The sequence below is a fragment of the Pinus tabuliformis genome, chromosome 6 (assembly GCF_031772625.1).
Source record: "Pinus tabuliformis cultivar Carrire ecotype Pingquan chromosome 6, CPIR1, whole genome shotgun sequence".
Taxonomy (NCBI): domain Eukaryota; kingdom Viridiplantae; phylum Streptophyta; class Pinopsida; order Pinales; family Pinaceae; genus Pinus; species Pinus tabuliformis.
In genome coordinates, this window is record NC_142292.1 from 923,832,802 (window position 1) to 923,904,890 (window position 72,089).

Here is a 72,089-nt window from a genome sequence, read left to right on the forward strand (position 1 = left end):
TAATGTTTCATCCAAAATTATATATACACCTATCTCTATTTTGCTCCAAGGTTATCTAGTCCATTCATTACTTTCGTTACTTCCCTTCTTCACATTCAAATATGTTTCATTATTAGATTTATGAATTTGTTCATGCATTCAATAATTGTTATCGATTACTTTTTGCATAAGATGCACGTACCAAGCAACAATGTTGCATATTACACTTGTTATTATTTCAATTAAGTTTAATATAAAAATAAGTTTTAATCAGATTTCGAATAGAAATTAGTAAAAATATAAAATATTTAGAATGTATTCATTTTTTCTTATTACTTATGCTTTAGGCAACTACTTATACATCTTAGTACTATTATGCTTTTCTCCCTAAGCTTTTTACTATTATTTAAAAGGTTATAGGTAAAGTTGTATACCTTGATAATAGATTTGTTAGTGTTGCTTTTAGTCATTGTCTTTATTTATTTTTCAAGTAGTTTATATTATTTATAATTCTTTTCTTTAATTAATTTATGTAATCTTCTTTTTACTTAAAATATTTAATTGTTTAATATTTGATGAATACTTGGAAATTACTAGGAAGGTGTGAATCAATAATTGTGTCTTTTTAAACTTGATTCAAGTTAGTTTCTACTTTCAAGTATTTCCTTTTGTAGCTAATAACTTATGTATATGTTTAGCTCTTAATTGTTTCTTTTGCAGTTACCAGAGAGACATTTACATTCAACATATAATAATGAATTCAAAAGCATTCACACAAGTGAGACATTCAACATGCAACACATAAAGACACCAGATATAAGTGGAAACCCATAAAGGGGAAAACCATGAATTTTGGCTAAAGTGATGTGAAGGCAAGCTCCTACTCCCCTTATTACATCAAATTTTCTATGGGGAGCTACCTACAGGAGTTAACTACCTTGAATTTATTTTGCAAGCTACAACTTGCAAGGAAGCTCCTACTTCCTCTTCTACAAGATACAACCTTCTCTTTTTCAGGCTACCACCTGAAAGGAGACTACAATCCCCTATCAAAATACAAATTGATTTTACTGGTTACCTAGTCTTTGTCTCTGTTCTGAACTCAATTTCTGCTCTCCATTCAACTGCTTATCCTCTCTACTTCTCCTTCTCAAATTTGATCCTCTTTCTCTATCTCTCCTTACCAGGTTGTTCATGAAATCTCTCACACAATATTCAGTTCTCTAACCTTCTTATTATTCAAATATGCATCTTTTTATATACAAGAGTTGGTGAATGTTTTGTATTCCATGCAAGAATTCAAATTGAAGAGTTATCACTTGGTCTTCTAGGACTATTCACAATCTACCTCTTCATTTCCAAATCTGAAACTTAGTTCAAGACAAATAAATTTTGTAATATTAAAAAGAGCTGAAAATAATATAAGCCAACAACAATGATTGCACTATATGGCTTAGAAATGTAAATTTAGCACATATTATTCAATGAAAATATCAAGTTCTCTAGACTTTGTTCTCCAACTCTCATGTGCCATGTATTTAATTTGTTTATAAAATATGCATTGTATCATTGGATCAGCCTTCATTTTATTAGCCTCACACACCATTGTAATGTCTTGAATAAGGATCAAACTTAATCAGTGCAATGTCTTGAACAAGGATCAACCTTACACATCATCCTTTTAATGTACATTAATCAGCCTTTGCATATCAATTAACAATCAACAATATTCAACCTTTGCACATCCCATCATTTAATCAACCACGAGTCTTCATGCAAATCACAATCATCGAACATATAATCAATTTACATCAGCATAACACTTTGCAACATCAAACATGTAATCAGTTTATATCAACATAATAATTTTCATCAACATAACCCATGACCATTTTACATCAATGCCAACATTTCCAACATCCTCCCCCTTTGGCATCGATGGCAACATAATGTTCCTCCCCATTTTTGTCCTATAAAGTTATCCTTCTTATATCTCCATACCTTTGCTTACCTCCCCCTTTGACATCAATGGCAGGGTGGTTGGAGACTTAACAAACACTAGTACAAAATGGCTAATTAGTTACTAAAACAATAACTAAAATTTGCATATAAATGACCATTTTTCAGTCTGTGACCAATGGTAGCTAATTAAATATATTATCTTATAACATGACCAACTGTTAGTAGTTTTTAGCTTAGCCATTAATTGATTGTCTCAATTTTATTGTCTAGTAGTATATTTAGTCATAAATTTGGTCATTAATTTAGTCATTAATTGCCATAATTAATGACCAAATATAAAACAAAATATATTACTATATGATCATCTAAGAAAACCAAATAATGACCAAATAAATGACCAAATTTATGACCAAAATGTTGGTCATGTTTTAAGATACTGTAAATTAGCTACTAATAGTCATATATATGCAAATTTTAGTCATTGTTTAAAGCCTACTAATGGCCAAAGAAATATGACCCAATTTTGGTCGTGTTATAAGATACTATAAATTAGCCACTAATAGTCATAAATTTAGTTGTCATTTGTCACAAATTTATCATTTTCATTAGTCATTTATATTTTTTTGGTAGTTTCATCTTCATTATATAAACGACTAATTTAGTAGTTTATATTAATTTCATTTATTTTTATTAATAATCATTATAAATAACTAATTTAGTTGTATATTCATTTTATTTGTGTTCATCATTAATCAATATAAACTACTAGTTTAGTAGCTTTGGATTGATTTTATGTGTTCATTATTAATCATCATAAATGAATTAGTATGATTTTACGATTAAATTAGAAAATGTCATACAATATGCACTGGTTCATCTAATATGAAAATGCAAATTTACATATGTTAATTAAAATACTAAACAATATCAAGTGCAATTATAAATAATTGCAACCACATAAATTACATTATATGAAATGTCAACTATTACAATATGAGTTTCCAACTTAATATTGGTTGGACTACAATTTACACATGAAATATTGTTTCATCGCTACAAAATATTATCATAGTGTTGCCAAGGCATTGTAGATGAATTCAAAAACTCTGAAGGCTTGACCATCAATCTCTATGTTTGTGTCTTATGCGGGCTATTGGATTTAAGGGTATCACTAGACTAATTCTCTTCTCTCTTTTTGCATTTTTCGCTCTAGTGTTATTGTTATCATCTTTCTTCAAATCCTACTGCTTCATCAATACAGAGTTCATTTTTTGAAAACAAAATAAGATATAGTGCAGAGTGTAACACATGAAAGACAATGAACACTAGAATATAAACTAAAGTATACTGTAAAGGATTTATATGACATATACCTCAACATCAACAATGTTCAAGCCATTTTCCCCATAAAAGCAAGAAACTTGAACAAGTTTTCTTCAGTTGAGAAATAGTGGCCACTATGTGTCCAGATGACATGTATAAACAAAGAAAATAAAACGTCACCATAGAAAACCGCATATTAGTAACTTAGTATTCAACCTTCATGAAAAGCTTAGGCACAATCATGCCAACTAAGTTACATACTAAAAAGCTCAAGCTGTAAATAACTTGTGAAAACAAATAATCTAAGGTGTGTTGTTTAATCCTTGTCATTTTATTCGCAACAACATGTCATTCTTTAATGCATGAACTTTGTCAAGTATATAAATAACATGTGCTCAAATAACAACATGAAAGTAAATTTTCTAATAGTCATGAAAATAATTCAACACAAAACAGTTAAAAGGATTTCAATCAATATTGTGTAATACTAATTTCATCTTCAAACTTTGGTTGTTTCTTAAATGGACATGATAGCAAGTATTTTCAATTTTATAGTTAAAATACAAAAAAAATTCAAAATAAACATTCAAAATACAATCAAATAATAAAGAGAGGATATCATGTAATAAACATTGCAATTATAAAAAAATTGTTTACCTGCCCATCAATGTCTTGTCGGACATTCCTAAAACATTTGCTTGCCCAAAATAACCATGAAGTGAAAGAATCACAACATTAAAAACGTTTCTGGACAACCTATGCTCAAATCATTTTTAATTTTGTCATTTAAAAATTAATTGAAACAAGATATAGCACTGATCTCAAACAACTTATGAAAAAAATCCTTACTAGCACAAACTCTCCTAGTATATATATCAGAGATTAGAATAAGTTTGTATACCCCTTTCACGACTATCTTCTATATGCCACTTGTCTTTGGTAAACTTCAACAACATATTACACTCTTTAAATGGAAAATTAGATACAGTTTCAACAAACCGACTAAAAATTAAGAGTGAAATGCATATAGACACTGATACCACTGAACATACAACATGTTACCAATAAGTAGATTGTTTGTAATAAACTTAAATGAGGATGAAAGACCAACCTAAGTATGATTTAAGAGCCTTTTTAACATTTCCAAACTTCTTTCCCACAGACTCTTTCAACATGCATTCAAAAGATTGGGTAACAAAGTTACCTATAGCTCTTGACATTGAATTAAAATAAGTAATGTTATTTCCAACCTCTTTCTGTTGGGAGCATTTTTTTTACATTTACCCTATTTCTAAGTGTGTTGTCCCACCATCAAACCTACACAGGGAAAAGGAACTCGCTATTGATGGTAAGCATGAACAAGGAACTTAGTACCTAGGATTTCTTGTTCTCATTCTTGGTACCTGTTTCTTGCATTGGTCATCATAGACAACTTGATGTCATAATGTAAAATAGAAATCAAAATTTAACCATAACTCCTATAGTCAAATATTAAGGTCCATCTTACATAATTCATTTTAAGGAATTTCTCACCATATCCCACAATTACATAAATATATTACCATGTTTCAATGGTAAATTTCCAATTTAAGATCTTAATATCATACACTATAATCAATATGACTAGCCTCACATACTGCATCACATCTTGCATGACTAACCTCACATCTTGCATCACATCTTGCATGACTAGCCTCACATTATATTTTTACCCAAAACCTTATACATTTATAAAATATCAAACATGAATTAATCACTTTAATATTTCAAACTTCATATAAAAAAATTCCTCACGAAGTCACTCACAATTACTTCCTATAAACCAACATACTAACTATAACATAAGCATCTGTATAATATCCTCTTCCATGAAAGTACCTTTATACATTAGATAGTGTACGATTCCAAAGCTTGCTTTGATCTATTCACTTTGTAATAGTGTGGGAAGGACAATTCCAAAGCTTGTCAGCCCCCCTCTCTTGTTTGATCAAACAATCGTGACCATGGTGGTTGGAAGTATAATTAGGAAAAGTGCCTTAAATGTGATTTGAGAGCTATAAAAGGCATGGTTGGCATGGTTCAAGTATTAATTCATGAAAGGGTATATGTCATGCATTTTTTTTCATTAGGCACATGGCTGAATGAGAGCATCTCATTTCATTCTTCTCTATTTTGATATATGTCCCTCCATCCATTCACTTATCCATCCCATATGCCATCCATCCAAATGAGACTTTATCTCTGATGTCCCATCAAGATTCGATCACTCCAAGGCCATAGCAATCTGGCCGTGAAACGAAATATCTTTGAAAGGGAAAGCCCTTACTCCACCAACTCTTTAGGCTACAGGAACATTTATCCCTCCATACCTCTATCCAACCATGTGTCATGATTTATAACTATTTCTAATCAAATCTATTCAGGTCATTTCCAGGATCTCCTCTAAATAAAGGGAAACCCTATAATTGGTACAAGAAAATTGTTAATGGTAAACTCATAGTATCCTATTCGATTTTCTGTGAGATTTAGTTTTATCCACAGAATAAGAAACATTGTTTTTGAAACAAATAATAAAGCAGTGAATGATGAGTAAGTAAAGTAAAATAGTGAACAAAGAAAAATGAAGATATTTTCAGACTAATGTGTAGAGGAGAAGTGTCAGAATTTGACTTAGAAAAAAAGAGATAGCGGGTGGGGAAGAAGAAAGATCCACGTTACCCATAGTGCGGATTTTATGTTCTGATTGCATCCTTTTCTGTAATGGGAAGTGGAAAATAGGCCATGTAACAAATGAATTGTTTCCACTCCGACATGGAAAAATTCATATTTGTGTAATGGGGAACCACAATGATACATATAGGGTAGGATAAATGATTCCCACACGCAAATATGAAAGATACAGTCTCTTCGACTGCGAAAGGCATGGCAAGAACCACTGTGAGATGAATAAGAAAATCGTATGGTCAAGAATAATAAAATCTCTAGTTCAATTGCCATTATAAGCACTGATAGAATCTGAAATCACTCAGGTGGTTGATATGTCACGCTTTCAGGGGCACCAAACACGTAGATCCACCGAAAATTCAGCCCCACCACAAAGATTTGGATTGGTGCTACCATTGCAGAAACAATGCCAAGTTGTAAAATAATGACAATTATCAAGGAAGGATCTATAACCTATAACCTCTATAGGGTTTAGCACCAATGCCACCAAAACCCCAAATTTACCGCCTCTACAGTTTAATCATTTTTTTCCCTAGTGATCGATCCAATTCTAGTCCACACAGTTATACCATGGCAGCAAAACCTTCTCAATGAGAGATGAAATTTCGATGAGAAAATTAAAGTAGAGGAAGAACTCAAAAATAAAACAAGAAAATTGAATTGCAAAAAAGAGAAAAACAAGGAGAGTGAAAATACCTTCAAATCCCAACAATTTGAAGTGAAAAAACAAAAGATCTAGGCAAGCATGGGAAGATGGCCGAAGGATGGCTAGCATAATTATGTAAATGGGATACGCTTATTGATCTCACATGCACGTGTTGCAATCAAGCCAACCTGAATCATTTTCTTGTTTCATATGAGCCCCCTGGTCATTTCTTTCCATAATCGAAATGCAATTTTAACCGTACCATCTGATCTATTATGGAAAATTAGTGAAATATTTTAAAAGAAATTCAAAGCATATTTAGCAATTACACAGTTCAATAGGACAAATCAGGCAGGCACTTTTTCAAAGGCAAAACCTTGCATCCAAATAAAGCTAAGAAGAGTAACTTGAAGACAATTTAGAAAAACTATTTGGCTGATCCCATGACCAAAATAAAAATTTACATTTAGATTTGTTGAAAATGTTATGCTTCTTAGACTTGTAACTGAAAATTGATTACTTCAAAGTTCATTTAGCAGGAAATTTAGTCCACATCAACAACTCAAGACATGGCTTCCAAAATACCAAATAAAGAAAACCTAACTTAAATATGAAGACTGGTAAGAAGTAAGGAGTTGTTGAATGCACACCACTACCAATATTATAACTTCCATAATTGGTTGATCCATGATAGGAGCCAACCTCATACGAAGATGATTGTAGAATTTTTGACTTCCCTTCTCATATACACCGTGACCAGGTAAATTGTAAGATGATATATTGGATATGCCTTGGCTTCCCTTGTCATATACACCTTGACTAGGTAAATTGTAAGATGGGATAATGGCCATTGGAGAAACACGTTGTAATTCAAAAAAATGGAAGGGGAAAGGCACTAGGATGGGTAGGCTTAGTAGGGAGCATTGAAGAAGAATTGGAAAGGTAAAAGGTACTTGGAGGGGTAGTTTTGGGGAGTAACAAAGAAGAATTGGGAAGGGAAAATGCACTAGGAGAGGAAGGTTTAGGGAACAGTGAAACAACAACAACACCAACACCACCAACACCCCCACCACCATTATCACTGTTATGAAATCCTATTTAGTCTCAATCCTAATGGCTTATGTAGATATTTTCCTCTCTTCCATGTCTTTCTGTAATTAAGCCACACATTTTTCAAGATCTTTTGTAGGTAGTTGTGATTCAAGTTTGTGCACTTCAATATCTTTGGAAATGGAGTACCAATCATGGCCACACATTGAAATTTTTTAAATCTCTGCACACTAATAATTTCATTGCAATGATTCCAAAGTGTGAGATTGGTGTATGCACCAGCGACAAGAAAATGAGAGACAAACCATCAAAATTTAGACTAATTACCTAAAGGATTGTTGTCTGTCCCCCACATAATATTCGACAAATTATAGTTAATAGCTGTGATGCTAGGATTCTTCATGGAATTGTGAAAAAATAAGGGATGCAAGATAAAGTACTCATCTCCATTTATGTTTAACAGAGGATATATGCTCTGATCACAGTGTATCTAAAACTAAGGATTGGCACACGCAGTATTAATATTCCCAAAAGGATAACTGAATCCAAAATCCCACATGTATCCCAGAGACAGTCGTGGTACTCACTACTGAGACATAATTTTGGGATGTGTTGGCATTATGATACAAGTGTTTTTCTTGATGGAAACTCACCAATAGGTCAATTCAGTTTTAGTAAAAGGTAACTCACAGTAAAACATGTATTTTAAGAGGTAACATGGCAGTGGTATAGAAGAACAGGAAGATGGAACTAAGGTCTATTGATCAGAATAAAGAAGGTAAAGGAAAAGGTTGATGAAAAGTAATTTTAGAAGTATATGCAGGTCCACTTTGTCAAAACATTGTATACACATTGGTTCACAGAACAAAAAGCGCATATACGTATACACACACTCCCACAAGAGGAAAAGAACGTACATGCTGGAAAACCAAGGTTTTGGTCTGAACTATTTGGTCCAAGGTATTGACCCTAGGTATTTGGACCAAGGTATTGGTCCTAAGTGGTTTTGGTCCTAGGTATTGACAAAGGGCCTAAAGCTAGATAAGGAGGAGAAGATCATAAGGCCAAGTGTGCAAGTGTATGGGTTTCTAAGGAATACTTCTATATGAAGTATATTTTATGTTGTAGGGGCTATGTTTTTGATTTGATCTGAAATACTTTGTGCACCTTGAATTCAATGTTGGATCATGATCATGAGACCTGAAATGACTTATTATTGAATGATCTGATATTGGTTGGGCTAGATCTGATTATGTACACCTATTTTATTCTTTAAATGTCGTGATCTGGGTTTGTTTGAAGTCCGAAATTGCAACGAAGTTATGAGTTAATATTTGCAGATCTGTACATTGGTTTGTCTCTACAAAAGCACGTGTACACGCAGGTTCTACTCTTCCAAATAGCATATAGAAAAGAAAAATCTCTTCTTCAAATCTGACTGATCTATTTGACCAATTTTGTTGTTTTACTGTTGTTTGTCAATAAAGTCTTCTTAGATCTAAATGTAAAACTAAATGCATAAGGAGTTTGGTATCTGATTGATTGATTGAATAAGTGAGAAGGGTGATCTCTACTACTTCCTGTGTAAATCTCTGTAAATATACAGTAGATGGTCAGCATACTACTAGTTGGTATAGACTTGATTCAGAAATTTTATGTTTCAGTAGTCTTGAAGGTATATGCAAGTTTGATTACAGGAAGTAGCGTATACATGCAAGTTGGGTTCAGTAAAGTAGCGTATACATTATGATGCATGATTTTTGAGGTTGCAGCTGGTTTTGAATGATGATGTAGGTTTTTGGGTTCAACACATTGTTCTAGAGATTGTGATCTGATTGTTCAGATTAACTGATTGTTGGTTGATGCAATTTGAGTTTCAAAGTTCCTGATGGGTCCAGTATGAAAATTTGATGAAACGAGGCCTTCATGTGTATTGTTGTGTACTAGGAGCATCCAGTCTAAAAATTTATGAAACGTGGTCCCTGGAGGAAGAGAGAATGTTGTAGCCTTCTATAGGCCGATGCCTACGTACTAGTAATCACATTGGCTAGCACAAGAGCTAGGGGGTTGCAGCTCCCTTCTAGTAGAAGCTGGAAAATGAGAGAAGGTTGTAGCCTTCTGCAGGTGGGTTTCTGCGTATTGGTATGATTCTGCACCAGTACAAGATTATAAACTGATTTTCTTATTATTAAAAGAAGACAGAGATGACAAAAGTAGGTAGTTTTCACCCACATTGGGTTTCCACCTTAATTCTTGGTGTTCATGTGTGTTTCTTATGTGTGATGGTTTATTATGTTTTTACTGCTCTGTTTAATAAGTTACTGATGCACTATTTAAATATCAACACATGATAAATTGTCGAAATCACAAGTTTTCTAGGTGTACGTTGGTTTCTATAATCATAGTTGCATGTACACGCTAGTTCACTTTACAAAAGTAGCATATATAACTCTGTTAGGAAAAGAAAAATTATTGATTAGATAATACTGATTCACCCCCATCTCAGTATTATTTCCAATAATTGGTATCAGAGAAGGTCCTTCTGAAGAAGCTTGACTGCTTGAAGGAAGATCTTTCAATATGAATAATCACGAAGGCATGGGATCCATCAAACCACCAATCTTCAATGGGAGCAACTTAGTGTATTGGAAAATAAGAACCAGAGCTTATCGACAATCGCTTGGAGTAGATGTTTGGAAAATTGTAGAAGGAGGATATCAATTTCCAACAGCAATTCCTACAAACTATATAGGTAAGAAGTTATACGAAACCAATGCCAAAGTTGTCAATACATTATTGGGAAGTCTGTCAGAATCAAAATTTGTCAAAGTCATGCAACTCAAGACAACCAAAGAAATATGGGACAAAATCATTCAAAGCTATGAAGGAGACTCTCAGGTAAAATGTGCTAAGCTTCAAACTCTCAGAATTCAGTATGAAACTCTTAAGATGCATAGTGATGAGAGTGTTTCTAGTTACTTCTTACGTATAGATGAGATTGTTAATTGTATGAAGAATCTGGGTGAAGAGATAACGAAAGTTACATTAGTGGAGAAAATTTTGAGATCTTTGTCTTCTAAATTTGAGTCAAAAGTGTCTACCATAGAAGAAAAACAAGATCTTCAAACTTTTATAGTGACTCAACTCCATGGAATCCTATCTGCCTTTGAAATGAGAAAAGGAGGTCCATTAGATATGAGAGAAGCCACATTTAAAGCATCAGAAATGGGAAAAGAAAAGGAAGAGCACCATGATTTAGGACACATTTTAGAAGAAGAAGATGAGGTAAGTTTTTTCAAGAAGCTTCAACGGGGTTCCAGAATATTCAGAGGTAAGCTACCTTTCAAATTCTTTGCTTGTGGTAGAGTTGGTCACTACGCTGCCAAATTTCCTCATAAAGATAAATATGAAAAGGGGAAGGAATATGAAAAAGGCAATAGAAAACAAGTTGTGAATAGAAGGAGTTACTATATGCATGAAGCTAGTGATGGTTTATCTAATAGTGATGAAGATGAAACTGAACAAGATTTTAGACTTCTCATGGCCTATGGCAATGATGATTTTTTGGATGCATTAGAAGAGGAAGATTTTCTTGAAGAAATCACTAAAGTCAAAATTTGTTTAGAAGAAAAAAATATTATCATAGATACTTTGACACACCAACTTGCTGAAAGAGAAAAACACAATGAAAATCTAGAGAAGACAAAATCTCTCAATCTTATATTTGCTAAAGGATCATAAACTTTAAATGAAAATATCAAAGTTCAACATTCTCCTCTGATAAAGACAGGTCTTGGATATACTGAAGAATCATCTCAATCACATAAGTTGTAGACCTCCACCAGAGGCTATCTTGATGCAGCAAAGACGAGTGAACAATATGTCAATCATCAGCAAAGGCCTAAAACTACTCATCAGGTAAATCATACTCAATTTACTCCAAGGATGAATATCAGTAGAAGCCACAACCAACAGGTAAAAAATGTCAAAAGATTCTATGATCGTAGAAACTTCTTTAATGGGCAATGTTTCTCATGTCATAACTTTGGACACAAGGCTGTTCAATGTGTTGCTTACAAAACCATCATGACTAGATAGGCACTAAATCAAAGAAGTACAATGGGAATCAAGAAAAGTTTCTATAATAACTTTTATCCTCTTGAAATGAAATAGAATGCTCTATTTGTAACAACTTTCGTCATGAAGAATTTGAATGCGGAAGCAAATTTCGGCCAACATTTCAAAAGGAGAAAATGCCATTAAATCCCAAGATATGGAGAAGGAAGGAATCTCAATCAGAAAGATGTGGTATAGCTTTGTATGCACAAGGACAAGAAAATTAGTGGTACATCAACAGTGGATGCTCCAAACACATGACAGGTGATAAAGAGAAACTTCATTCATATAATGCTTTAGAAAAGGAAAATAATGTCTCATTTGGAAATGACACTCCAACTTTTATTAAAGGTAAAGGTTCTGTTTTCTTGAAAGAAAGGGTTAAAGTTGGAAATGTCATGTATGTAGATGGTTTAAAGCATAACCTATTGAGTTTCAGTCAAATGTGTGATCAAGAAAATGAAGTGGTGTTTCGATCAAACAGATGTGTCGTTCATGAACTTGATACAGGAAAAACCGTGATCAAAAGTATAAGAACTACAAACAACTTATACATACTCAAAGGAGGACAACAACAATTCTATCTAAGCAAAACATATGAAAACTGGCTGTGGCATAGAATATTGGGACATCTAAGCTTTTCTCAAATAAGAAAAGCATCCAGGCTCAAGGTAGTTCGTGATCCTCCAGATATCAACATCCCAAAAAATACCATATGCAAACCATGTCAAATCGGTAAGCAAACCAGAGTTCACTTCATTGAAAAGGAAGGGTCAGCAAGTAAGCCTCTTGAACTCATCCATACTGATTTATGTGGACCAACAAGGAAAAAGTCACCTCGTGGAGAAGAATACTTTATTTTGTTTATTGATGATTTTTCCAAGATGTGTTGGATAGGTCTTCTAAAGCATAAATATGAAGCATTTGAAAAGTTTAAAGCCTTCAAAGCTTCAGATGAAAATGAATCAGATCGAAAAATCAAATGTCTTAGATCTGATCGAGGGGGAGAATTCATATAAGATGAATTCTTTGAATTTTGTGAACAACATGGAATAAAAAGGAAATTCTCCCCTGCAAGAACTCCTCAGAAAAATGGAGTGGTAGAAAGGATGAATAGAACAGTTCAACAAATGGCTCGATCTATGCTAGATGAATTTGGAACTCTTGCAACCTTCTGGGGTGAAGCTGCATTTGTTGCCATGACTATTCTCAAGAAACAAAATGTTCAGGTAAATAGCAATCAAACTCCAAGTATGGCAAGCCTCCTACTATAAAACACTTTAGAGTTTTTGGAAGCATATGTTCTATCAAAAGGACTGATGAAAAACTTGGTAAATTTGAACCTAGAGAAGACGAAGGTATTCTTCTTGGGAATTCTTCCAGAAGTAAAGGATACAAATGTTATAATAAAAGACTTCAAAAGATTGTTGAAAGCATTGATGTTGTAGTTGATGAAGCATGGAGAAATTCAGAACAGATGAAATCAATGGAGAAATATGACAGTGAAGAAGTTGGGGAATGCTTTCTCACATCAAATCAAAATGATATAGAAGAACCAATGAAGCACCAGAAGAAGAAGATACAATAGGCAGGGAAAAGACTCCATCCAGGTATGTTCAGAAGAATCATCCAAAATCTCAAATTCTAGGAGAAAAGGGGGCTGGGATACAGATAAGAAGAACTCTTATAGGGACCTCAAGCTATCTAGCATTATTATCCTCCACCTAACCTCAAAATGTAAATGAAGCCTGCAAAGATGAATGTTGTGTCAAGGCCATGGATGAAGAACTTGACCAAATTGAAAAGAATAACACTTGGGAATTAGTTCCTAGACCTCATGATAAAAATATTATAGGAACAAAATGGCTATTTAAGAACAAGTTGAATGAAAATGGAGAAGTTATTAGAAACAAGGCCAGACTTGTTTGTAAAGGGTATTCTTAACAAGAAGGTATATATTTTGAAGAAAATTTTGCACCTGTTGCCAGACTTAAAGCCCTAAGAATGTTTCTTGCTCTTTCTAGTTTTTGAAAATTCAAAGTATATCAAATGGATTTAAAATCAACCTTCCTTAATGGAGATTTAGAAGAAGAAGTTTATATTGAATAGCCAGAAGGATTCTTGGAAATGATTCAAAAATCATATGCAAGCTCGAAAGGGCTCTCTACTGTCTGAAACAAGCTCCAAGGGCTTGGTTTTATTGACTTGACAAATATCTACAACAACAAGGTTTTACAAAAGGTTCTGCAGATAGCAATTTATACACAAAGATTGAAAATGATAAATTGATAATTATTGTTGTTTATATTGATGATATCATTTTTGGTAGTAATGGAGAATCCATGAGTCAGAATTTTGCTGCAGTAATTTAGCAAGAATTTGAAATGCCCTTACTTGGTGAACTTACTTATTTTCTTGGTTTATAAGTTCAACAAACAAAAGATGGTATCTTTCTTTCACAAACCAAATATCTCAAGTAGATCTTGAAGAAGTATGGAATGGAAAATTCTAAACTAGTATGTACTCCAATGGTAACAGGATGCAGTCTCACCTCTAATGATGAATCACCAGTTGTAAACTAACCAATTTACAAATCTATGATTAGAAGTCTTCTTTATCTAATAGGTACCAAACCTAACATCATGCCTGTAGAAGGAATTGTTGGAAGGTTCCAAGAAAATACAAAGGAATCAAATCTACAGTGAGTCAAAGGAATCTTCAAATATCTTCAAGGAACTCAGGACTTTGGACTATGGTATCCTAAAGATACAGACCTTACTCTTCATGCATACACAGATGTAGATTGGGAAGGAAGTTTTGATGACTGAAAGAGCACTAGTGGAGGTGCATTCTATATGGGTTATCGGTTAGTGTCATGGTTCAACAAGAAACAAAGTTCGATTGCATTATCTACAACTAAAGAAGAATATGTGGCTACTGCATCTTGCTGCACACAACTACTTTGGATGATGCAAACATTGAAAGACATTCAGATCACATGTACTCCACCCATCTCCATTCTATGTGATAATATAAGTGCCACGGTATTTCAGAAAATCCAGTCATGCACTGAAATACCAAGCACATACCCGTCAAGTACCATTCTCTATGAGAACAAATGCTTGAACGAAAGGTCAAATTGGAGTATGTTCCCTCCAAAGAACAGGTTGCTGATATATTAACTAAACCACTGCCAGAGAAACATTTGAATATCTCAAACAAAATCTGGGAGTAATTGCTGCATCATCCCACTGTTAAATCCAATTTTTCAAAGGAAGGTTATTATATGTGGGTTTCATGAAGTTTAGTTATGTATACACGTGGGTTTCTGTGGATGAAGGAGCGTATATGTTTTTCTGACAAAAAAACAGTGGGTCATACTCTGATATGGGTGCTCTGTCTGATGTTGATGATTACAGTATGATGATATGCTTTTCTCATTTATTTTTATTTGACTCACAAAGATGCCTTGATAAATGACTTGTTGACAATGCCCAGGTAGCACAGGTTCATGGGGAGCATTAGGCTTAACACGCATTCTGCATTGTTTGCATTATGGTTGCTGAGTCCAGCTATGGCTTCCGATATTTATATCATTTATTTTTAAATCATGTAAAAGGTCTACAGCGTGATATGACTTCTTATATATTTGAATGAGTCCTATTGGAAAAATGATGTAATTTGTACCCCCACTTTGCATGGGATGGATGACATAATATTTGTTGTATTTCTGTCATGTATAAACATTTGGTCTATCCCCAATTGGTTGGGTGATTGATGTATGTATGAGTCATTGGTCATAAGGCGGTCATACTCACTTCGTTGAGTTATAGAGTCATGTTATTATTTTGAACCATATCTCTGAAGACTCGGCATGTACTCAAGGGGATCATGTACAACATAATGTATATCAAAGGAGGAAAGTTGCTTGGTCCACCCTTTTCCCTTGATGTCAAAGGGGAGAGTATTTTGGTGTTGCATGTTATCTCAACAGTTTCTATAGCTTGCAGTAATCAACACCTCCATGGTTTCCATCAAGTCCAAAGGGGGAGATTGTTGGCATTATGATACAAGTGTTTTTCTTGATGGCAACTCACTCACAGGTAAATTCAATTTTGGTAAAAGGAAACTCATAGTACAACAGGTATATTCAGAGGTAACAGGGCAGTGGTACAGAAGAACAGGAAGATGGAACTAAGGTCTACTAATCAGAATAAAGAAGGTAAAGGAAAAGGCTGATGAAAAGCAGTTTAAGAAGTATACGAGGTTCACTTAGTCAAAACAACGTATACACGCTGGTCCACAGAACAAAAAGAGCGTATACATATACACGCACCCCCACATGAGGAAAAGAGCGTACATGCTGGGAAACCAAGGTTTTGGTTCGAGGTGTTTGGTACAAGGTATTTTGGGTTAAAGGTATTGGTCTAAGGTATTTGGTCCGAGGTATTGACCCTAGGTATTTGGACCAAGGTGTTGCTAAGTGGTTTTGGTGCAAGGTATTGACAAAGGGCCTAAAGCTATATAAGGAGGAGAAGATCATAAGGCCAAGTGTACAAGTGTATGGGTTTCTAAGGAATACTTCTATTTGAAGTATATTTTATGTTGCAGGGGCTATGTTTGTGATTTGATCTGAAATACTTTGTGCACCTTGAATTCAATGTTGGATCAGGATCATGAGACCTTAAATGACTTATTATCGAATGATCTGATATTGGTTGGGCTAGATCTGATAATGTACACCTATTTTATTCTTTAAATATCGTGATCTGGGTTTGTCAGAAGTCCAAAAGTGCAACGAAGTTATGAGTTAATATTTGCATATATGTATTCTTTTTTGTCTCTACAAGAGCGCGTGTACACACAGGTTCTACTCTTCCAGTAGATGGCCAATAGACTGCTAGTTGGTATAGACTTGATTCAGAAATTTTAATGTTCAATAGTCTTGAAGGTATACGCAGGTTTGATTACAGGAAGTAGCATATACACGTAGGTTCGGTTCAGTAAAGTAGCGTATACATTGTAATGTACGATTTTTGAGGTTACAACTGGTTCTAAATGATGATGTAGGTTTATGGGTTCAACACAATGTTCTGGTGACATTGATCTGATTGTTTAGATTAATTTATTGTTGGTTGATGTAGTTTGAGTTTCAAAGTTCCTGATGGGTCCAGTATGAAAATTTGATGAAACGAGGCCTTTATGTGTATTGTTGTGTACCAGGAGCATCCAATATGAAAATTTATGAAATGTGGTCCCTAGAGGAAGAGAGAAGGTCGTAGCCTTCTATAGGCCGGCGCCTACATACTAGTAATCACATTGGCTAGTACAAGAGGTAGGGGGTTTCAGCTCCCTTCCAGAAGAATCTGGAAAATGAGAGAAGGTTATAGCCTTCTACAGGTGGGTGCCTGCATACTGGTATGACTTTGCGCCAATACAAGTTTGTAAACTGATTTTCTTATTATTAAAAGATGACAGAGACGACAACAGCAGGTGGTTTTCACCTACATTGGGTTTCCACCTCAAATCTTGGTGTTCATGTGTGTTGCTTATGTGTGATGGTTTATTCTGTTTTTACTACTCTGTTTAATAAGTTACTGATGCATTGGTTAAAGCTGAACACATGATAAATTATCAAAATCACAAGTTTTCCGGGTGTACGTTGGTTTCTCTAATCATAGTTGTGTGTACACGCTAGTTCACTTTACAAAAGTAGTGTATACAAATCTGTTTGAGAAAAGAAAAATTATTGATCAGATAATACTAATTCACCCCCCTCTCAGTATTATTTCCAACAGGATGCAGAGGAGGGGGAGGAGAGGAGTAGTTGCAATGACTAGAAAGAAAAGTTCATAAGTAGTATGAGACATTGAATTGGTAAGAAGTAGAGTACATACCCCCATACTCTACTCTGATTTTGGGGGTCAGGAACTTAGTAACACGGAATTCTGCAAAGAAGACGAAGGATATGAACAATAGTTTTCTCTTGAAGGCTCTGCCAAGGGGAGGTTAACAAAGTGACTTTCATAGAAACTTATTAATGTCATGTTCACACGGTGTGACTAGACTATATATCTTTTTTTTTAAATGCCTCCCAAAAATAATAGAGGATTAATAGAGGATTGCAAATCAATATTCAAATTAATCCTTGAAGTTAACCTCACGTGCAAAAAATATATATGCAAGCATGGATGAAACATCCACAACTAGTATTAATTACCTAATCCTTCAATTTGCCAAAAATCTTGGCCTTTTTCTGGGTTGTCTGGAATTGCCCATGCCCAAACTTAGAGGATGTGTCAATGAACTTCAACTTGATTTCCTTCAAGGTGGTATGAGAAGTCTATTTCAATAATGACTACCACAAAGTAACCACCCTCTTCTTGGTGTGCATACAACATCCTTTGATAATGATGTAATCATCTTTTACCACACCATAATAAGGAAAACCGCCCTTTGGTGTTATATCCTTCTCAGTCCTATCGAATTCAGTCATTGCCTTGTGGGATTCCTGATCTTCCATACCAATCTTGTTGATCTTCTTATTCATCTCAGTATGATGATGGTAACCATTCTGACCAGCCCTGGAAACAATAAAGGAAACCCTAGCTTGATGCCAAGCACCAATACAAGCTACCTTACGCAAACCCCTGTGAGTTTTTCGGGGCAATCTTGTAACACCCCACCTGGTTACAACACCTTCATAACCCTTAGCCTTTGTGACACCAATAACATCAAATGTTTCATCTTTTCGGAAAAGAAAATCAATAGGAAGTTGTTTCTCAAAGAAGTTATACACATACTCTACTTTCTAAGCAATTTTCTCCCATTAACTTGTATTCCCATCAGGTGTGCCTTCTTCTATTTCAATCCTTTCATCTTCTTAATCTAGGTGTGAGAAAGAACACTAATGACGGTTGCGTACTTCTTCATTTTCTCGAGCTCCGCGTTGATCTCCTTCTTACCCTCCTCGGAATCATATTTCTTGGCGTATTTAGTTAAAGCCTTATTGTTATCCCTGTACCAGTATTTGTATCATACCCACCTTATCTAGTCAAGAAATGATCCCTTTTGTTTGTAAGGAGTGTTTTTGGTGTATGGAAACACCATTTTCTTTGGCAATATAAAAATGCATCGCATTTTAGAAAAACAACCCAAAATCTCAAATTGCTAAAGCCAAAAAGGCACCATTCATTTGGTAAACATGGAGTTGATTGTATAGTTTATTGCATGATAATATATTTGACTGGGAATGTATTGTATGCAAATTCAAGAAGATGCTCACTCGATGGGACCATAAATGGTTGTTTCTGTGGGGCATGGTCATCATGACCAAGGCGGTGTTGCAAGGCCTTCCTATTTTCTAGATGCATTTCTTTTATATTCCTTAGACCATTATTCATAAACTCAACTTCATTGTTGCTAAATTTAGGTGGTCTAGTGCATGCCCAATGAAAAAAGCTTAACCTTGTGGCTCTTAGCACAATCTCCACGCATGTTAAGTTGGGCAGTTGGGGCATCTTGGATCTCATAAGATTCAATATCACCCTCTTAACCATGAATTGGTGGAAGGATTTCATGGAAAGGGGTATTTGGAAGACCATTCTATTCATTAAATAAATCTACTTTTAGGGCCTGGAGGAATGGGTGCGGGCAGGCGCACCAATGAATCCCAATGCATCATATATCTGGCATAGTTTCATACATGCTATCCCGTGGCTCTGCAACAATATCCTGTGGTTGGTGGGTTATGGACAACAAATTCTTATTGGCAAGGATGCCATTAAAGGTATGTCCCGTCACCACATATTATTGGTCCCCTTCATTCACACTCTCATCTAGCTGGGTTTCCATAATCTGGCCAGTCTTAGATTAGGCATTCCCTTCCCTTAACGTGCTCCGGTTTGGCCTCATGATTGACAATTAGGCATTCAAGATGCCTTGGCCATTAAATGTGAATCTTTCCGCAATATTCTCACTCAAGCTAGCATTTCATTCAATATGCACCCTGATAAACTTGTTTGGGGTGGAAGAATTCTAAATGGGCAGATTTCTTCCAAGGATGTGCATGAGTATATTTCCTGCAACATCCCCCCTCTTCCTCTAGTGGGCTGGACCTACAAATTTTGGCTATGGGAAATCCCTTTAAAAATCAAATACTTCTCCTGGTTGGTCTTATATAATCACATCCTCACTTGGGATCAACTGCTAGAAAAGGGTTTGTAGGGCTTGGTAGATGTTCTCTTTGCCAGTTGGATTCCAAGGAATGTCTCCATCTATTCCTGCATTTTCCCTTTGTTGTTTCCATCTAGACTATGGTCCCTCTCCTCCTTAGTATCAATATCCATTCTAACATTTCATCCTTGCTTTTTTTGAGTCCTGCTCTCTCCAAGATATTGCTTATATATTTGTCCCCCTTTATGTCTTGTGGGGCATTTAGTTATCTAGAAATACACTTATATTTGAAGGCTTTCCTTCCGACACTATGTTCGCCTCCCTCTGGATCATGACTCTTTTCATGGAAGTTGGACCCTAGTACCCTAGAGCCCCATCCAGATCCATTTCATTTGTTGATTTGGATGACAGATTCCCAATCCGCTTCTTTGATAGTGCTTCCTCGGACGACAACTATGGTTGTGGTGTCTTAAATTGGATCCCTCTATCCACTACAAATTCTATTGGTCCGCTGGTGTTGGGGATAACTGTTAGGCTCAACTACTACCATTATGGGGTGCCCTCCAATGCACTGAATGGTTGGACTTAGAATTTTTTATGGTTATATGAGATTCCTTCTTGGTGATCCAATGGATTAAAGGCCAAGATACTCTAGATGTCCCCTCACTTTGTCACTGGGAATAAATGATCTCAGAGCTAAGGTCTACCGTCATAGAGGTCTCTTTTCAACATATCTATCATGAGAAAAACTCTAAAGCATACCTTCTTTCCAAACGTGGGGTGCCCATGCTTCCTGGGCATATGTTCTTTGAGTTCTTTCAAAGTGGAGAGATCTATAGACAAGGAATGTTTGAGCTATAAACTCTGACCCCTGCTATTTTCTTTTCACCATTAGGATTTTGCAAGAGTTGCAACCACTCCTCTGTTTCTCTGTCTCTATTCTATTGTCATTGTTAGTCTTTGAAATGTATGCCTCTTTGTGAGGCACGATATATTTTTTCTAGCACTAAAGATCTTTGTTGCCTGCTTCAATGGACATTAGTAAGAAGTGTTGTCACCCTGGTTAAAGACCAATCAAATATGTAAAACATTCGAATATGCAAGAGTGTTTTGTTTTTTCTACTAAAAAAAAATGGGTATTTCATCCCAAACAATTTGATCATTTTTGGGTGAAAATTGGTTGCACAAGCATATATCTTTGTCTAAATTTGCACGATTTTGATGTTTGAATATTATATGGATAGTTCTTTCACTGATAGAACTTTCAAATTCTAGTTTTCTTTCATGGATTGATAGTTAGGTATAGGAATCTGTTGGGAATTATAGAAATTTGTAAACCTTTAGTAGAAATGGCCACTCGCAATTGAACTTTATTGTTCAAGAAGCATAGGTTTTCTTTGCGTGATGTGAGAAAACCGTCAACTTCATTTTCAAAGCCATCAAATTCTGAGCAAGGCGAAAGCGACCCTGTTATTGAATTTTCAAATTCCCCCTTGATGCATCACCGTGGGTATGCTTGACTGAGCAAGGACGACATTGATATGTATAGGGACGAGGCTGTAACAATTGGTCTACCTCCTGCATGGGTGGATATATCATAGGAGATAACAAGTAATATATAATGGGTACGCAACAAAATTTATACATTGGTGAAGACTTATGCTAAAGCCTTGATGCCTATGTTTATAGACACCATTACATATCAACATGCAATTGAAGAACTAACCCAAGAGATAACTGACCTGTGGAGACAAAGTGAGAAAATGTTACAACAACTTTCTAGACATGATCAGTCTAAAGATGCAAGTGTTCAAAAGAATGTCGAGAGATCTTACACTGATATTTAGTCACTTTCCAAGGAATTTTGCAAACAACAAAAGGCTTATTTATAGTGCTTACAACAATTACAAGATGTGTGGTGCTACTTTCTTCTTCCTGTTATGATTCACGATGAATATTTAGTCTGAAATAAAGAGGAAGAGGATGATAGGCAAAAGCTTAAAACCATGTGGGTTGAAGCCTTATATGAAAATGTTGCTCCACATACATTTATTGATGGAGAAGAGTTGGAAAAGAAAGCAAGAGCAGCAGAGGAACTAGCTCAGTCGTTGTTGTCGGAGGAGATGGAATTAACAAAAACATCATATGATGGTGCAGGTGGTGGAAAGGGAGAAATGGGTTGTAATAGGGCAGAATCTATGATTGTTGCTGTAGAGACACTGCAACAAAAGGTGAAGACGTTGTTGGAGGAGAAAAGAATTTGGCTCTTGATTTATCCTGTGAAATCAGAAGTCGAATGACTGAAAGATATGTTGTGAATGAAGCTTTTATGTTGATTCAGAAAGAGAAGGATGGATTGCAGTCAAGTTTACAGAAAGAGTTGGATAGGAGGTAAAATAAGCAAGAGAAGATCAAGTTCGGTGAAAGGCGATTGAGGGACAGAATCAGGGATCTTGCAGAGCAGAATGTTGCTTTGCAAAGAGAAGTTTTAGATATGAAAAACAAGGAAGCCAATTTAAAAAGTCAGCTGACAGAGTCTGAGCATTACAAGGATAGGCTCAACATAAAATTAAAGGACTCTGTCAATGAAATTGCACAACTAAGACAGGCTTTGAAAGAATCAGAAATAGGAACCGAGAAAGCAGATGATACTCTACAGTCAATCAAAAGATGTTATGATGAAGAAAGGGAAAGTTATGGTTTAAATAAATCATCTTCAAGGCTTCAATGGTTGTTGAAAGATCATGAAAGGGCTATAAACAGACCATTATGGAATTCTGGGCTAAAGGGCGATATTAATGAACACATGGCAGCCGAGCTTCAACAAAAGGAAATGATTAGGGTGAGTGGTAGTGCAGATGAACATGCTCTCTGCAAGGATAAACTAGCCGACTGTAAGAGCACTCAAAGTTATCATGAACGTTTAAGAAAGGAGAAGAATACTGATGGCCTCCAAGGGTCTAGACTCAGAAGCAGAAGAGAGAATAGTATTGGCAATGGCTTGCATGGTTTAATGAAGTTAGTCCAAGAGCTATGTGCTTGGCTTGATGAGAAGCAGACTCGGTCATTGTTACTGTTTGATGAAAATAGGCTGCTCTGTTCTAAGCTACTGGAAACCTTGAAATATAAAAGTAATGCTGGACTGGTCAATGAACAAAATAAAACTAATGCTATAGTGGTTAATGAACATGAGATGAATGTGCAGATGTTGGAAAAAAAAGCTTATCTTTTCAAGGACAGTGTCAATATGGTAAAGGGTATTTTGAAAGAAATCACCCTACTTGCTTGCAATGAAGCCCTTGGACAAAAAGTGATTGGGAGGAAAGATTCAGCTCGACAGTTGGAGGACCAATATTGGGAGTTGAGTGAACTGCAAGATGAGCTTAAAGCCCAAACTTTGATTACCACACTTGTGAGAGAAAAACTTGGTTCAAGAGTTCTTGAAGTGGAGCAGCTACAAGAAGATTTTACAATGCTTCTGAAGAATCGAGAGCTTTCCAAGGCTGAAATCAAAAGGATGCAACATCTGCTTGGCACTGCAAACCATAAGGTGGCAGATTTGGAATCTCAGTTGGGAAGAAAGGATGAAATAATAAGTGGTTTAGAAGGTGACTTGCAGAGATGTTTAAAACAAATAGAAGTCCTAAAAGAGGATCTAGGCAAGCTTTCAAAAGATAGGGATAATACCAGAAGAAGGAGAGTGACTTGGTTTTGAAGTCATAAGGTTAAATGCAAAGGTTGAAGCATACCAAAAAACAATAGGAAATATGGAGGAGGATTTGATGATTAAAAATGGGCATATCTCAATATTAAGTGAGATCCTTCAAGAATTTTACCGCACAAATATTTAGACTTTAATGGCATCTTCAGCTTGAAACTCCTAAATATATAAGATTAATACATGTTCTTGTCATGTAACTAAGAGCACATAATCCATGACAACAAGAAGATGTTTAATCTAAATTTTTCAGTTTTGATTTTAATGATAAACATGGGCCGGGACCATATATTTGGCATTTTCTTTCGTCTCTACATTGCCAAAGATTTTCCACTAATCTTTAGTCACTTTCCATGGAATTTCCAAAACAATAGGAGGCTTATTTATAGTTCTTACAATAGTTACAAGATGTGTGGTGTTAATTTCTTCTTCTTGTTATGAATCAAGATGCATATTTAGTTTGAAATTTTTTGTGGAAAAGAAATTGTTACTTCAAATTTATTCAGGCACCAAGCTGCATCTTATTGTAATGACTTTTGTGTTTCGTAGAAGGGACCCGATGGATTTGACATAGGCATAGACTCAGGTTTCAACAAAAAACATCTAGCCAAGATGAAGAAAAGTGAAGCATTGACAACTGAAAGGGAGAGGGAAATTCTTCAAATTGTAGATTCAGTAAATGAGCTACAGGAAATTACGAAGGAACTTTCTTCTCTTGTCATTGATCAAGGAACTATTGGATCGCGTTGATTAGGGTGTTAAACATTTATAGAAGGCTGAGAGAACACAAAAGGAAGGAGGAATGATTATGTGTGCAACAAAACTCATATTCATGCATTTTCATGATTTTTGTGCTTATTATCATAGAAATATTCACTTGATTTGAGGAAACATTCAAGCTTGGATTTCTAGCCTTTTTCCCAGTTCGTAAAAAGCTGGTGCTAAGCACCACTGAGTAATTATTTCTCTACCTATGGCTATTGAAATTGTACAACTTATGTTACACAGAGTGTGCAGAAACCATGTATTGTATGTCATATCTTATCATAATGCATAAAAAAAATCTAGGAATTAATTTATTGCACAAAAAACAAAGATTGATTTCCTTGATTTGAGCTAGCAAAGCGCTGGGATGCAACATAATTCCATTCTTATTAGACAATAATTTTTAAACTTTTCAACGTAACTGGCCAATATATTGACTTTACTTAAAAATAAATAACATACATCATAGAAAAATGTATTATAGATCACGTGGCCAAACACTCAAATCAGTAACACATTGTAAATAATTCCAGTTCACATATTGTACATCCAAAACCTGATCTCCATCATGGTAAGATACATAACAACTTAAAATAAGTCAAATCTAAATTATACCCAGAATTGAGCTCCATAGCATTAGGAAAACTCAAATGAGTACCTACAAAATGGTCCAAGACGATAATAACATGTAAAATCCAGTCATCAGCAGAATTCACAACAAGGTTTCATGGAGCATACCTTATAAAACCGCCTTCGCACCTCCTTGCTAAGGTGATGAGCCCACACTGTGTTAAGGGTCTGAAGCCCTCTGGGTGTCTTGATATAAGTGACAATGCCCACGATCACCATTGGCAAGGTCTTGATTACCGTCACAACCTCACATGTTTCCTTCTTATGAAGCTTGGATCTGGGCTTCTTGGCCTCTTTGGCGAAGTGGGTCATAACATACTTGTATCCCAAAAAGGATGCCATCTTGCAGGGCTTCAATGGATTATCAGTGGCAAATGACTTCACTTTTATTCTATGTCTACGTGTGCTCTTGCAAGGGAGAAATCCTAAAGAGCCATGCCTGGGATGCTCAAAGTTCCTGTGACTCATCTCTTCAGTTGCAACTCCCCCTCATGCTTCCTCTTGTATACCCCCAAAGTCCCTAACACGAAGTCGATCCCCAACATTAACCACCATAAATAAATCGTTTGTTTAATATTTTTCGATATTTATCGGTTAGAAAAAATAAAATAATATTAATGTAGTAAGTCAATCCCTCATAGTCTTTAAGATTCTGACTTTCCTATTTTTCACTGTATGCCATTAATTCCTGCCATACATAAATTTTTCAAAACAATTTTTTAATTTGCAATATTTTTGTAAAGTGTGGTATATTCAATCACCAGGTTTGAATTTCATTTGGACAGCCAAGTGTGCTAGGAAAATAACTATGTCATTCTCAAGTAATAGCTAAAACCATGACACATTAAAACCCTGAAATCCCTTCAGGGTATATAGAATCATCATGGTCAGGTCCATGTCACATCTCAGTGCCGCAGGGGTTTCTTTATGGATAACCTTGAGCTCATTGTGGGAATTGACCAAGAATTCCTTGAGGCCCTCGGCATCCATATTCTCGCATAGAGATTTCAGCTCTAATAAATTGTTTCTTTCAGATCAAGAAAGGGTTTTAAGGTGCACACTTACCGGAAAATTGTACTTTCAAACCCTACCCTCAGACTGTACATGCGCCTTCTTACTGCTTTTGGCCTCCCTTACCATTCCCTGTTTTGTCTCTCTCACCTTTCTTCTCTCTCACACAATTCCAGACAAGTGAGTGAGTTATACCAACTGCTAGATTCACACCTTAGTGAAATATTTATTTATACTCCTCTCACTTGCAAATGAATTTTATTTGAGCCAACTTCCACAAATCCCGCCCGTGGATTATAATAAATGATTTTCATAACATTTCACACACTAAATTTTATTTTTCTTAACACTTTTCAAATTAAACTTTATTTTACATTCTTAAAATTGATTTTCAAATAAACTAAAATGGCTATATTTTTTAATATTAAAAGTGAGGTTTAATTTTCTCCATCGTGTAGATCAGTTGATAATAGAATGGTTTTTTAAGGAATTCCTTATGATGTTATTGGTTTAAACTTCGATTAGCTCAATGTGCCATGTGTGAGGCAATGTGGGTACACTTGGAGGTGAATTTGGTAGTGGATAGAATCATTCCCTATCATGTAAGTAGAAGCTCACTATAGTTGTAGATTCTGCCATATACAAAAATTAACAATAATAATAATAAGCTTATATTTTTTTTTAATTTTATTGAATTAACTATTTATCAAAATTAGATATTATTAAAAGCACATGATTTTATTGGAGGTAGTTTAGGTGATGGCGATAAGGGAAACTAATTTTCTTGTAATAGTTTTCTAAGTTGTGTCGGCACTCAAACACTCTCATAGAAAAAAAATGTCTTAAATCCCCCAAAATGCCTAAGAGGAAACTCTCAAGCAAGCCACCCAATGTCACCTTGGTGGCCTTCTCTCACTCTATAGACTACATTGAAGGATATCCATGTCAGGGGGGTAATCCTTAAAGATCGATCTAAGTTAGGTCATTGAGTAATGAAGGGAAGTTCCTTAATGAAGACTAGTGATTTGACAGTACTCACTCTCAAAGTAAAAGGGCAGGGATAAGTGTGCGAATAGTCAAACAAACCATGAATCATGAACAATTTTTGAATGATTTTAATTAGACAACTATGCTTATTCATGCAACAAAATGAAAGATAAAACTTGCTCAATTAACCATATAACATGAGATGCTAGTGAAGCATATATATAATGGCACAGTAAAAATAGAAAATGAATCATAAATTGTGTCCATATAAGCAAGGAATTAGATCATTCATTCATCGTATTCATGAGCATTGGCGATTGAGAGTTCTTTATCACCATTAAGATACCATTCCACAATTAAGAGATCGTACACCAATAGTGATAGCTATGTTTGGGATGACAAAGAGTTATGTGTTTGCGATAATAAATAAAGTAAATATTCAAACTTGTCATTGATATTAAGGAAAAATGAAGACAATAAAGTTGAATGTGGACCACTTACACATTTGTAACATTCAAATGTCATCCATTTATCATCAATTTATCACCATTTATAGTTGGGTAGTTTGTAACCGTAGAATTGTGACCCAAATGATGTATTTGTAACATTCCAAAGTGTGTAATTACAACTAATGAACCATGAGCAATACCATTAGTGTGTGAGCACATTAACCACTATGTATTTAGAACAAATTTCCATTAAGACTAGAGATCAATGTAAAATTTAAAGCACCCCTAAACAAAAATAAATTCCATATGTCAATGTCAAATATTTAAGAATTGTGTGCAGAGTACACCAATAGTGGCATTATTGAGCTTCAATCACTATCTTGTTATGTGTGTTAGAATGTGTCATTTCAAATTAGAAAGTGATCACACATCTACAAATATGCAAGCAAGTAAATTGCCAAGACAATCTTAAAAATAGTGAATTATTAGCCTTATGAACCAAGTCATTTCACGTTCCCATGCATTGATTTGCATAAGGGTGTGTTTAAAATGTCAAATGTGTTAAAAAAATGTAACAGATAAATGTATCAAGAACAAAATTTGACCATGATGCAAATTTGTCAACCCTTTTCACAATTATAATTAAAGAGTTTAAATATCAAGGTATTTCATGCATTCATGTACCCATGTGAAGCTTAATAGTGTTTACTATGCCATAGATATATCAAATCCAACATGAACAAGTACAAATATGATATTGTATCCTTACAAGTAAAGCATTAATCATTTTTAATTTTGTCAGTTATTATCTAGTCATATATTTTAGTCCTAGACTAAGTTAGTCATTTAAGTTAGTCGTTTTTAGTTGAGTCATTTTATATCTAGTCATATATTTTATCCCTAGACTAAATTAGTCATTTTTAGTTTGGTCACTTAAAATTGGTGAAATTTAGTAGTAATTCACTTGAAATAATTGTGGTGACTAAGTTTTTTAGTTGCATAGTCACTAATCTCTCATTTTGTACTAGTGAAAACTCCCTAACTATGTAAACTAATCAAACCTCTTAATATGGTATAATTGGAGGTTGGAAAATAAGAAGCCCCACAAGTACAACTCTGGTTTGGAAACCAAAGCTTTCAAAGAAACCTTCTCAGTTCCAAACAAGAATATTACCACCAAATTGTAATAGTGTAAGCACTTGCATGGCAACAAAGGAATACATTCTATGATTGGGCTTTCAATTCCCCAATTCATGAGTAATAACTTGATCTAGACTTGTGCAAAAGAAAAATGGAATACAAATATAAACATAAACACATAGATGTAGCAGAAATAAATCTTCATTTCATTAACATCAAAGAACTAAAAGATGCTTACATACAAAATGGAAATAAACTAGTTGGGATGATGGTAGCTTATCTTTGAGAAGAGATGTGGTGATTACATGCCTCTGAATTGTTTTACAATTAGGATTGAATGCATATTTACTATGGAGAAACAATGAAAAACCATAAACATCCAAAAACTTAACCCTAGGAGATGAAGCGCTACAATTGTGGGCCCCGTTGGGGTAAATTGGTACATCAAGTTCCCAGGGTCATAACTTTGGCATACGATCTCCATTTGATGCGCACGATATCTCATTAGAAATTAGAGAACTAAAATTTTTACTAGGGCCTTATTGTTTTCCAAAAAATGTCATTTAAGGCCTCAAAATGTTCCAAAAGTTTACGACCCGAAAAACTACCAAAAATAGTAAATTGTGCTACAATTAAGGAAACTGAAAGAAACAATGGTGGGTGTCCAAGTGAAATAGGTGGGTGGCCACCAATATCCACCTAGATCAGTCCTCAGTCCTTAGGAAGAAATGGTCCCCATTGCATTGAGTGCCTCCATGAGATGGGGAAACTTCTATTGAATATGGTCCCTAGTGAGCCACTTGCCTTGGTGCAAGAGTTGGGAAACTTTGACAACCTAATACGGTTGGATATTCTATTGGCGAGTGGTACTAATATGCATGTACATGATCTAATTAGTTATGATTGTGCCATGCAGTCTAGTTATATCTCTATTCGTGTGAGTTATTCTACAATGTTTGATGTGTCCATTAATGGTGGAAAGTATGCTTGAAGGCAGTCCACATTAAACACTAGGTGCAAGGCAAGGAATGGTGAAATGTTGAGCTCAAAATAATTTTTTCCTACAACCTTAGTGATTGTGTAAGGTCCATATCAGAGCGTTTTTCTCTTTCTTTGTTTTTCTTTTCATGTCCCCAACGAGGTAGGCATATAAGGAGTTAGGGCTCGAACTAGTTGAACCTTTGCAAAGGCAGACCTCACAAACCCCGACGGCCTCCCATGGAGAAAGAAAAGAAAAATGAGGGATTAGGAGATCCCTTCAAAATATTCCTCGAAGAAGCCCTCGAGTGGCAAAGGAACATGATGATGGAAAACTTTCCGCAAATCCTTCAGCGGATGCCCACATGCAACACCTATTCATTCGATAACCACTCTGGAGGCACCACTCCTTTCAAGGTACATGTAAAATTTTACATTTCTATATTTGAAGGACAAATAGATGTAGACGACATAGATATATGGTTAAATCTATTGGAAAGATAATTTTGAGTTCATGATTTTTACAATAAGGGAAAGGTTACTTTTGCATTCCTCAAAGTCACCCCCCATGTAAAGGACTACTGGAAAACCTACTGTGAACATAGGGATGATAGAGAACCCTCACTATTTTCAGCCACACCCACTTGGAATTCCTTCTCAGATGCCATCTATAACGCCCTCATCCCACACTTAACCAAGTTAACCAATCCACTGGGGTAAATATGTGATGAAGATTTAGTACGACATGAATCAACCTCCTAGATCACCTTAAGGAAGTCGAATCGACAAAACCAGAACCTTATTGACTTCCCTCAGGTTCTATAGGACCTCCAAGGGCTAAACCACCTTTCCAGGTGCCCAAAACCTAAGTTAATCCTCTTTTTCAATGTCGTGGACTCCTAGACGCTCGCACAACAGTCCAGTCACATACATAAGCCTCTAGTAGAGTGAATGCAGTCTCTTTCACCCAGTTCTATGCCTACAACTGCGAGATCTGAGGCACGTTTTGAGGGCTAGTCTCCAGATCACTATGCAGAACTTAATGAAACTTTCCAGAACAATGAATGACACAAAGATAAATCCTTTAATTCAAAACTTGATTAAGGACTTAACCTCACCATGCTAACCATGTTAGACATTTCATCAAACACATCATGAACATGTAATGTATAGGTCATAATTACATATAGTCATAGGGATCTCATAATTATCTGAGAAATGTCAAGAAGGTTTGATTTCCCCTCAAAATAGTTGCATTATCATCTATTAGGCCATAGTTTCATCAAGAATTCATTTACTAATCAAAACATGATGATAGTGATAAGTAAAGTCTGTCATAAAAGCATGCTTATAACCAATTTTTAACCAAAATAATAACAATGATAGATCAACAATCAAGGCCACATAATAACAAGTATAAATAATCATGAAATACAAGAGTAAAATAACTCTTATTAAAATACGCAAATCCAACCAAGTCAAGGACTTTTGCGTACCACCCAACCATATATTGGGTTGAAACAAATATTTTTTTCAAACAATCACCCCCATGCAATATTCCAAGCATGAATGTGGGACTCACAACAAAACAATTAGTGCTCCCCCAATATTTACCATGTATCATGTAGAAAATCCTGTATTTTCACAAGATCATGAAATCTACTAAAGCACAGGACAAGAATCTACTTCTACTTTCAACCAGTGGAAGCCAATAGATCGATGAAATCAATATGAACAAGAAGAAGATAAATCAATGGCACATAACACAAGATGTATTTGGGGAAAGCCACTTCTTAAAACCCTACTATCTATATTGCATATATTAGAAATATGAGTGAAGATACAAAGCTTGTTCTCACTAGAACAATTCAACACAAGTATGCTCAGCTCTCTCAGCTCAGAAGTAGGCTCTTTGACAACACTTAGCCAATTCTGCAGCTCTCAAAGCCCCTAATATCTTGCGTAATTCCTAGGATGAATAGCTCATATTTAAAGGGAATTCATGCTTCTAAAAATGCGCAATCAAACATATATCATTCTATGGTTGCATGCATGATCTATATAACTCAGTAAATCATATAACTGATAGTGCATTGTCCCTGCACTCTAGTCTCAACTGGGTCTTTCTCAGAATCAACATGCATGAGTTTCTCATGAGGGAATCTTCAGTTAACTAGAGTGACACTTGTGGATGCATTAGTGCACCAACTAACTGTTAATTCTCTATTAGTTTCAAAAATAGTTTGGAACTAATTTAACTGAAGATAACTTAGTAAAATGAGTGATCTAATTACAACTCATAATTTAAACTTATACTGGACCCATAAAAATTAGGGAGAAAATATAAATGACTTCAGAAAGACATCCAACTTAAAAGTACTAAGATAATTAAGTTAATTAAACCTAATTAACTATTTAAAAGTTTCTATGAGAATAGAATTCAATTTTAATTCTCAGTTTAATTCAAGGAAAAATTAAACTGGAATTCTCTTGTTTCCATTTCTCAACACTCCCTCTCAAAAAGAAAGGTAATATCATCTACCCTGATCCTATCTTCGTGAAACTTGAATTTACATCTTGAAAATGCCTTTCTAAAAATTTTAGCATCTTTCTCCTCCGTGGGAATGTGCTCTAACAACATAATCTACCTCAATACACAATCTCTGCGATGATGATATCAGATATCAATGTGCTTGGACCTATCATGAAAAACTAGATTTTCAGGTAGTTTGATACAACTTTGATTATCGTAGTAAATCATAGTTGGATCCATCTACTGACCAAAAAAACCAACCATGATCTTCCTCATCCAAATGGCCTCACATTCTTCCTGACTTACATCCATGAACTTTGCCTTTGCCGAACTAAGTGCAACCGATCTATGTTTCCTACTGTACCAAGAAACTACCACTGACCCAATACTGAAGATCCTTCCTGATGTGTTCTTCCAGTCTGATGGACTCCTTTCCCAATCTACATCGGTGAAGCCTTGAAGCTTCACTCCCTCTATCCGTTTGTACCATAATCCATACTGAGAAGTGTCCTTGAGGTATCTCAATACATGCTTTGTTGGCTTCTAATACATCTTGGTCGGATTAACCATCGCTTGACTAAGTTGGTTAACTGCATAGCACATATCCCATCATGTGTTCACAAAGTACATGAGTGAACCCATAAACTACTTGTAAATAGTAGCTTCCACTACTTCCCCTGAAGTAGCATCCTCATTCCTCTTGTTACCTCCTAGAGTAGTCTCCATTGTTTTGCTTCTCTCCATGTGGAATTTCCTAAGTATCTCATTGGCATTCTTGCCCTAAGACACAAACAACTCCCCATCTCCCTGTCATACATCCATGCCAAGAAATTAATGCATAAGCCCCATGTCCTTCATCTCAAACTCTATTGAAAGTTCCTCCTTGCAAGATTTGATCAGTTGATCATCACTTGTTAGTATGAGACCATCAACATAAAGTACAATGACAATAAGTTTACCTTCCACCACTATGTGGTACAGGTTCGCATCTGCTTCACTCTTCATGAAGCCCAACCCAGTGAAGTAGCTATCTATCTTAGTGTACCAAGCACAGGATGCTTGCTTCAGCCCATACAATGCTCTCCTGAGCTAGCACACAAGCACATCACAGTCAAAGGTCTCAAAACCTTCAGGCTGGTCTATGTACACCTCTTCCTCAATCGTGCCATTAAGGAAGGTTGTCTTTACATCCATCTGATATATCTTCCAACCCATCTACACTGATAGTGCCAATATATATCTGATCGATGAGTACCTTGCAACAAGAGCAAAGGTATCATTATAGTCAATCCCCTCTACCTGTGAAAATCTAGGGGCCACAAATCTAGCCTTATGCATCTCCACACTACCATCTACAACTTTCTTTACCTTGTAAAGCTAACGGGAGCTCACCACTGACTTGTCCTCCAGTCTTGGGATCACATCCCAAACACTATTACGAACTATGGAGTCATACTCCTCCACCATGGCATCAACCCAAACTGGCTGCTGCACTTCTTCCTTGAAGGAATATGGCTCTATCACAACACATTAGCCCATAAGATCCATGTATCTGGTGTACCTCTAAGGTGACCTCCTCTTCCTGTGCTGAGAAGTGGGTGCTTCCACATTCTCCCGTGCAGTATCTAACAATCTGTCAGCCTCTCTGGTGTGCTTTCTTCCCTCTCTGGAAGACTCTTCCTAGGTGGATGTCTCCACTCCCGAGTCCTCTGCATGTGGATGCTCCACATCAATCTGAGGCTCCTCAAGCTTAGAAGATAAAATCTCCTCATCTGCATGTATCTTAAGCTCCCTCCTAAGGGAAACCCTCATGGCCTTCTCCTCATCGAATCTGACATCTCTACAAACCACTATCATCTTGTCAGTCAGAAAGTAAACCTGATAGTTGTAAGGTGTATCAGTGTACCCCATCAATATCCCCAACTCTGTTGTCAGCTAAACCTTCTTCCATGCATCTTTAGTCACATGGAAATATATTGATGACCCAAAAATCCTGAAGTGACCAACATATGACCTCTTACCAGAATAAGCCTCTTCTTGTGTCTTCATCTCAAGTATACGATATGGGCTACGGTTCTAAACATAAACTGTTGTGTTGCATGCCTCAACCCAAAAGTATAGTGGTAGGCCATGATCATGAAACATTGCCCTCGCTTCCCACACTATGCGTATGTTCTTCCTCTCAGACACCCAATTCTATTGAGGGTTATGGGGTGTCGTCAACTCCTATTTAATCCTTTCCACTGCAAAAAATTTATTAAACTCGTTTGAGACATACTCACCACCATTATCACTCTGTAGAGATTTAACCTTCTTGCTCGACTCTTTCTCCACCAATGATTTAAATTCACAAAACTTTGTGAAGGTTTGATCCTTTTTCTGCATGAAAAATATCTAGCATTTATGAGAATAATCATCAAAAAATATAACATAATACCTGTGTTTGTGTGGAGTACTGAAGAAGGTATGTTTTTATTGATTATTTTGTCATCTTTTCTTTAGAACTCGTAACCTCTTTGCATCATGAACTAGGTAGATAATAAGAAATCATGACAAAATCTATAGGATTTATACGCAACATGAAAACACTAATAATTGCTATTTCTTATGCAGGAAAAGGGAAAAACAAAAGATTTCCGTTCCAAAGAAAAAGACAGGGCCAAGTTAACTGCTGTCCCTTTGGTGGGGAACCATATGCAAACAAGGTGATCTAAATTAAAACATATCAGCCAAGGAAAGGAAAAGGAGATATCAACTCGGTGCAAGAAAAAAAACGGATAACTGGGAATTAATAGTTTGGCAAATCCCTCAGGATCCCTTGATCCTGAGGGATCACTGCCTTAACTATTTTTGCATCCTTGATATCTCTACTTTAGCTGTTATAAAAAGGGGCAGCACTGCTAGCCCGGGTGATGATCTGCTGTTATTTTATCTATGTAACTTTTCTTTGTATTTGAAACTTTTGATAATCAACTCTCGTTGAGAAGTGATTCGTTGTAACTCTGTTTTAATGCTTTAATATAAATCTGGTTGTTGTTCCGTCTTTGATCTTGGAGTAATTTCAAGTGGTGTGTCCCTGGAGGCTAAGGGCCCGGCCGTGGTGGAACACTTGCTCCTATATCATTATCTTTAGTTCGTGCGTGGTTTTCATTATCAGATTTGTTCGGTAATCTGATTTGTTTTGTTATTTTACATCATGTCTCTATTATATTTGATTCATGTTCGACTGAGTAATATCGTTCCCTGTGACAGGAATGTCAGATTATTCATTCGGACTCTCTAACGCATTGTTGTTCCTTTAATCATTAATATAACATTGTCGGTCTTTACAGAATGCTATTGTTGTTCAATTACAGAGTACCCATGTTGTAACAGTCATAAATTGGTATTACTGTATTCATCTATAGATTACATTTAATTGTGATTGCTAATTCTACTGATATTGTTGTTCCATTACGAATTACAATCGCTATTCTTTATAACTAAGATTGATATTTGTAGTACCGAAATCAGATTACTATTTTTCTCAATACTAAGGTGTGTTGTGTGTGTTATTTATCTTAGTTTATTGTGCATTTACATTTGGTTCCAAGTGTTTTTCTATATTTCATTACTAATTAGTTTCCGTTCTATTTCTGTGTGTTGTCCGATTTATTCCTAGAGTAAAGATTGCTATCTGATTTTTGTAGGATACAATTGCTGCACTTATTCCTGTAGATCAAAGTGTTGTTGTTTATAAGAATCAGTTGCTGTTACATTTTCTAGTTGTTGTTCCATTTGTTAGTTGTTGTTCCATTTCCTAGTTGTTGTTTCGTTTCCTGTTATTTGCATTCTCATTGCTTTGGTGTGCAGAACGATCTGAAATTGTGGTGGGTGTTGACATTTGTTGTCTAGTTCCCAGATTGATGATCTGTTCCTTGATTATCTTTAATTACATTAGTTTACAGAGGGATGAGTTATTGTTACTGGATCCTTGACTGATAAACCGCTTAGTTTTCCGAATGCATGATTTAGGCTTTAAAGTGCTTTGTTGTAAGTAGATCTTGTTTTAAGCATCTGTTTACTCTTGTATTTTGAGCACTATACTACTAGCATTACTTTGGAAAATGACAGCCTCAAACTAAGTACACTCTTTGAAATAACAAATCGTTCCTGGATTGACAAGTTAATGTGAGGTAATTAGAGGTGAAAAAGACCCTTTTTACGGCTCGACATTTTGGCACCGTTGTCGGGGAAGAGTGTAGCCATTTGTCTCTTTTCAGAGTAGTGTAAGATCCTGTTAGGAAAGGATTGGGTTTTAAAAACAGAAGGTAAGAACCTGCGTGTGGAGTATGTAATAGCCCTGCTCCCCTGCCTGCTTTCTTGCAGATTTGTTGCTATTCTGTTTGGGTAGAACCTAACAGTTGATTTGTGTGCATGACTAAGCAGAAAAAGCCTGAAAAGAACCCTAAACCTCTACCCAAGCCTGATAAAGCTAAGGGGCCGGTGACCCTTGGCTGATCGACCTTTATAGATGAAATCCTTATGAAAGTAGAATCTCAGCCTTTAGTAGGACCTAGAAAAGTTACTTCTAGACAACCTACTAGTTCCCTTCAGGCCACAGGATCACCATCTTTAGCCTTTGCTGAGTTGCATAGTCAAACCAAAGAGCAAGATTTTCAAGAAATTGAAAATTCTAGCCCAAAATCATTACAAGAAGGGAACCTTAGCAACCTCTGTGAAGGAAGAGGAGAAATCAGAGAGACTGAAGAACCAAGATCTCCCCTTGGGGTAATTCAGCCATTAAGCAGTCCAGATAAGGGAAGTGCTGCAAAAATCATTTATAACGAAATTCAAGAACCTGAATCCCCCCAGACGTTAGGCACTCTCATTATCCCAGATAAAGGAAGTGTTGTCAAGACCATTCCCATTAGAGCCATTCCCCCTTGACAACCTAGGAATACCCTCCTAGATATCCTAGAAGGTTATTGGCATATATTTGACCAAATGGCCCAAAACCAACCAAACACCCAAACCTCTACACTACAATACCCCATTGTGGATACTGCAGCTAATGCACCTCCGAAAGCAATTCCTCTTCAGAACATCCCTACATTCCATGGCCTTACATCAGAAGATCCGGATGCATTCCTGTTTGAATTTGATGTGCTGTGTAGAGGATATGACTATACCACCGATCCCCAGAAACTGAAATTATTTCCCTCTACATTAAAAGGGGCTGCTTTAAGATGGTTTATGGGATTGGGTGGTGGTGTTATAAATAACTAGGATCAAATGAAAGAATATTTTCTAAAAAAATATTAGGACTATTGCAGGTCTAGAGAGTTAAAAGATGAAATATTTCAGATGGTAGCTAGACCAAATGAAACATTAGAAGAGCATGTTGAATGTTTCCAGTATAATCTTCAAAGATCTCCTTATGCATCATTACCCTTACCTGATAATGTGTTAAAAACAACATTAATTAGGGGAATGAAGGAACAATGGATTGAAACACTGAATATTATGGGAAAAGGAGATATTTATCAGGAAAATTTTGCTGACATTTTTAATCTATGTATCAGGAGATTGAGAGGTAGCACAAGACTAAAACCAGCAGAAAATGATCGTTTTGTAAGAGATAATAGAATTTCGGCAGAAGGAGTAACTCGTGTAGAAATTGGAAATTTATTAGAAAATTTTAAAACTGACATATTGGGGACACTCACAACACAACTTGATATTATGCAAGCCAAACAAAAGTAAGCAGAGGCAGAACATAATTTGGAAATCTTCTGTCCCCGATGTAGAAAGAAACATAGCCATAAGGAGTGTCCATTAGATGCAGTCCAAGTTTGCGCCATCTGTACAAAAGACCATTCTACAGAGAGCTTCCCCTCACTTCCTGGATTGAAAGCAGTATACAAGGAAGTAGAAGAAGAACCAGAACCAATGTATATACTCAATCAACGCCATCAATGGTAGCCATGAAAATCAGGTATGTTTTCAGACCCAGCTTCTTCTTTTTAGCCTCCACAATATCATGCTCAACAATATAATACAATGTGGCAAAATCAACCTCCCTTCCCGAATTGGTCACATAAATCATTTCCTTCATCATCTCCATGGCCAAATCAAGCAAACCAACCCAATTGGACAAATTTTCTCTATACCCCACCATATTGGAAAAACAATGTATATCTAGCACAATGGACCCCTCCTACCTCACAGAGTCAAGCCTGGTAGAAAAACTAGCAAAGACCGATGAATCAGCCAATAGGAACCATCCCGCTCCCTCAACCTACACTGCCAGCCTTACAACAAAACCCCCAGTCTAATTTAAGACCGCAACTCCTAGCCCAACCCAACCCTAATCCGAGTAATAGACTAGTCCAATCTATTCAAATAGTGGAAACACCATAAATAGGAACCGATCTAAGGGAGTGTAATGACCTTCAATTAAGATTTGGGCGTATCGTCGAAACAAAGGGAGATGGAACAACTCAAGTTGAAAATCAGTTACCTATAGAACAATCGCTACAAGAAGAGGATGTGACTAGACAACAAATTCATGACCTAACAACCACATCCTCTCCCCCATTCCCAGAGCGATTAATTATACCTCGACCTATACAACACCCTAATTTTGATATTCTGGGAGAACTAAAAAATCCGTACATAAAAATCCCATTCCTCCAAGCCATTCAAGACATCCCCATATACACAAGGACTATCAAAGAATTATGTATAAAGAAACCAAGGAGGAAAATAACAAATAACCCAAAAGTCTAAGTAGTTGGCACTCTATCCGACTTATTATCAGAAAAAGAAACACCCGTTAAATACGAAGACCCAGGAAATCCAATAGTAACCGTACAAATCTATGGTCAAACCTTCTCAAACGCCTTAGTTTATCTAGGAGTTGCAATTAATATCTTAACGACCACCACTTGCCAAAAACTGGGCATTACATTAGTAGAACCGACCTCTACTTTACTAGAAATGGCTGACCAATCTGTGGTTAGGCCAGAAGGCACACTACATGATGTCATGGTATCCGTTGACTCCTGGGAGTATCCGGCTGATTTTCTGATAATAAACCCCAAAAACCGACTTGATGGACATCCATTGATTTTAGGCAGACCTTGGCTTGCAACTGCCGATGCTTATATTGGCTGCCGACAAGGCAATATGACCATAACTAGAGGGGCAGATATCAATAACCTAGCTTTATATCCTCCAGTGCAGCCAAGTGTCACAATAATAAAAACTAACAAGCATCTTGTATCATACATCACCGAAAATATTAGATCTCCATTAACCATAGAAGAGGCCCTTGATTTCAAAGACCAAACAGAAGATGATGCCATTAGTAATTTTATTAGCCAATCTGAACCCTGATCCCACATACAATGTCACATGATAGAAGCAGGATTTGATAATGAGTTAGAAGAAGATCCTCTTAAAGATACACACGATCAAAGAAAACCTACTATCTTTGTTTCAAATAGTAAAATTGTAGAAATTGAGCCAGGAGAGACTTTAAACATTAATGCCAACCTAACTTCCGAGAAAGAAAAGAAGCTCATACAACTATTGAGGAAATATAAAGGAGCATTTGCATGGGACTACCCTGATATGAAAAGAATTTATCCCCAGTTATGTACACACCACATTTACATAGAAAGGGATGCTAGACCTGTTCGCCAACCATAAAGGAGACTTAATCCTCATCTAAAAGATGTTGTAAAAGATGAACTTCAAAAACTTTTAGATGTCAACTTCATCTACCCTATCTCTGATAGTAAATGGGTCTCTCCACTTGTTGTGGTACCAAACAAGAATGGAAAGTGGAGGATTTGTGTAGATTATAGAGAGCTAAATAAAGCAACACAAAAATACCACTTTCCCATTCCATTCATTGACCAAGTATTAGACACTTTGGCAAGGAAGAATTTCTTTTCTTTCTTAGAAGGCTTTAGTGGATACAATCAGATTCAGATTGCCCCTGAAGACCAAGACAAAACCACTTTTACTTGTCCTTGGGGAACATTTTCCTATAGAGTTCTACCTTTTGGCTTATGCAATGCTCCTGCCACATTTCAAAGGGCTATCCTCAACATATTTTCAGACTTAATAAATGAAGGGCTCGAAGTATACATGGATGACTTTACACCATACAGAGATGATTTTAACCCAGCATTGGACATAATGGAAAAGGTCCTGCAGTGCTGCATTGCCACCAAGCTTTGTTTGAGCCATGAGAAATGTTATATGATGATGACTGAAGGACTTATTCTAGGCCATTATATCTCAGTAGCTGGCATATAGGTAGACCCAGCCAAAATTCAAATAATTTTGCTAATTCCCACTCCTACCACTCAAACAGAAGTACACAGTTTTCTTGGACTTTTTGGTTATTATAGAAGGTTTATATAACATTTTTCGCATATTGTGGCACCTCTATATGCACTGACAAGTAATTTTGACTTTCTTTGGACAGAAAAATGTGACCATGCTTTTCAGGATCTAAAGAATCTTGTGTCCACAACCCCAGTCCTTCGAGGACCAAATTGGGACCTACCATTCCAAATTTCATCAGATGCCTTAGAAACAACTATTGGAGCGTCCTTGGGCAGGAAGAAGATAAAAAACCATATGAAATTTATTATATTAGCAAGAATTTATCCCCTGCTGAATTGAATTATACTGTTACTGAAAAGGAATTTTTAGCTATAGTACATGCTGTCAATAAGTTAAGGCATTACATTAGTGGATATCCTGTTATCTTGCATACAGATCACTTTGCCATAAAATATTTAGCAAATAAACCAATCAAAAATGGTAGAATAACTATATGGCTGATTTTATTGCAGGAACTTGATATTACAATCAAGGACAGACCTGGAAAAGAAAATCCTGTAGTTGACATTCTCTCGCGAATGCCAAAACCAATGGATGCAGTAGTAGTTGAAGATCAATTTCCAGATGAGCATTTGTTTGCTGTCACTGTTAAAACACCCTGGTATGCTGATGTTGTGAATTACTTAGCAGTAGGTAAATTACCAAAACATATGACACCCAATGAACGAAAACAGATTGTCCAACGAAGTGCTTGATTTTCTTGGTTTGGGGGCTACCTGTTCAATACAGGGGCAGATATGCCATCAGGAGATGCATCTGTGAGGATGAAATTTTTGACATTTTGAAAGCTTGTCATGACGGACCATGTGGCGGACATTTCGCCAATACCAGAACTGGACATAAGGTCCTATAAACGGGGTATTATTGGCACACGATCTTCAAAGATGCAAAAAAGTTCGCTCAAGCCTGTGACAGTTGCCAGAGAGCAGGATGCCCTGGTCAGTTCGACGAAATGCCCCTGAACCCACAACTAGTTATTGAACCATTCGAGCGATGGGCCCTCGATTTCGTTGGATCAATCAACCCATCCTCGAACCAGAAAACATGTATGTTCATAGCAACAAAATGTGTCACCAAATGGGTTGAAGCAGATGCATTTCCGAGAGCTATAGAGGGTTCTGTCATACAGTTCTCATTCCATATATTCGTGAGATATGGGCTTCCAAGAGATATAATTACAAACGGTGGACCACATTTTGCTGGTAACAAGATTGCTGCAACACTCAAAAACTATCATATCTAGCACAAAATCACCACTCCATACCACCCACAGGAAAATGGTCAAGTAGAAAGCAACAACAAAATAATAGAAGCAATCTTAACAAAAACAATTGCGTCACATAGACGCGATTGGGCTGCAAGACTACCATAACCCTTGTGGGCTTACAGAACAACATGGAGAAGCACTACCAACTATTCACCTTACCAATTGGTGTTTGCAAAGAAATCCATATTTCCCATAGAATTCGAAATCCAAACATTGCGAACAACATAAGAAGTCGGCTTAGATCTAAACGAGGCACAGATTAATAGATTACAGCAGATCAATGAACTGGATGAAATCAGGCTCTCTGCCCTCCAACACACTGCATTGATCCAACAGTAGCGAGCTAAATGGCATGACACTTTCATTAAAAATAAAGTCTTCTGCAAGGGAGATTGGGTGCTCCTATATGATTCCAAGTTTCAAGATTTTCCCGGGAAGCTTCAGACTCGCTGGCTGGGGCCATATGAAATCCATAAGGTACATGATAATGGCACCCTTACTCTAGTCACTATTGATGGATCTGGTCATACCTTTAAAGTAAATGGCCACCGAGTTTGATTATACTGCAAACCACTTACTCGGGAATCTTTCTACCAGCAACTCCACGAAGATTTTGATATGCAAATTTTACAGGAGGAAGAGGAATCTTCCTCACCTGTGATTCATTAAGTGATTCACTTGTTTTTACTCTTTGTACATAATTTATTTGTTTTGTTAAATCATTCTATGTACATATTTTTGTATTTGCACTTTGCTATTCCTTTTCAAAGTAGCAACAATTCCATCGTTTTTTATGTTCCTCTTTTTTTCAAACGAACAACACTTGCATTTTTTTCTGCTGTTCCTTTTTTAGAGGAAACAACACTGTCGTTTTTTGCTGTTCCTTTTCTGAAGGGATAACATTGTGTGCACTTTTGTTGTTTCTGCTGTTCCTTTTCCAAAGGGACAACATTTTTGTTTTGTTGTTCCTTTTTCAAAGGAACAACACCTTTTGTTTCAGCTGTTCCTTTTTCACTTTCATTTTTCTGTTCCTTTTCCAAAGGAACGACACTTTTATTTTTGCTTTCTACTGTTCCTTTTCCAAAGGAACAACACTTTTCATTTTTGTTGTTCCTTTTCCAAAGTAACAACACTTTTAGTATTTGTGTTTTTGTTGTTCCTTTTCCAAAGGAACAACACTTTTGGTTTTTGCTGTTCCTTTTCCGAAGGAACGACATTTGCATTTTCTGCTATTCCTTTTTCAAAGGAACAACACTTGTATTTTTTTTTCTCTTCCTTTTTCAAATGATAGCATTCTTGTATTCCTGTTACTTATGCTTGTTCTCCTTGCTGTTCCAATTTAAAGATACCTGCCGTTCCTCCTGTTTCAAGTCTTTTGGAGCACAACTATACGCTTATGCAATGGATACAAAGCTAGAGCATACTGAAATCAGCAAATTATATAAAATCGCTATTTTTACAAGAAATTGCTATGAATTGATGGGAGGAAAGAGGAAAGGACACAATTATCCATCACTTTTGTTGTCATTATCCTACTAATACTGATATGATTGGTTATCTTTATCATGCTGGTTCTTTTTAAATTCCCATAATCTTCTTTGATCATTATTAAGGAATAAGAACAAAGGGTCTATATTTTTCTATTGGGATGTTAAGACTTCTTCCACCATTCCCACTCTTAAGGAGTGTTGAACCACCCTTTGTGTATAAATAGGAAAGTACTTTAGAAAAAAAAGGAGAAAAAATGTTTATATGACTTGTTTATATGAGTTGTCAAATGCAGGATAAGGGATCTCATCAAGAGCCAGCCTACCATGATCATAAGGAAGAAGTGAAGTGGTATTCCCACTATGGCCACCACACCAGGGATATGATCCAAGAGGCACATCAGAAAAACAAAGAGCCCTTGGAACAGGAGGTCTCATTACAAGCCGGCCTGCCCACCTTTCGGTGAATGGCATTATGGTTTAACTGGTTACCAAGCCAGCATAATGACCTCCATTTTAACATGGCACATCACTTCCTAAGCATACACAAAGGATCATGGTTCCATGGGTGAAACAAACAACTCTGTCAAGGTTATGGACACCTGTCGGTAGCAGAGCTTTGTTAATGATATTGAAGTCACATTCTTTATACACCAATAGCAATCATTAACACCCTTCTCTATCTTATACCTTTGTAATCCATCAAATAAGAATATGTATATCACTTCCCTGAACCATTAAACACATGAAAAATCTATCATAACCAATCATGATGGAAAATTCGATAATGATCACATTAGATTGGTTGTGCACGTCAGCTGTCCTATCCTCCTAGCCTCGCATCATATCACAACATTCTCTTATTTGTTAAGCGATCCTATTATATGCGTTGATTTCGGCTACTTGCTCCTTTTGTAAACATGGCATGTTCGCATACGCTGTTCCTTTATGATTCTGTACCATGGCAAATTGGCATGTCGCTCCCTCATTTGACGGCCGAGGACAGCCTATCACATTGCAGGGGGGAGGTTGACCTCATAATTTGCTGGCATACGTGTCAGGATATTATTCGGAAAAATTTTACTTGGGAATAGCATTTCTTAATGGTATCTCTTTTTTCAATTTGCATGTTGTTTTGTTCCTAAGCTATTTCCATATTATACTCTGCAGCAATTAGTAAGATTTGAATGAGCCTTGTTGTTTCGTTATTTTCTCTGTGTTTCTAACAGTTTGAACAGCCTATGGTTCCATTGCCGTCTTTGTGTTTTTATAGTGAGCTAAAGGATGGGAGGAAGGTCAATTTGAAGAGAACCACAGGTATTGACAGTATTTGATGCTGCACGGGAAATCCTAGCAAGCGTAGGATGGTTAGTCTATCTTAATTGTTTACAGGAATCCAACAAGACCATAGCAATAGAATTCTTCCAAAACTTGCAAGAATATCACTCCACAGTAAGGGGAAGACACATAGCAATCACCGATGACATAATTGCAAAAGTCTCGGGACTGCTAGCCACTAGACCTGTGTGGACTCTAAAGAAGGAGAGACTGCGAAAGATTATAAAATTCTTCCGAGATGAAGGCCAGAACCTGACAGTCAAAGGAAAGGGAATTCTACTAGCAGTATTAGGAGAGTTGTGGGCAGAATTGGCAAAAGTCATCTAGAGCTACATCACCTGTGAAGGCAAGAAAGATGTGGTAAGACCACGACACCTTAAACTCTTAGCCATATTAAAACAGAAATTCTCTGTGAAATTACCTGCATTTTTAAATTCATTACTTCATGATGTTGCCCGAAGCATGAAAAAGTCACAACATGTAGAATCGTTAGTAAGTCACCATGGGCTGATACGGCTAATAGTTATCCATAGTCTTGCTCAGCAACAGAGTAGCTAGGAAGAGTTAATTGCCATAATAGACGGGGGACTGACTCTTCTAGCCCCAAAACGCAAACATGCTTCCAGTACACCGGATAGACCATCAAAATGGAGAAAATCAGTTAGATTGGCAGGGATTAGAGGGAGGTTGGAAAATCTCCAAAGGAATACCAACCAACCTGTGGAGATAGATGATTCCGGGGATGAGCAACCCCCGCAATTGGAAGGAGGAGAGAATGAGAAAGATTTGGAAGGAAATGAGAAAGAAGAAACAGACGAAGAGACTGAGCAGCCTGGGTAGGTAGAGGCAGAGACAGAACAACGTGAAGAAATCCCATTGCAAAATCCATTGCAAGAGGATGAATTGGCCCAAATTCTGGCCAATATGGGCAAATATGCCCAACCTCTCAGCCTGCTAGGACTCCATATTGAAGAAGAATCAAAGGAGCATTCTGCTTAGGACAAAAATGCACCCGAAGAATTGCGCGACGAGGAAGAAAACGAAGAGAATCATTCTGTTCATGATGTAAGTATGAAAAGAGAGAAAAGTGATGAAGATATAGAAGAGGAACAATCTGTTCCCAGCCAGAGTGCATCGCAAGAATTTCATGGAGAAGAATGAGTGGAAAAAGAAGTTACCCAGGAAATAACAAACCCAGCCAGGGTTTCTACTCCTGAGCAACCTGAACAGAACAATGAAGGAGCACCCCAAGAAGAAAAATAGGGAATTGGCCAAGATAACAGTCTAGGCCCGAGTAAATAGACAACTGTTCCTTCTAAGAAAACAAAAGAAATTAGAAGATTACGAAAAGAACAACAAAGATTACTGAATGTGATAGCTCGACTTCGACAACAAATCAGGGTTTTGAAAATGAGAAAGAGAGTAAAAAGGACTTCGGGGGTAAGACATGCAACCACTCCGGCAAGACCCCTCAAGAAAAAGGTAAGGAGGACTCAAGTCCAGCCTGCCATTCAAAACCAAAAGGAACAACATTCAATTGTTACCCATGTTGAAGTACAAACAAATGATATGTCGGCCTATGACAAAGAAGTTTAGACAGAGGCACAACCCTCTGAAGAATTACGAACCATGAACACAAGATAATGCAATAAGAAGATTCAAGTGAATCTTCCACTTACCACTACCATGTGGGACAGTGATCCAAGGATAGTAACCATACGAGAGGGTTTGGTACAAGCTCAGCAAGCAATAGAAAAACTCACAGAACAAATAGTTTCTTGAGAAAATTATGAAGAATTACAACAACAGCTAAGGAATGTCAATTTATCCGAAAGCCAGGCCTTTGAAGGATGGCGAAAGGAAGAAGAAAAAGTCACAAAGGTAACTCATATGTTAGATGTAGTTATCAAGCAGATGGATACCTTATGCTCTTTGTACACTGACGTCCTAGCATGTAGAGGCTCTGCTAAGAATTATGCCTTGTTTTTAATGGAACGATATTTGCAATTGAAAATTAAGGTTGTCAAAGCAGGAGCCCCTATACAAATTAATACTATTGATGATTTTATAAATTGTTGTAAGCACTATGGAGTAAAGGTTCAAATATTATTGTGTGAATTCTATCTGCATAACCTTGTGTTAGATCAAGAGACAGAGCAGAACCCTAGCCCTTTCGTTGGGGATATCCAACTGCATGCATTTATTTCGTTTGGGGTTAATCAAACTAAATGGCTTAAAGCCTATAATGCCTTCCAAAGACAAGAAAACGGATTAGATTTATGGGTAAGAGCTGAGCCTATAAATCTAGTGCAGTTATGGAGGAAACGTAGGAATCTCATGAGGACTCCAGGCGTGCTTGAAGCATTACGACCCATTCATATAGCAATCAATCAACAAGGAATAGAATACTTTTTCACTATTAAAGACCTTGCCATTGATTCTGCTAAATTTCGATATTATATTTCTAATCCGAATATTCAACTCAGGGAACCATTTAATTATGAGAACTTTAAATTAGCTACCGATCACTTGAACCTCTATGGAAAAATTATCTTGAGGGAAAGGCCATCTTGGTTAGGATATAGGTTTCAGAGTCCGATTATTTGGCACCCTGCACCTGGATACCAAGTCGTGTATGAGATGCCTGAGGGTCAGACAGGCCATCTTTTTGAACACCTAGTTAGGCATCATGTTGTAGACCACCACATGAGATCCCATCTCCAGCCTACTCTCTCACTGCCTTACATGTCAACTACAATGCTTTCATGAGGGCATGAAAAAGGGTAAGCAGGGGGGTGTGTGGAGTACTAAAGAAGGTATGTTTTTATTGATTATTTTGTCATCTTTTCTTTAGAACTCGTAACATCTTTGCATCATGAACTAGGTAGATAATAAGAAATCATGAAAAAATCTATAGGATTTATACACAAGACGAAAACACTAATAATTTCTATTTCTTATGCAGAAAAAGGGAAAAATGAAAGATTTCCATTCCAAAGAAAAATACAGGGCCAAGTTAACTGCTGTCCCTTTGGTGGGGAACCATATGCAAACAAGGCGATCTAAATTAAAACATATCAGCCAAGGAAAGGAAAAGGAGATATTGACTCGACGCAAGAAAAAAAATGGATAACTGGGAATTAACAGTTTGGCGAATCCCTCAGGATCCTTTGATCCTAAGGGATCACTACCTTAACTATTTTTGCATCCTTGATATCGCTGCTTTAGTTGTTATAAAAATGGGCAACACTGCTAGCTCGGGTGACGATATTCTGTTATTTTTTCTATGTAACTTTTCTCTGTATTTGAAACTTTGATCATCGACTCTTGTTGAGAAGTGATTCACTGTAACTCTGTTTTAATGCTTTAATATAAATCTGGTTGCTGTTTCGTCTTTGATCCTAGAGTAATTTCAAGCGGTGTGTCCTTGGAGGCTAAGGGCCCGACCCTGGTGGAACACTTGCTCCTGTATCATTATCTTTAGTTTGTGCGTGGTTTTCATTATCGGCTTTGTTCGGTAATCTGATGTGTTTTGTTATTTTACATCATGACTCTGTTATATTTGATTCATGTTCGATTGAGTAATATTGTTCTCTGTGACAGGAATGTTGGATTGTTCATTCTGACTCTCTAACGCATTGTTGTTCCTTTAATCATTAATATAACATTGCTGGTCTTTACAAAATGCTATTGTTGTTCAATTACAGAGTACCCGTGTTGTAACAGTCATAAATTGGTATTACTGTATTCATCTATAAATTACATTTAATTGTGATTGCTGATTCAATTGATATTGTTGTTCCATTATGAATTACAATCGTTATTCTTTATAACTAAGATTGACATTTGTAGTACCAAAATTGTATTACTGTTTTTCTCAATACTAAGGTGTGCCATGTGTGTTATTTATCTTAGTTTATTGTGCATTTACATTTGGTTCCAAGTGCTGTTCTATATTTCATTACTAATCAGTTGCCGTTCTATTTCCGTGTGCTGTCCGATTTATTCCTAGAGTAAAGATTGCTATCTGATTTCTGTAGGATATGGTTGCTACACTTATTCCTGTAGATTAAAGTTTTGTTGTTTATAAGAATCAGTTGTTGTTACATTTTCTAGTTGCTGTTCCATTTCTTAGTCGCTGTTCCATTTCCTAGTTGTTGTTCTATTTCTTGTTATTTGCGTTCTCATTGCCTTGGTGTGCAGAACGATCTGAAACTGTAGTGGGTGTTGACATTTGTTATCTAGTTCCCAGATTGATGATCCGTTCCTTGATTATCTTTAATTACATTAGTTTACAGAGGGATGAGTTACTGTTACTGGACCCTTGACTGATAAACTGCTTAGTTTTCCGAATGCATGATTTAGGATTTAAAGTGCTTTGCTGTAAGTAGATCTTGTTTTAAGCATCTATTTACTCTTGTATTCTGAGCACTATACTACTAGCATTACTCTAGCAAATGAAAACCTCAAACTAACTACACTCTTTGAAATAACAAATCATTCCTGGATTGATAAGTTAATGTGAGGTAATTAGAGGTGAAAGAGACCCTTTTTATGGCTCGACAGTTTGGCTGTGGATGCGTCGAATATGGTCCACACAACTTTGAATGGAATTGCTCTAGAATAGCCTATGTTTGACTGACTCTATCATGAAAGGAAGACTTGGTTTATTTTCCCAAAGTACACCCCTTGCATGTATCAACTTTCTCAAGTGTACCTTTGGGAAGACAGGTAGAGATCTATTACAATACGTTCAAAGTCTCATGATGCAAGTGGTCCAATCGCTTGTGCCAGAACTCACTAATGTCTTGGCTCTACACCCTTTCTGATTTTGTACTCAAAGAAAGATACTCCTCTACCTCTAACTTATAGAGATTCTTCACCTGAATCGTTATCTTCTTTACTTGACCTGTGACTATGTGTTGAAGGAACGCCTTTCCTTTCAAGAAGATCACATCATAGCCTTTATCCTCAGGCAAGGAAACATATACCAAATTCTTCTTCAGCCCGAGCACATACATAAAATTCTTCAATGTGAGTGGAGCCCCATGCTCCCTCTAAAAAATAATCATGTCCAATCTAGTAACATTATACTTCCCGTCGTCACCCATCTCAATATGCATATGGAGATATTTCTCCTCCAGGTCACTGAATAACTCTTTGTCGCTAGTCATGTGGAATGAAGCTCCGCTGTCTAATTACCATACAATTCCCATCATTAATGACACCACACATGCAATGAGGGAAAAGTCAAATTCGAATTGAGTGGCCAAAGCCTCACCCACTGCTACTGTTGAGGACTTCTTCTTGGACTTCTTGAGTGGAAAATTTGTAGAAAAATGGCTTAGCTCATGACAATGAAAGCATTTAAATTTCTTCCTGTCTTTATTCTTACCTCCATGATAAGAATCCAATTTGGAATGGGAAGCTTTCCCTTTCCCCTTCGTCACCTTAATCGCTAAGGCACAGTTCTCTTCATCATCACTATTTGATGAAGAACCATCCCTGGTGTTCCTCTTAATCTTATCCTGTATCAAATCCAACAATATTCGTTCCCAATCTGGTAGCTTCTCCCAACCATTGACAGAGTCCTGAGAACTATGCCAAATCTTTGGGAGTCACAGAAAAGAAAGACTCACGATATCATCCTCAAAAACCATGATTCCAACACTTCCAAGTTCATTACGACACTAAGTGAACTTGGTCAAGTATTTTGGAGTCATCTCGCCTTTCTCCATTTCATTTCTATTTTGATACAATTCCATCAATGCTTTCCACATAGCATACAGAGTTTCCTTGCCATGGAGACTTGAGACAATGTGGTCTTGAACTCCTTCAAGGATTATCTGCCTCACCTTCACCACACACTTCTTCCATTTGGCTAGATTCTATGCATCCGATGTTTCTGGCTTAGGAATGTCTTGATCAATGAATTCCTTCAAGCCATTATCCCCCATCACAACCTCCATTCTGTCCCTCCAGGCTATAAAATTTGAGCTGCCTTCCAAGGCTTACTTGAGCCGCCAACCGTAGAATGCCATCTACCAATCCTGAAGTATGTATTGTCTATTCGAATTTCACCTGTAACCCAAAACTAAAAACTTTGAAATATCCTCTAGTATATTATTCTCAACTCTGATACCATGGAGAAATTCCTATAGATTCACAAGCCCATGCAATGTACTAAAGAACATGATAAGAATCTACTTCTACTTTCAACCAACGGAAGCCAATATATCAATGAAAATAATAGAATGAGAAGAAGATAAATCAATGGCACATAACAAAAGATGTATCTGGGGAAATCCACTACTCAAAACCCCACTATATGTATTGCATATATCAGAAATATAAGTGAATATACAAACCTTGTTCTCACTAGAAAAATTCCACACAAGTATGATCAACTCTCTCAGCTCACAAGCAAGCTCTTGGCCAGCACTTAGCCAATTTTGTAGATCTCCAAGCTCCTAATCTCTTGCATAATTCCTAGGATGAATAGCTCATATTTAAAGGGAGTTCATGCTTCCAAAACTGCGCAATCCAAACATAGGTCCTTATTTATTTGCATGCATGATCTAAACAACTTATTAAATCATACAACTGATAGTACAATGTCCCTGCACTTTAGTCTCAACTGGGTCTTTCTGATAATCGACATGCTTGAGTTTCTCATGAGGGAATCTTCAGTTAACTAGAGTGACGATTGTGTTTGCACTAGTGCACCAACTGACTATTAACTCTATATTAGTTCGAAAAACAGTTTGGAACTAATTTAATTGAACATAACTCAGTAAACTGAGTGATCTAATTACAACTCGCTATTTAAACTCATAATGGACCCCTAAAACTTAGGGAGAACATATACATGACTTGAGAGAGACTTCCAACTCGAAATTTCTAAGATAATTAATTTAATTAAACTTAATTAACTATTTATAAGTTGCTATGAGAACATAATTTGTTTTTAATTCTTACATTAATTCAAGGACAAATTAAACTGGAATTTCCTTATTGCCATTTCTCAACATATCCTGGTACCGGTCAAGGGATTCCTAGGCTCGAAACCCTCATAGATACTACAAGGCTTTACTGTGTATCCTATCATTATTATTTAAGTGATTCCTAGGCCCAAACAAATAAATATACACTACAGTCTTTACCGAAATTCCACCAAAACCGGTCAAGGGACTACTAGGCCTAAACAGGCATGGATGCCTTCGGATTCCTTCACCAATATCTTGAGGAATTTTCCAGTCTCCACCCCTAGGATTTACAATGTATACCACCTAGGCCTTTGGGAGTTTTCCTAAGACCACCTCACTCGGTTCCAAAACCATCTAGCAATCTAGCTCAACCAATTGAAAGAACCCTATCACACCATGTCTATCAAGAAATGGAAAGGAAAGGATGAAACCATTGTCACACCTAGAAAAACCCATACCAATGACAACCAGAGAACTAAATGCATACATGCATATACCATGCATGCCAAAACTAGCAAGGAAATCATACATACATACCTGCAAGTAATCCCATTGTAGCTTTTCTTTTAACTCTTCCTTGCTTGATCTTTGCTTCCCTTTGCTTCATTTTCCTTCCTTTCTCCAATGCTAGAGTGCTCCAAGAATTCTCTAAGTGTGTAAGAGTATGAGATAATAGAGAGAGAGCTTCAAAAAAGAATTGACAAAAGGTTTGAACTATCCTCAATATCCTTTTTATTAATGAGGCCCCTATGTTTTTCAATTTCCATTATTTTCCTTCAATTTCCTACTAACATGCAACCTGTGACCTTTCACCTTCATTTTCTCCTAATTTCCTTTAATTTCATAAATAAAATGCTAATTAATCCCTCTTTCCTTTTCAAATCCTTTTCCAATGCCTTTGCAATTTCCCCTACCCATAAGAAACCAAATGAAAACCCACTAGGATGTTTTGCCTAACATTCAACTTGGAATAAGTGTCCCATGACCTTGGTCTTATTTCACATTTATTAACTTTATTACATGAAATTTTGACTTGGGGTTGTTACAGACCCCTCTCCCTTAGGGGAACACCATCATTGGTGTTCTATGACACATATAACCAGCAAGACTCTTGAAAGGAAAAACATACTACCATGGAGCTTTATCACTTAGCTCGATGTAGTATTTACAATGAACATGTAACAACCCTAGTGAAAATTCCATCTAATAAAAGTTAATAAAGGACAAATAATGACCACGGTTGATGGGACATGTATTCCAAGATGAATGTCGGGCAAAAGCATAGTGATGGGGACCACTGGCGATTGGTTAATGGCTAAGTAAATTGGCAAACAAAATGCTAAAGGCTTTGGAAAGGAAAAATGGCATTTTGACACATTTATTTATGAAAATAATGGAAATTAGGAGAAAAGGGAGGTGAAAGGTCACAAGAGGAAAATGAAAGAAAATTAAGAAAATAGAGACATCATTAATAAAAAGGCTTATGAGCATCAATTCACAGACTTTGGTCAGGTCAGTTTTGGAGCTCTCTCTCTATTCTCTCTCTCATACTCTTGGACACTTAGAGTTTTCTTGGAGCGCTCTTGTAGGAGTGTGGAATACTTGGAGTTTTGGAGCAAGAAGGAAAAGTAAGAGTAGGAAAGAGGAAGAGTACATCAGGATCAACAACTAAATGGGTTTTCATTGTAGGTACCGAGTTTCATGTATTTTTTCCTCATTAGGTTTGGCATTCACGACATATTTATGTGGTTTTGTGGTCATGACCTGTCATTGACATGGAGGATTTCCTGGATTGATAGTGGATTTTCTTAGGCTTTCCATTTCCTGAATAGGCATGGTGTTGTGGGTTTATTTCTTCATTTTTCTGGTTGGTTTTCATGTTTCCTTTAGCTTGGGTTAAGTTACTAGTTCCAAGAGCCTTAGTTGGACAAATGCTCTGGAACCTTGAAACAACTTGGGTTGATTTACTAGTCCTAGAGCCTTGGTTGGACAAAAACTCTAGAGCCCTTAGTGGTTTGAGTTACTAGTCCTAGAGCATTGTTTGGATAAACACTTTGGAGCCATGTATCAGTTGTGGGTTGAGTTACTAGTCCCGGAGCCTTAGTTGGAACAAATGATATGGAGCCTTGGAAGGCTTGGGTAGAGACCAATCTGGTGATGGTTTGTGATGTCTGACCGTGAGGTGGAATCACTTTTTGATGGGTTGAGGTAGTTTGGCCTCTATAAGCCATGGATGGTTTTGATATAAGTGTTTTATGAGATCTCACCTTCATGCTTGGAATATGGCATGAGGTAACTAGATGAAGAGAGATTTGGCTTAACCATGTCTACGGTCGGGTGGTTTGTGGATGTCAAAAACCTGGCTAGCCTTTGCATCATTAATATGATGTTTTTTCTCCTTGTTATTTCATGTGTAAATGTATTGGCTTATATATGGATTTTATGGCTGAGGTATCTTGGATATTTCTGTTGTTATTATGTTGGTTATAAGCATGTATTATGACAATGATGATGTATGTCTCTCCTCATGTTTTAATTTGTAAATCAATGAACAATGTATCTATGGCCTAATAGATGAAATGGAAGAAAATGTGTTGAGGCATCAATGCTTCTTTGTGATTTTCAGATAAGTATGAGACCCCTATGCTCAAATATGTTGTTTAAACTTGTAGAGTACATATTTGTGACATGTTTGATGAAACTCATGTCATGGCTAGAAGGGGTCCAGTCTAGACCTTGTTAATGTTTTCCCAAATGTATCATTGTTTTGTTGTATAAATTCATTTTTGAACCTGTCATGGAGTTTTGGGCAGTGACTTGGGCTTTGGGCCTAAAAAAGTGTCACAACTCCAAGAGTTGCAAGCATGGTCTGAGGAGAAATGTCCCCAGATGCATGCATACCCATGCTTTGGGAGTGTATGGAGCCTCTTAGGTGCATTCTTGTCCATATCAAGGGAGTGTCCAGGGGTTTACTGGTCTAAAAACTCAGTGGGACCCAGGAGTTAGTTACCTGAGTGGTTGGGATGGATTTTGGGAGTTATGTTGTTGATGTGGAAGGTCTTTATGGTGTGTCTCCATTAGTTCCACTTTCTTAACTGACACATACAGAGTTGAGTCATATCATAGTAACTTCTTGCCACAAGTTTAACCTGGTTGGCTGGTTACTTGGGTATATGTGGGAGGAGGTTGTTACAGAATGGTATCAAAGCACCCTTGGACTGGATGGGTTGTGTGTTGGTCATGCTTTCATGTCAGTTGCATATGTGTTTCTTGTGTTGTAAAACCATGTTCTTGTTGCATTTGTATGGTATGGGTTATGATTGCACTGAGGTCACCATGGGAAGTTGATGGTGTTGTTGTGGAGTGTGCCGTCATGAGTGTATGGTTGATTATGCATTGTTTATGCACGTTACTATTCACATGTGGTCAAGTGTACAATGATGTTGTGGTTGTTGTCATGCTTGAGGTCATCGTATGTGTAGTTGATATGGTCATGCATTGATGACTGGATGCTAGCTAGAATGATGGTTATATGGTTATATGCTTATGTGTTATATTTATATATGCTATCATGATTATGTTATACATGTATTACATTGATTTATTGATCTTGCAGATGAGGTATCCTCCCTGAATAATGCTAAGGTACATTGGTTTATTGTGATTTGGTTTAACTGACATGATAGGCCTTGTAGGAAAAATATCAAAGATGACTAGAAAGATGGTATACTACAGTTCCTGAGACTCTATCTATGGATCAAATGAGTAGCATGGTGTTGGTCATTCTTTTGATTTGGAAGACACAATGAGAATATTAAAGGAAGAAATATGGATTTGTAAGGCAGACAATGACAGAATCATACAAGCACAGGAGAAACAAGCACATGTAAGTGCAATGATGCATCAAAGATTTTTAGAATTGCAACGACAGGGACCACTCAGATATTCCAGGAGTAGGAGGAAAAAACTTACTAGGCATATGGTAGTAGGTCTCATGGTGAGTATAGGTTAGATAGAGATGACACGATTAGAGATGGTAGGTCTTTGATTACTCCAGATAGGAGAGGTGATGGACACAGGTGCTATTCTAGTTCTGGTTCTAACGGGCATGGTGATCGAGATCTTTAGCATCCTTACACGATGAGTGACAAGGGATATTTACCAGATGAGTTTAAGAAATAAAAGCCACCTAGATTTGATGGAGAGATGAAGAAATCACAGGATGCAGAGGCATGGCTTCTTTGTATGAGGAAGTTCTTCAGGTTGAATGATTACTTAGAGAAAATGAAAACCATAATATCTACATTCAGTCTCAAAGGTAAATAGGATATTTGGTGGGAATATGTGAAGAATGTTAGAGGTATTCATGAGGAGGACTTGACTTGGAATGAGTTTGAGAGACTATTTAAGAATAATTACCTATCACAGAGATGCCTTGATGACAGGGAAAAAAAATTCTATGAGCTAAAGATGGGACCGATGAAAGATGAGGAGTACACTAGTAGGTTCTTGGAGCTACTAAGGTATGTGCCTTACCTCAAGGAGAAGAAGGAAAAGATTCAAACATTCACTGGTGGGTTACCGATTGCATTCAAAGACAAGATTGAGTTCGATGAGCCTAGATCATTGGCAGAGCCAATCCGAAAGCTAAAGCATTTCTATGAGCAATCAAAGCACAGATTTGAGACTAAGATAGACTGGAAAGGTAATGCAAGGAACAAAGGAAAATGGGACAAGAAGAAAGAAATACCTCAGGGTATAGGTAATAAAGAGAATGTATTGTCGTTTAAGAAGTTCAATGCATGTGACAAAGGATAAGGAATTCAAACTGAGGTGTAGAATAAGAAACCTATGTAATGTTGGACTTGTGGAGGAAAGCATTGTAAGAGAGGTCATGCAAAGTATCAGGGTGGTAGACCACAGACCTATAGTGATTAGGAGGCACAGATAGTGGGAGATGTTGGGCAGAGTATTCCTAGGATCTATGCAGCATTGGATAATAGATAGGCAGACCACCATACATCTATCATTGAGTTGGATGGTAAGCTTTGTGATCAAGTTGTTTATGTTTTGATTGACCCTAGATCTGATTATAGTTATGTTAATCCTAACCTAGTGGATAAGTGTGGTTTGAATAAAGAGGTGCATGCAAAGTATTGGTTAGTGTAGTTGGCTACAGGTACAAAGGAGTGAGTTCATCATTGGGTAAGAGCTTGTGCATTTGATTTGAATTGTATGCTTACCTCAACACATTTGAATGTATTACCATTGGGATCATACAACATGTTGTTGGGCATGGATTGATTGTAGCTTTAGAGAACCATGGTGGATTTTTATGACAAATCCATTGATTCCTTGGATGATAATGGAGAAAAAATAACTTTACGGGGTAAGAAGAAAGAAACATCAGTTAGAATGGTAACAGTTATGTAGGCCAAGAGTAGTGGAAGGAAAGGGTGTGTGTTATTTGCAGTCCACATTTCTAGTGACAAAGGTAAGGAAGTTAATGATGTAGAATTTTTGAGTAGGTACCCAGTAATACAATAATTTCAAGATGTATTTCCTACAAATATTTGAGAGTTTCCACCTCACAAGGAAGTAAAATTTTCTATTGAACTGGTTCCAAGGGAAGCTCCGACATCAAAATCACCTTATAGGATGAGAACACTTGAGCTGGTAGAGTTGAAGGAAATTTTGGAAAAGGGGTAAATTAGGCCAAGTGAATCACCATGGGGCACACCGGTATTGTTTTTGAAGTAGAAGGATGTTACTCTCAGGTTTTGCATTGATTATAGGTAGTTAAACAAATTGATCATCACGAACAAGTATATGTTACTAAGGATTGATGACTTGTTCTATCAGTTTAAGGGAGAAACCATGTTCTCGAAGGTTTATCTGAGATCAAGATATCATTAGGTATGCATTAAAGAAGAGGACACCTACAAGATAACTTTCTGGACCAGGTATGGGAATTATGAGTTTGTTGTAGTTCCATTTAAATAATGCTCCAACTACATTTATGTGTTTGACGAATAGTGTGTTTTGTTCGTACTTAGACAATTTTTTTATTGTGTTCGTTGATGACATATTGGTATCTTCAAAAAATGAAGAAGATCATGTTGAGTATTTAGCAACATTTTTGAGATTGTTGAGAGAGCATCAATTGTATGCTAAGCTCAACACATGAAGTTTCTTTCAGAATTAGGTACACTACTCTAGACATGTGATTTTCAGGGACAAAATAGCAATGGACCCAGAAACAGTAAGAGCTATCATGGAGTGGGCAGCTCCAAGGAATGTGGATGAGGTGAGATCCTTAATGGGGTTAGTAGGTTATTACAAGAGGTTCATGAGGAAATTCTCGCATATTTCTTATCCTATCACATCATTGCAGAGGAAAGGTAAGAAGTTTGTATGGATAGATGAGTGTGTAACCAGTTTTGAGCAACTCAAGTAGTTGTTGACACATGCACTAGTGTTAAAGATTGTAGATACAGATAAAGAGTTTGTAGTATGTACAGATTCTTGCAAGAGAGGACTTGGTGGAGTCATTATGCAGGATGTACAGGTGATATTCTATGAGTCATGGAAATTGAATGAGCACTAGAAGAACTACCCGACACATGATCCTGAGTTGGCAGTGATCATACATGCATTGAAGATATGGAGGCACTATCTTCTTGGCATGAGGTTTGTATTGAGTGAGTGATCACATTGGTTTTTAGTATCTATTTGACCAACCAAATATAAATGGAAGGCAGGCTCAATGTTTGGCCATGATTAGTGAGTTCAATTTTGAGATCAAGTATATCAAAGGTAAATAGAATGGGGTGGTAGATGCTATTAGTAGGAAAATACATGTAAATCAGATAGTAGCTATGAGCTCATATGGGATAGATTTATAGGATGGGATCTTGCAGGTAGGTCAATAGGTTTTCAGCTATATGGAGATTGTGCATAGGTTGCAGCAGAGTATAGGTATAGGTATAGGTACAAGTAGTGGTACATGTATAAGTACAGGTAGTGGTACAAGTACATTACATGTTCTGGTATAGGTAGTAGTACATGTAAATGTACATATTTCAGTGCACAGGATTTGGACTATCATCTCACGATAGATGGATTGGTTAGATTTAGGGACACGATATGTGTGCAAGATAGCAGTGATCTAAAGAAGGTGATCTTGAGGGACTTTAATGTGAAACCATATTAATTTCACCTAGGCTATCAGAAGACACTGAAAACAGAGAAGAGATTCTATTATTGACCGAATCTGAAGAGAGACATAGCAAAGTATGTGGCTAGGTGCTTGGACTATCAGCAGGTAAAGAGAGAGTGTAAGTATCCATGTGGACTACTACAACTGATTCCAATTCTAGAGTGGAAATGGGATGCCATTTCCATGGAATTTATCACAGTTTTGTTGAGGATAGTGAGACAACATGATTCCATCATGGTAGTGGTAGATGAGTTGACAAAGGTAGTGCACTTCATTCCAGTGAAGTCTACATTCTAGGTGAGTTATGTAGCACATTTGTCATGAGGGACGTGGTCATATTGCACGGAGTTCCAAAGCATATTGTGTCAGACAGGGATGTGAAGTTCACTTCCAAGTTTTGGAAGGAGTTATTTGCAAATTTGGGCACATAGTTTGCCTTCAATACAATTTATCATCCACAGATAGATGGACAGACAGAGAGTGTCAGTAGGACATTGGAGGACATGTTGAGGATGTATGTGATGCATCGGCAATGGAAGTGGGAAGAGTACCTTCCACTGGTAGATTTCACTTATAACAATGGGTATCAAGAATCCTTGAGGATGAGTCCATTTAAGGCATTGTATGGGTTGAGTTATAATATTCCCATCAGTTGGAGTGATCCAATTAATAGGGTGCTGATTGGATCAGACATGGGGCAAGAAATTCAGGTAATTAAGAAGAATTTGAAAGAAACATAGGATAGGCAAAAGAGCTATGCAGATCATAATAGGTTTTTAAAGGATTTCAAGGTTGGGGAACAAGTGTAATTGTGCATCAAATCGAAGAAGAGCTCCTTACGGATTGGATCATGTGCCAAGTTGGCACCCCGGTTTTATATACCTTTAAAGATTATTGAGAGGATTGGGCCAGTATCATATCGATAAGCACTACCTATGAAAGTGAAATTCCATGATGTTTTCCATGTGTCATTGCTTAAGAAGTATGTTAAAGATGTTTATCATGTGATTGACTAGTTTGTATTGTAGGTAGTGCTAGAAGGAGAATTCCAGCCAGAACTACAATGCATTTTGCAGAGAAATATGCTCATTCTCTGGAACCGAGCAATCAAGTAGGTTAAAGTGCAGTGGAAGCACTTATGGCCTAATGAAGCTGCATGGGAGATTGCAGATTAGATGCAGGTTATGTATCCTTCCTTATTCGTTGGTTGAGAGTATTTTTTGGTATATGTTTTTGGAACATGTTTTTGTGATGTCTATTATATGTACATATGTATATGGATGTAAATACCGCCATGAGATATGTTATTGATGAGCCCCTATATTGAAGCAAGGATGTTGCAACTCCTAAGGGTGACCAAATTTACTTTATCAACCCGAGGTTCATTCAAACTTGGAGGTGACAGTGCTATATGTACAATAGATGCACCAATCTACTCTTGTCACTTCTTAACTAGGGAGATAGACCACTAGGTTTTTTCAAACCAATATTTTATTGACTATAAGGATGATGAATATTGACATTGAATGTAAAGCTATATTTAATTCATAAAGTAAATGCTTGCCTATTTTAAGGAAATGAAAGTAATGAATAGAAAGTGCTATGAAATGACAAGAAATTACCTAGCTAAGAATTAACACACATTACTTCCAAAAGAGACCTAATTTAACCTTGCATTCTATCATCTAGCTATATGAACTAAGTAGGCATGGAAATTATCCTAACACTGCTATGATTGATGTATGCATGCACTAGCTAAGTATTGCATAAAAGAGTCTTTTGGTTTTCAATTTATAAATGTAAATTCTAAGATATAATCTGATATTTTGCAGGGGAGGAAGGTATGGAAAAGTTGGTCCAAAATGGCATTGAGGGGTATGGAAGTCAAGTTGAAGGTCTACCCTAGGCTCTAATCAATCTAATATAGGTTGCTACAGGGTTTCCTGTAGTTACTACAACATTTCCTGTAGTTACTACAGGATGTCATGGTTTACTACAAGAAACTTAGTTGATGGTTGTAGGAATGTAGGGAAGGTGAAAGGAAGTTCTGGGAAGATGTATGATGGTAGAATAAGGTATGGGGAAGGTGCACACTACTCAAGGATCAACCCAACTCTTCAAGATGGTTGGATTTTCTCAAGGTGGCTATCCATGGTGGCTACAAAACAAAAATCTGAATTAATGGTTGGGAGGATTGGGTGAGAGCTGGAGAAGACTTAGATGATGCTACTTGAATGAGTTCCTCCCTGTAGATCAACAACTCCTGCAACAACACATATTATTTTCTTCATTCATGCATAACTTTATGTAAATGTCGAAAAGATGAGTTGAATTTGAGAAACTGATTTATTGATGGCTAATGGCTTAAATCTATGGAATGGAATGGTTTCTAATCTACAACAAACTCAAGAAACAGAAATGACAATTGCAGGTGCTTTTAAGAAATCATAAACAATGATATACTCAACAAGAAATCCTAAGATATGCAATGACCAAAATATAAATCTATTTTTGGGGTTGTGAGAGTGGGGTCCTCAAACCATGATCCCATGAGGGAGATGAGGAAGAGGCCATTGTTACAAGATTTTGTGAAGTATTTTCTTTCACTACTATTACACTGATCTACTTCTCCAACTAATGGAAGAAAAACTAACTAATCATTCAAATACTTGTAAATTAAACAAAGCAAAGATAAATTCAGCAACTAATCTATGATTCTAATCTAAGAATACATGTACAAAAAGAGGAACCTATACTACTAGGGTTGGGCCATAACCCATGTTGGCTTGTAGGGGCCTGACCCAGGTTCAGAGATGATTTAGCCAAACAAATCCTGGTACTACTGGCCCTTTCGGAAATAGTCCATGGAGCGCGGACTGAGGTCTCACTCGAAGTAGTATGGGAGGGTGCTAGAACTAGGTTTCCACACCCTAGATATGTCTGATGATTTTCAGTGGTTTGCAGATTCGCCCTGCGCACATCGCTATGTGCACCTATCAGTACCTCGCAGCCTGCAATGCTTCCTTCACGTAGCCTTGCTCGAGGAGTGATCCGTGTTATTGCCCAAGTTCCTTACTATTAACCCGATATTATCTGATTGCTTAACTTATCTATATGACCCCAATTACACTTAGTAGTGTTCAGTATTCATATAAGTGTGCATGATAAACAAAGTAGTATAAATGCATAGAAAGTAATACAAAAGTAGATACACAATAATTGGAATCAAAATTCTCTTTATTATTCTTCTTTTTGGGTTACAGACTTGACTCTGCCCTACGCACTCAACTGCAGGGGTCCGTGCACTCAGCTGCGGACTCTGCTAGGCCTCTGCGCACACAGCAGCAGAGCCTCTTCCTACTACTATGACCCAAGACACTTAGACCTTTTCTCTATACTTGTTATCTCCTAGACTCCATTCATTTTCTTCTATATCCCCTTATCTTTACAACTTAGAGCCTCCCTCTTATAGGCCGACATGACATTACATTACATTACATTACATTACAATACTTAGGGTGGACAACCCTATGACTCGACATACATTTCGCGCTCCGCGCCCACAATTCATGGAGTCTTACAACATTATTTGACCAAAACTTGGGCTTTGAGCCCCAACACATGCTGTGGGGGCATTCCATGCCTAATAGGCCCCCAACACAAACATCGTTACTCTCCCTTGACTCACTCTGTCGGCGCGGAGTCCCTCCAACTAGTCCTGTGCTACTTAGAGGTCCGTAATGCATTGCTCTGCAGTTTGCTAGACCTGATTCATGCACTCTTCTGAAGCCTCTTTGTCAGGAGAAAATCCTTGCCTTAGCACATACATCCCCTACATATGCGCGAGCTTGCCTTCGATATCTGCCGTGATGGTGAAGTCCTCGTCAATCCATGGCTAGACGTTGTTTCTGGGAAAACTAGTGTCTTGTCGAACGACTAACCCTCTAGGTTTGGTAGCTAACCTAGAAACAAAGTTTAAAGCAATTCAATGATTTTTCCTATGAATGATAAATAAGAGAAATATTTTAAAGGACCAACCTGGAACTTTCGCTTGATCCTCGCTTGATCTCCCTCTCCTTTGACTGATCTCAGTCTCGTCTAGATGGACAAGTTTGTCGCTATTATTTTAACGAGTTTAATGACAAGGATAACTCAGTCCTTTTCATGTTTAGAGAGTTTTAAAAGACATGAAAAGAAAACTCTATAAGTTTTTTTTCGTAAAGTAATCCCTCAGGTCCAAAAGAGGATAAAATAATACAGGAGGCATGACATTTCCAATAGTTTAACGAGCCGGAAAAGACAAGCGCTCAACAATCTTTCATGTTTAGAGAGTCTGAAAATGGTTTAAAGAGGACTCTATAGTTTTCTTTTTATTTTTGAATCAAAGCTCGAAAAGAAGACAAAAATTTTGCTTGGTGGTCAAATATGTTCAATTCACCGTTTAGCACATCAGATTCTATCGATAGTTTTTCAACTTACTCAAAACTCCATCAAATTGATTAAAAATACATATTCATGGATGAAAAATGAACTAAAACTAACATTTACTTGAAGTACATGGAAAAGTAAACATAAAAGTAGTTTTAACATTTCATATTCACCATTTCATTTCAAATTTTGGATTTTGGAGCTCTGAAGCGGTCTCCCCCACCCCCCCCCCAAAAAAAAAAAATTTCACCAGTCAATTGAGAGAGATCCTGTGGACCATTTCCCGCACCGTTAGGACCAAGTAGGAGCTATCCTTATGCTCTTCAATTTCATTCCATATTTTTTCAATTCTGGGCAAGTTTTCTCATCTTTCTAGGCCTCAGGGGTTTGAAAAATTTGTTCTCTAATCATTGCTCTGGAGCGGTCTCCCCCCCCCCAAAAAAAAAGAATTTCACCAGTCAATTGAGAGAGATCCTGTGGACCATTTCCCGCACCGTTAGGACCAACTAGGAGCTATCCTTATGCTCATCAATTTCATTCCATATTTTTTCATTTCTGGGCAAGTTTTCTCATCTTTCTAGGCCTTAGGGGTTTGAAAAAATTATTCTCTAATCATTGCACTTTGCCTATCGAAAAGTGCAATGCATACTGGGCTGCCAATAGGCCACTTAGTATGCATCTCACCTTGCTCAAGAGCTAAGTTCAATGGGCACAGAAAGGTAAGTTCGTACAATGTTTTTTCATCAAATTTTGAACTGTTTTTTGCCAAAAAGGGATCCTAACTCACCTAATGTTTTCATTTCAGATATTTGTTGGATCAAGATGGTCATTTCATGGTGAGAACGAGAACATGAAGATGAGGATATGATTGCTTTACATGACTAGGGCACAGTGGATGCATTAAGGTATTGTGGTTTATTGAAGTTCTTCCACTTATCTAGCATGAGACAATAGTTAAGTTTGCTGCAATATCTTCTTCATGCTTGGGATCTTATTGACCAGGTATTCTAGATCAGGGGTAAATCCATTCCTTTCACGATCAAGGATATTTATTTTCTGACGGGTTTGTCGAGACGTGGCGCCTCTCTTTCACTATCAAGATTCGCTCGTGGGTCGAATCGGTGAAATATTACATTCGTCAGTTCTGCAAAGATGGATCCCAACCCAGCAAATATGGCAAGATTAATATCCAGGATGTTACTGATCAGCCTTTGAGGACCATTCTTTTTACCCTTGCTAGATTGGCGGGCAACGCAACCTTACACTTAGCGAACAAATCCTACATGTAGTATGCCTTGGAATGCCTAGAATTGAAGGTGTTCAACTGGTGTGAGGTAGTGCTTCCTATCATGAAAGATCAATTGTCTAAAGTAAAGAATGGAAGAACCAAGAATTTTGGTTATGGATCCATTTTGACTGCCTTTTCTTTGGAAAGAATCCCACTTATGTAACCTCAGAACATTTCATTGGGAGTGCCGGGATCGAGAGAACCGCGGATGCAGAGGTGGGTGGACCTTATGGCTAGGCATGCTGGCCAGTCAAAGGTCTCGTTCTTGTTTGCCTTTTTCGAGTGGTTCGACCACCAGGAGATGGTGTTTGTAGAGTACCCATATGTAGGGATGGATTTCTGAGGCGATCAAGATTTGGCATTACCAGTCGATGAGTAGTGGATTGCTATAGGTAAAATGATTTGACCACATCTTTTCTTTTAGTTTTCTATTGTTTTTATATTTTTTGATTGTTACCAAGACTAAATAAACTCATATGTGTGTGTAGATATCAGACCAGTTCGACCAATGGCACACCCACAGGAGGAAGATGCTCCAGCGGGTGAAGCTATAGGGAGAGCAGTCCTTAGGGACTTGGACATAGCAGAGACCCTTGCACAGCTGCAGGATCAGATAGACGGATTAACTCTTGGCATTCCAGATGTCGAACTGATGAGCTACCTATGAGGCTACAATGCCATACTACTGGTGTACTGAGTCGTTGGACTAGGCTCCTATGCATGATAGCACAGGCGGTGACCTGTTATCACCAGCATCACTAGTCTAGGATGTTTTTCTGCATTCATTTTGAGTTTCTGGGTCAGATGACCATTTCTGTCTTGGACACAAAATATTTTGTGAAAACTTATAAACAACTATCTATTTTGACTTTTAGAGTTTTATTTTGGCTAAGTGATGAAATCCTAATGCAAATATTGATGCGAAATGCTTTCTTTACATATGTTGCAAATGTCTATTTAACACATAGTTTGCTAATGAATCAGTCAATGTGTTTAAGTTTCGGGAAATGTGTTGATATTGAATGAAATCAAAATGTATTTCCAAAATCCTAACTCTTAGGAACATGTGATGAATAGCTGGGTTTTAGATGAAATAAACACCAGTAAGTTGTAGAATGACAAGTTGTGAATCTAGCCTAACAATGATTTGGTGTATGCTATGTGAAATGGCATCAGAGAGAAGTTCAATAAACACGCTATATTCAGCGATGTTGTTTGTCGATCGACCAATACATATCCCCCTGAAACTCACTAACTCACAGCTTGGAGCGAATATGGCCCATGCTACAGAAGATAGGTTCTGCGTGCTACGACTAGCTCTATCAGCATACCCAAAAAATGGTTCCAAAAAGTTTGACATCTGCAACAAATGTGAAGTGGATTACCTAACCAAAATGACAACTCTAAAAGAAAACATAGAAAAAATGCAATGAAAGCATATGTAAGTGAATTTACTACACTCAATCAAGCATAGTAATGTTTGATATACAACCCGTTTCGGGGCTGCGACAGTGGAATCCCATCAAAATCGACTAGCTCATAAGCTCATTTTATCAACACACATTTAATGATGTAAGGGCCCATCCATAATGGTTCAAATTTCCCTGCTCCTAATTTGTCAGAATCCTAATCGTAAAGCAAGACCAAGTCACCTTCTGAGAAGACACGAGGCTTAACATTTTTTTCATATTGTGCCTTGATGTGTTTCTTATGTTCTTCGTTAGCCAATGCGGCATCATGACAGGTTTCATCTAGATGGATTAATTCCAAGAAATGAGCTTCTTCTTTAGAAGTTTTGGGTAGCAGGTCAATCGTGAGCTTCAGGGATGAGATTTCACACTGAATTAGTAAGACTGCTTCTAGACCATACACCAATTGAAAGGGCGTAAATCCGGTCGCATTTCTCACTGAGGTCTAGTATGCCCACAGAGTTGAGTACATGATTAAATGCCAATTCCGCTTATGGACTCCAATCATTCTTTGCAGCATGCACTTAAGGACTTTGTTGATTGCCTCAAATTGTCGTTAGCCTGTGGATAATATGGAGTAGAACTATCATGGGACAGTCCTAATTTGGTAGTTAACTTGATCATCATGTAATTGTGAAAATGTGACCCATGATCTGTGACTATAGCCTGTGGCACACCGAATCTAGAAACTACATGATTGAAAAAAAATAGAGCAGCCGTTTCGCCGCTATTGTTCAATGTAGGCATCGCCTCGACCCATTTTGTAAAGTAGTAGACAGTGACTATTATGCCAAGGTGGGGTTACATGTCATGAAATCAATGCCCCATTTCACGAATGGGCCAACAACAACGACCGGATGTAGTGGTGGAGGTGGTAATTTGGTTTTATGATGGAAAATCTGACAAGCATGGAACTTTCTGACTGCAAGTGTGCAATCTTTGAATATGGTTGGTCGGAAGTAACCAGCTCGTAAGATTTTTTGTGCAGTTGTGTAACCAGATAGATGCCCCCCACAAGCACCTGAATGACATTCATTCAAAGATTTTTCGGCCTTCTCATGCGTAAGGCACCTTCGTAAAATTGTATCGACACCACAACGATAAAGTATATCACCAATGATCAGATAATCTTTGGCTTGGTATTGAATACGTCGCTATTTAGAGCGAGAGGTGTTAGTCCTAAAAGCTTGGGTTTGGAGATAGACTAGTATATCCCCACACCACGGATCACTTGACGATATTAGAAATAGAGAATCATCCACGATTGATGCTTCTGATGTTAAATTGTTTGAGGACGAGGGAAGGTCGCAAAGTAACTCTGTAAAGACGAGAGATTTCTTTGATTTGGATTTGATGAATTCCAGATCAAACTCCTGCAAGATGACTATCCATTTGGAATATTTGCCCCCCAAAAATTTACATGATAGGGTGTATGTCATAGGGTTGCAATCTGACACAATGGTAGTTTTGCGAAGGAGAATATAATGGTGAAATCTCTGTACTGCTTAGACGGCTGCTAAAGCCAACTTTTCAACATAAGAGTACTTGATTTCTATATCATTAAGATTATGACTTAAATAATATATAGGATGTTCAATTCCATCATCTTCTTGCACTAAAACCATACTGATGGTTGTATCTGCAGCGGCGAGATACAGGTAAAATTCTCTTTGATAGTTTGGGGGCATACATTAATGATGCTTTTATCAGGGAATCTTTGAGAGCATCAAAGGAAGCTTGCTCAACCTGTTCCCAATGGAAGGGTATCCCTTTCTTCAAAATATTTGTATAACCTTTAGGAAGATCATCATAATTTGGAATGAACCTCCTTAGAAAGTTTTCCTTCCCTTGAAGTCTTTGAATCTGTAGAAAATTTGAAGGTGGAGGCATGTCAAGAATTGCTTGAACCTTTATTGGATCAAGTCAAAATCCATCCTTGGAAACTAGAAAACCAAGAAGTCAACCAGAGTCGACACAAAACACACATTTGTGTGGATGAGTCTTATCTTGTAGTGTCCACAACGTATAAATATGGCTCTCAAATTCTGCGGATGATTAGTTCGTTTTCGCAAATGAGTAGGCAAATCATCAAGATATGGTTGAACTATGTGTTTGATGTCATGGAAGGCATAATTCATTACCCTTTGAAAAGTTGCGCCTGCGTTCTTCAAACCAAAAAGTAATTTTAGATATGCGAATGTGCCCCACAGACATATAAATGCAGTTTTTGATTGGTCCTGTGGGTGGATAATGATTTGATTGTATCCGGAAAATCCATCCATGAATGAAAAGATTTCGCATCTGGCACATTCATCAACATTCTGGTCGATAAAGGGTGTAGGATAGTTGTCCTTCGGACATGCTTGATTTACATCCCTATAATTGATGCACACTCTTATCATTCCTAGTTTTTTCATCATAGGAACAATATTTGACACCTAATTAGTGACAGGCATAGGGTAAATGAAGCCAGCACGCAAAACTTTTTCAACCTCTACTTTAATGGAAACGACTTTCTTTGGATGAATAGGTAGAAGCCATTGACATACTAGTTTGACATCAAGATACATCTTGATTTCATGCTCAACAATGCTTGAGTCAATGCCTCACATCTCCTCATAAGACCATGCAAAGACATGTCTAAATTCACGAAAAAGAGCACAGTAATTTTCTAGTTCTGATGGAGAACAAGATTTGCCAATGTGAATATTTTCTACAACATTGGGTTTGGTCAAAATATTTATGGAAATAGTTTCTTTGATGTTAGACAGATTTCACTCAGAATCGACTATATTTATAGAATTCAATAAAAAATCAACAATTGAAGGGTGATTGAGTTCTTTTGAATAATCTTCATTGTCATCTCGAAGGTGGGAATGATGATGATAATCTTCCCATGGCGTCTCTCCTATCATCATTGATTGGATGATTCCTTCATCTGTAGAATGTGTATGAGACCAAGGATCAGAAGAGGTGCCATATTCTAAAGACCTATCTACCCAAACACTTGTTGAGTGCGGATTCAGGTTTGTTGCACAAGCCCAATAGATTGATTACTACAAATATTCGATGGGGCTTGGCGAAAACACCTTGTGATGATCATCACTTTCAAAATAGTTGGAACTCTTCTTAAACTCAGATGATGTAGAGGAGATCATGTTGCAAGTTTCCATTATGGCCACTTCCGCGAAACCAGATGGATACGGGAGGACAAAAGTACCCATCAAGGAAGGATCTTTTAGGAGACATACTCCAACATTTTGAAGTGATTGTGAATGTCCATGTATTAATGGAATGCTTCTAGTAGCTTGTGAACTATTAGCAAAAAAGGCTAGTTTGTCAATAAGTGTGATTCCACCTTTGAAGGGAAATGCAATCGTTTGAAAGTATGTGGACACAACCACAGCCATAGCATAAACCCAAGGCCTTCCTAGTAAAATATTGTAATCAAGAAGTCCATCAACAACCTTGACTTCAATATCTACTGTTTTGCCCCCTAGTTCTACTTGCAAGCTACTTAAAATCCCGTATGGAGTGTACGTTCTTCCATCAAAAGATTTTAGTGTTTGTGATGATCATGACAAGGGTGGTGAACCAAGAGTTTTCCAGCAACTCATTGACATAATACAGGTAGATGCCCCCCAATCAATAATGGTTCGATGAACATTTTTGTTGAGGGATTTTACCTGTATAAGGAAAGCTAGTTGTGCTGGTAATTGTGGTGTATATCTTGTATGATTAAAGACCACAAGATTGGAATCTGTAGGATCGATCCAACCTATTGCTGATAACAAAGCGTGCTTTTGGGAGGGACAATTTTGCAATACCTCAAGTGTCGACATAGCAGAAGGCGATTGAGCTAGATCCTCCACTATATTATAATTTTGGGCTACTCGAGTACGAGGATTAAATTTTGATTTCTGTACAACTCCCTTCGGTGGTTTAATTGTTATTTCGGGAATAATGAGTGGAACAACTTCTGGTGATGTCGTGGTCAAAGTACTAGGTTGATCAGTAGCCTGGTTGTTCGATGACGATGGATTCCCATAATCTTTATTCCTTGTTGATACCAAAACATCATTTTGCTTATTTGCGATGGAAAGCATTAGGACTTGGGATGTGGAAGCATAATTAGTGGCAACCAAATGTGTTTCTGGGTTCAGAAACGGATTTGTCAGTACCACTGAGGTATTCAAAGCCTTTAAAAGTTTGGAAACCTCAGATTGATGTGGAAAATCTCTCGTAAAATGCTCGTCATTGAATATTAAACATGGATAACGAGGTTTCTTTGCCGCAGTAGGGGTTTTAGATGATTTTTTAGTAGTGGAATTCTCCTGTTTTTTCTTATTATTCTTCCCTTTCTTCCTGCCTCCTGGTTGCTTTGGATTTTTTTCCTTGTTAGATGACACAACATTAATCTCAGAGGCAAGAGTGTTTTCAGATGAATTTGCATTTTGACTAGAAATAGCAAGAGCTTGACCAGATGGTCCTCTTACTGATTGCGTGCTCGAGGAACTGATCACGCCATCATCGGCATGAGGATCCCTACTCGATTTTGGAGGGGGTGGAACAGTAAAAGCTGGTCTAGGAGCATCAGGAATTTTGTCATAGAGCGTGCCTGATTGTGTATAAATCAGATCCAAATGTTGGGCACGAGCAATGACTTGCTCTTCTGTGACAACTCCTTTTGCTGCATCCTCAATGATAGATGGAAATAAGGAATTTATAAACCACTCAGCTAAAAGCCAATTAGGAACATACATCTTTACCATTCGACGACGATATCACCACTCATGAATATGATTAGATATTTGAGTGGAGGTAGTCTGTTTAAAGTTGGTAAGAAGTTCTGTTCCAATTTCATACCTGATAGGTAATTGAAAGTGGGTTAGAAAGGTAGTGGCAAGAATGGTGAAGTTATCAAAAGAAGCTCTAGACAATTCAATATACCATTTTACAGCTAGACCAGTGAGTGTTCTCTGGGAAAGATGAAGTCTAATCGAATCATCATTCAGGGTGTTGGATGAGCACCATAAATGAAAAGTCATGATGTGATTCGATGGGTCTTCTCCTAGATTTCCACTGAACTTTGGAATGTCAGATGGTAGTTTATGTGGAATAGCCGGCCACCAAGGGCGTATGCAATTGGATCATTAGTAAGCCGGTTCAAATCTGGTAGCTCTAGAGTTGCTACAAATGGCAATTTTTGATTCAGGTTGGGTGGAGCATACCTAGGATAAGATGGAATTGTTGGAGCAAGAGGTATTTTCATACCAGCATATGGCATCTGCATTTGGTAACCTTGATAAGGTCGTTGGACATAACCAATATAAGGCGGTTGTTGATAACTAGTTTGGAAACGTGGTTGCTAATATCCTGCAAAGCCTTGTTGCCCAGATCCTTGGTATGTTTGATATTGTTCCATACTAGCTTGAGCTTGGGAACCAAATCCAAACTGAGGTTGGCACTGCTGGAATTGAGGTTGTCCAATACTGGAAGATTGACCAAGTTGTGGATTAATGGTACCCGTGTATGTTTGAGTCGTTGTGGATAAAGGAACACTAACCTAAGGTTGCGGTTGAGACCCAAAAGCAAGTGGTTGTTGTATAACAACCTGAGAAACTTGAGCCCCTTGCCTTGAAACCTGAGGTTGCAAGGAAGAAGGAACAGGTTGAGGTTGAGACATAATAGGTTGTGCTTGTGATTGCGGCATAGTCGTAATAACAGGTGTAGTGGGAATATTCGACTCAGGTTGGATTGGTTGTGTTGAATATACAACCCTTGGTTGCTCTGGAAGTATTGGTGTCACACGGAATCTGTCAAGGGTGTGGACACGACTGACCTTCCTAGAAGTCTAAGACATTCTAATGACAAACAAGACAAAATGGAGTGATCTTTCTCTAAATACACCTTTTACAACATGAAAACTACAAGTGTTTAGGCTTACCTTATTCCAAAACGCTGTTGTTGAAGTCCGTTCTTGACGATCCGGATGAGCTCCTCCTTCAAGTCAATTCC

At 37.1% G+C, this 72,089-nt stretch overlaps 3 pseudogenes; 2 read left to right on the plus strand and 1 right to left on the minus strand.

The window, feature by feature from the left end:
* Positions 1-18,020: 18,020 nt before the first annotated feature.
* Positions 18,021-25,556, minus strand: LOC149261950 (large ribosomal subunit protein uL3 pseudogene; annotated as a pseudogene).
* On the plus strand, positions 21,325-24,574 carry LOC149261951 (tlg2p-like protein a pseudogene; annotated as a pseudogene).
* LOC149261952 (uncharacterized) lies at positions 22,272-23,690 on the plus strand (annotated as a pseudogene).
* Positions 25,557-72,089: the final 46,533 nt, after the last annotated feature.